At 40.0% G+C, this 59,668-nt stretch overlaps 2 protein-coding genes across 6 annotated transcripts in view; one reads left to right on the top strand and one right to left on the bottom strand.

The window, feature by feature from the left end:
• LOC101473718 (frizzled-7-A) overlaps window positions 1-2,668 on the bottom strand; it is a 4,483-nt gene extending 1,815 nt beyond the window's left edge. Inside the window, exon 1 of the mRNA XM_004555603.3 lies at window positions 1-2,668. This exon is cut by the window's left edge and continues 1,815 nt beyond it. Coding sequence (XP_004555660.1) covers window positions 479-2,188 — 1,710 coding nt within the window. The 5' untranslated portion in view covers window positions 2,189-2,668 and the 3' untranslated portion in view covers window positions 1-478.
• Window positions 2,669-22,059: 19,391 nt separating this feature from the next.
• LOC101473430 (alsin) lies at window positions 22,060-55,498 on the top strand. 5 transcript variants are annotated; one of them, XR_002721167.3, is made up of 42 exons: window positions 22,060-22,251; window positions 24,086-24,262; window positions 26,487-26,647; window positions 26,731-26,955; window positions 27,407-27,597; window positions 27,909-27,941; window positions 28,026-28,226; window positions 29,342-29,442; window positions 29,534-29,727; window positions 29,899-29,986; window positions 30,127-30,308; window positions 33,296-33,464; window positions 33,708-33,804; window positions 34,178-34,255; window positions 34,423-34,644; window positions 34,821-34,992; window positions 35,083-35,278; window positions 35,930-35,995; window positions 36,181-36,340; window positions 36,566-36,697; window positions 37,446-37,574; window positions 37,841-37,864; window positions 40,663-40,733; window positions 41,403-41,469; window positions 41,596-41,765; window positions 42,820-42,885; window positions 43,095-43,193; window positions 43,478-43,642; window positions 43,865-43,976; window positions 45,791-45,868; window positions 46,028-46,164; window positions 46,326-46,481; window positions 47,215-47,329; window positions 48,339-48,496; window positions 49,121-49,219; window positions 49,344-49,526; window positions 49,632-49,677; window positions 49,797-49,858; window positions 50,744-50,893; window positions 51,542-51,638; window positions 51,969-52,124; window positions 54,110-55,498. XR_002721167.3 is itself a non-coding variant. In XM_012920307.5 (41 exons), exons 2-41 carry the CDS (start codon window positions 24,243-24,245, stop codon window positions 52,005-52,007), a joined length of 4,908 nt encoding a protein of 1,635 aa, XP_012775761.3. In that variant the 5' UTR covers window positions 22,060-22,251; window positions 24,086-24,242; the 3' UTR covers window positions 52,008-55,498. The 5 variants fall into 5 exon arrangements, 4 of the variants coding, with proteins under 4 accessions (XP_012775761.3, XP_023008402.3, XP_076731293.1 ...); XM_012920307.5 differs by having other exon boundaries at window positions 46,329-46,481; window positions 51,969-55,498; XM_023152634.3 differs by having other exon boundaries at window positions 51,969-55,498.
• The last annotated feature ends 4,170 nt before the right edge of the window (window positions 55,499-59,668 follow it).

The following is a 59,668-nucleotide window of genomic DNA, read 5'->3' as shown; positions in this document are numbered from 1 at the left end:
GCTAAAAGCAGAGTAACTTACAACGCCCCAAGTATTGAATTCACAGTCAGAGGGGGTGTGGCTGTTGGAGGGATCTGAACTTTGACCTTTTCTTGCAGTTTGCAGTCTTTTTGTGACAAATTCTTAAAAGAGCTGAGAGGAAGTACATTCAAATAGTAATACAAGGATATAATGGATAATATGTGGGAAGTTTCATAACAAGTCTGGCATTACAGTCCAGTAATCATTATGATCATTTAGGCTAAAATCCAACTTTTTTAAAAATGCAAAAGCAAAGATTGTGGGCAGAAAAAAGAGAGAAGTATAATGAAATTTAAGCCAGCTTTTGTGGCACTTGTTAAAAGTTTTGGTTGTGTTCAAAGGCCTGTATTTGCGCCACAACCTTGTAACAGAAAAAAACTGATCAAAAAATACATCCATAAGTGTGGTAAAATGAAAGCTATTCGACCTCATTCTCAGGTAACGGGAGCTCCAAACTTCACACCGTCGTCTCTCCGTGGCTGCCGTTACTGAGCCGCTTGTAGAACCGCCGCCACGACTGAAGCGTTTTCCCGGACCAGACCCAGAAACCGGAGGTGATCCCGACTATCATGGTCATCAGGTATTTGATCATGAACACGGTGAAGTCCGGGGTCATGGGGGCGAAGTTGTGCACCGGGCACGGCACGGCGAAGCGCTTGCAGGTCTGCATGTGCCAGGTGCGCTCCCAGTGCTCCCTGAAGGCTTGCTCATAGAAGTAACAGGCGATCACGATGGTGGCCGGTACCGTGTAGAGGACGCTGAAGACGCCAATCCGCACCATCAGCTTCTCCAACTTCTCTGTCTTGGTGCCGTCGTGCTTCATGATGGTGCGGATCCGGAATAGAGATACGAAGCCGGCCAGGAGGAAGGACGTGCCGATGAACAGGTAGACGAAAAGGGGGGCCAGGACAAAACCGCGGAGGGCGTCCACGTTGAAGATCCCCACGAAACACACCCCCGTAAGGACGTCCCCGTCCACCTGGCCCATGGCGAGGATAGTGATGGTTTTGATGGCCGGGACAGCCCACGCGGCTAGGTGGAAGTACTGGGAGTTGGCTTCAATCGCTTCGTGGCCCCATTTCATCCCGGCAGAAAGGAACCAAGTCAGAGACAAAATCACCCACCAGATGGAGCTGGCCATGCCGAAAAAGTATAACACCATGAAAAGGATTGTGCAGCCCTCCTTTTTGGTCCCCTGAGCCACTGTCCTGTAGCCGTCCGGCTTGAATTTATCCACGCAGACTACTTGGTCTTCTAGGAAAAACCCGGCAGCATAGGCTACCGCCACCATAAAATAACAGCCAGACAGAAAGATGATGGGCCGCTCGGGGTATCGGAACCGTCTCATGTCCACTAGATAGGTGAGCACCGTGAACAAGGTACTCACACAGCATAGGATGGACCAGATCCCGACCCAAAGCCGGCCGAACTTTGCCTCATCCTCTCGGAAGTACATGATCCCGGTTGGTTTGGTAGGTTCGCAGGGGGCTCCGCAGTCTTTGACCCCCATGAATCTGTAGCCCAGGTAGGAGGGCACTTCCAGCTGCAGCGGGCAGGAGAACTGGTGGTACTGGTTTGGTTGTGAAGGGTGCTGGTTCGGTCTTGCCATTTTGGGAGGGGGAGTAATTGGGTCCGGTGCAAAGGGAGAAGAAGAGGAGGGCGGGGTGCCCGGTTCCGACGTATTCTGGCCGACGCAGATCTCCCCGGCTCCGTGGACGGGGAAAGCCTCGCAGCGCAGCCGTTCTGGCCACTGGAAGCCGAATTTATTCATCAGGGCTTCACATCCCTGCCGTGCCCGCTCACACAGGGACCGACACGGGGGGATGGCCTGCTCCAGCACGGTGCACACGGGAGCATACATTGAGCAGAGGAAAAACTTCAGATCCGCAGAGCATTGGACCTTAACGAGTGGGTAGAACTGGTGCACCTCAAGTCCGGCGTCCTCCTGGTTCGTGTGGCCCAGGAGGTTCGGCATGATGGTCTGGTTGTAGGCGATGTCGGTGCACAGCGGGATGGAGATGGGCTGACAGAAGCCGTGTTCCGGGATGGATATTCCACTCTCACTGTTGTAATGCTGGGCAGAAGCGGGTGAGAAAAAGGAGAGCCCGCACAGCAGCCACATGATCCGCAGAAACACGGAGCCAGTGGTGAACCTGGCCGCCGCCATAGTTGAGGAGGAGGGGGGAGGGAAGGAAAAACTTTGATCCAAGTAGTGCGACTCAAAAATGGTGGAAAATGGAAAGAATTTTTCAATAAATGTCCCAATACTTAACTAGAAGTCCAAGTAATTTCAGTTAAAATGATTGTAATCGACTTTTCTCCCGTGTGTAATGAAGATAAATCCAAGAGAAACACTCGTCATGTCATGACTTCTTAATGGTCTTTGTAAGTGACTCCAAGCAGTCCACTCTGACTCCCGGTCCGTTTAAAAGTCCCGTTTTCTCCAAACAATGCAATTTCACCTTAGTCCAGCTTACTGAACTTTTACAACTACTTACTTTAGCGCTAAACAATGTAGGATAAAGGCGTAAATGCCTAGTATTTCCACTGTTTGTCGACTTTAGTTCGCGCAGCGAGTCGCTTCACATGCTGGGCGGTTGGAAGTCCGGAGGCTCGCGCTCCTCACTCTGTGCAGATTCCACCGGTTTCCAGGCGCCCATTCCATTCACTGGACCCCCTCCCCTCCGGCCGAGCGCGAGGCGCCTTGAAACCGCCGCAGTGTCTCGGCCAATCACCGTGTTTGTTTTCCTACAGCAATCGTTCCTGATTGGCCGTTGGACCCCCACCACAGGAAAATATGTTACAGTAATTACATTACACCAGAGATTTTAACAAATATTACCCAATTAATCATTTTTTTCTGTATCATACCATTTCGCCAATAATTGTGTGTTTGTAACACTTGGAATTAATGGTCCAAGTTTGGGTTTAGTTCTGAAAAACAAAACAAGTATGTAGGTTAATCCTAAACATAAGAAATACCTCATATTCTCTTTTTGTAGATACACACACATACGTATTGTTTCTTTACTGGGCTGTAAAGCAGAATAAGAAAAATGAGATATGCATTTTTATTTGTCCCAAAAAAGTTGTAAAATTACTTTGTTTCAGCAGCCATAACTTTAAGCACATCAATAAAAAAGGTTAAAGAATTTAGATCAGCACAGTAAAATAAATGCATTAGCTCAATGCCGTAAAAAGGCAGGAGCACAAAAGTGAAGCAAAATACAAATGATTTGTATTAATAAAAATCTAGATATAATACAATAAGCAAAAATCTAAACAAAATAAACAGAAATGAAGTCCAGTTGCCCACTTTTGTGTATGACAACTCTTCAGCTCTAATTGTGTACTAAAGGACTTGATTTTTCTTTTTCATGTTTTATCAAACACACCTTTTAATGCAGTTTTCTCTGTTCAGTGTGCAGCTTTAAAACTGAGTTCTCCCCATCGCCCCACACAGTCGCTACACACAGCCACTCAATGTGTGCAGGACATGTAAACACTCTGCAGCACAGTGAGCAAACCATGAAAAAAAGAGAAAAAATTCACGAAAAAAACTAGTCTTAACCACTCAACCACAGAAAGTACCTGTTGCTGTTTAAGGGTTTTATGGCAAGCACTCAGATGCAGCTCTTGAGCTGATATTCAGTATTGTATGGAGGAACAACAGCCAAAGGAAGAGTAATTTGGACTGGCAGCATGATCGATCTGCTCAAAGGCAGTGTGGGAGGTGCAGGCGGTTCCTGGGGGCCTTGCTGCATTTGGTGTCTTTCTACCCTGAGTGGGATAAAAGAGGGTGGGGGTAGGCTTGCAGTGGGGGAAGGGACAGGAAGAAGAGAGAAGGTCGAAGAGGGCAGGGGGAGAAGGAAAAGGAGACAGAGAAGGAAGAGAAGCTGAACCAAAAGGAAAAGGTTTAGAGCTCTGTGCTGTAATCTGCAAAGAAAACTCAGTATAGATTTCTGACTGACCACACAGAGATTCAGCACCAAGTTCTCAAGCGTGCTTGTGCTTCATGTGATACAGTTGACCATAATACTACAAAAAAGACTGAAAAAGTGTTTTAGTCCTCAAGGGAAGGAGATACTTTTTCACATTTACCAACCAAGTTCTTTCCCAAAGGCTCAGCTCATTGCTTGCTAGACAGTTGTAATCTCCCCAAACAGTCATCCTCAGTTCGTCCAGAGCGCTACAGCTATTGTCATAACAAAGACGAAGAAAAATGAACCAGGTGGATGAGACCAGGTTCAGTCTTATGTGTTTTTGTTTTTAGTTTGTGCTGAATTCTCAGTTTTATCTACTTCTTTAAAGTTCTTTTATAACCCTTTCTATTTTTCACATGTTGTGCATTTTCAGTTGCCTTCTGTGCATGCATGTGCTGCAACCGTTACTCTGCATTTAACAATCAAAGCTGCCCACTGGCATGCCAAGGCAAGTTTATTTTTGCCTGAATCGTTATCTGTCTACCTAAAAGGCCCGTGATCAGGGTGTAGCCCACCTCTCTGGGACAGAATATATTTGGCTGGATTACACATTCCTTACAACGGGAAGTGAGAAAATGATTTACTCTTGAGTGTCCATATTTTTATTTTCACCACTGTCTACAGATTAAATCTGGCTGGTGATACGTCCCCACATGTCACCACCTTATGTTTCTGCATGTCGTTCCCATTTGCGTATTTGATTAAGTTACAAATAAAGGACAGCTCAAACAAAAACAACAAAAAAGCAATAAAATTCAGCAGCAGAACCTATTCAATCCTTCCCCAAAGTGGATTCAGTAACATCTTTTAAAAAAGTTGTAAAAGGCAGAGGAATGTTATGGTTTTGTTGATAAAAATCAGTTTAAAACCTTGTTGATAATGTGCTGCCTTTGTTTCTGATCTAATCAATACACACTGACCCTAATGTTATCTTACCAGGCAATACACTGATTACTGAAAAAGCAGGTTTTATTGATGGTACAAGAGGAAGAGGGGGAAAAACTAAACTGCAAAATTTACCAGGATACTCAAAAAAAGACATTAATATGATTTGGCAAGGGTCACTCATTGTTTGCATAATGTTAGAAATAAGCAATTAGATTAAAGTGTGAGATATTTAGGCTAATAGGGTTATTAAAGGACAGCCCAATCAGTGTTTCCAGCAGGAAAGCTAGTTTCACTAATGCAGAGGTGTAATAATCAAAAACTCCAGCTATTAAAGCTATTGATTTTGAAAGTAAACTTTGATTTCTCAGGAGTGTAGTTTGTCAGACAGCATCTGATTAGTGTTACAGACACGGTGATGTTATACACTAGAGTGAATGAATAAATGGACTGAAGCAATAAATCAATCCATCACGATCACACAATGGTCATCGGGGCATCTGGACTCTAATGAAATATAACAAAAACCATTTAACTACCGGTAGTTTAATCTGGCATATGTATATAATTCAAATTAAAACACACGTGAAAAAGTAACATAAAAGGCTTTTCCATTGCAAAAATTGTAATTTCAAATTCAATTACAATTATGAAAGAAAAAAGATCATGGAGATAAAACAATTAATTTGCTGCATTCCTTTTCGCTGCGGTGCTCTTGTTTTGTCTTTCCTTTACATCAGTGCACTTTCACCTCTCTCTGAAACTCCAACCTCACTCCCTGACATGTGAGAGGTTTAGTCCAGCTTGAGGCAAAATGATAGAAAGACAGACTTTAGTCAACAAAAACAGCAAAACCAATTCAGCTGAATCACTTTGGTTCCAAAGAGTCAAATGGGAAACACCAGTTAAAAAGATAATTGATAAACAAAGACACATTAAACAATGACCTTTTTTGACAAAGAAAGTCGAGTTCTTACATTAAATAACGGTGACTAAATTTGACATTGATGGGCAGCAGCATCTTAAAATGCAATTTATTTATGAAAGTGTCTCTTTCACATTTTTCCTTTGCATTTGAGTAAAGTAAACAAACGTAACTGGAACACCCCCACATAAAAATCCCTGACAACAGTATCTTCCTCCCAGCTGGCAATGTGCCACACCACAAAAACTATCCAGGTGTACTCAAGGAAAACAAAAAAATACAAGGTTTTGACCCAGGCTCTAAACTGATCCCACTCTGATCTAGGCCTTGTGGGATCCATCAGTAGACACTTAATCCATGTAGGCCCTCCTACACAGCAAACCATAGGACACAAAGCATCTTCTCCCAATGTCCAAGTGCTAGACTCTACAGGATGCTCCCAGAGTTGCACATATGCGATATTAGTGGAAAAAAACAAAAAAACAGAAAACAAAATGTTATTAGTGGCAGGTCTGTGAGTATTAATGTCAGTGTGGTACTCCAAGAACATTACCTAACGCCAACATTGCAATTGGTCATAATTTTTACAAAGTTGTACCATGAACATCAACCATCAACTCTGTGGTCAAAAAAAATTAAAATAAAATTTATAGAACTACATGATAAATAAATAAGTCAAACCACCGAAGGCCATCATATTCATCATATTCACTGGAAAAAACAAAAAAGATAATGTTGACCATTTCCATAACCATGCTTTTAAACTGATTTATATTTGTACATTTTTTACAAATCCCCATCCATAATATTTTGCAGATTCACTCCACATACTAATATGTACATTCTCCTCATTCTTCTCATTATTTTATTTATTTATTTATTTATTTATTTATTTATTTATTTATTTATTTATTTATTTATTTAGTTATTTTGATTTAGCTCAAAATTTATTTTTTGTAATGTAGCTATGGTGTTGCATTCTTATCAAATGTATCAACATTTTTATAGTTTAAATGTAATAATTACAATGTTGTTTTGTAATGTTGCTGGTCTTTACATTTATTTATACTACCAAGTATTGCATAAGGGAATAATATAGGATATTACTACACTGCCCTATCCAAGCTCTTTTTTTAAACACAAGGGGAGAAAAATCAAAAGGATAGCTGACTTTATTCAGGAATCTGATCATTTTGATTGACTTAAGACAGGCTTAAAGGACACAGATAACTTGCTTTAATTTAATGATAACAGCTCTTAGACTATACAGGCCATAGAACGTCTAAAATGCCATTCAAGTCTGCAGACAGATATAAACATGTAAAAACATAAGCTTTATATAAATTTGTACCCAGTAAGATGATAGTTGTATTTTAAATGAGTTCTTCCTGCCCCTCCCTCACACAGTGGCTCTGTCTGAGGTGTAAAACACAGCAGTTAGTAGCCACACCACACACTTCATCATGTCTAACTGTAGCTGTTTGTGTGTGCGCGTATGTTTGTGGATAGTGTCTGCAGTGGTCAAACAGATGTGGGCAGTCCAGCGGGTTTCCAGACAGCCAGTCACTGTTTAGACAGCGGTCTGCTGCAGCTGGACATTTCCTGGAGAAGAAAAAAAGAAGAAGAAAAAGAGAGAAGGGAGAAAAGCAAAACAGTGGTAGAAAAGTGGGCTAGACAAACAAAAAGTACATTTACAGTAGAGTAAGGTGAGAGTTAATGATCCAAAAATGATTTGGATGGTGTTTGTTCCGTTCTAGTGGCTGTAATGCAAAGTATTTGTGCCACCACGTGAAACCCAACACTGAGCTACTATTTAGATGTTCAGCTGAGGTGCACAAACACAGTTAGGTTTGGTTTGAGGAGGTTTTCTAATCTGAGGACAACTTAAATGAAATGTTGGCTGACCAAATTGGTCTAACCAGCATGTTAAGTGTTTCTGAGGAGTCCATATATTAGACCATGGGCAATTACCGTGTGAGTCATTGTGAAATAGTTGTAAAAGTTGTATATTTAAGTGTTTTTTAAATTGTAGGTACACTCATTATAGTTGCCAAAAATCTTGAAATTATTCATTCCCATTCATGTTTTCTTTCAAACATTTACTGAAAGAATAAAAGAGGTCACACGTGGATGAACACGGTCAAAAAGTTTGATTTGCTCAGTTTTATTTCTATGTTTTCGTATGCAGTAACATATACAGAGAGAGAGAACAGAAAAGTTTTTGTTTGCTGATCCTACCATGTTTATGTCACCATGAAACTGCTAAGACTTAGCCTGCTTACTTTGACCGTTTTTCTTAACCTCTTGATAATGTGATTAAAATTAAAGTAATTATCATTAAAACTGCAATTAAAATTTAATTATAAGTGATTGCAACTACTTTTATGTGAAACGTGTTGCTCGCAATTATAAATGGAAAATTCTCATCTGACGGCAATTCAGCTTTTGCTTCTTGTTTTAATTTCACCAGTTTAACTTCATCTTTTTGATTCACGTTGTCTTTACTTGTAGTAGTTAGCTCTATTCGGTGAAACCCATGCGCTGAACAACAGTCGGTCAAAGTTCAGAGTATCCAGCTTGTGAACATAGTGAAGCATTTAGCAACCACAACCCAATACTTCCCTTAGGAATTAGTAGAGAGCAAGACAGAGCTAACAGGACAGCGTATGTTGGATTCACAGTCATCTGGTGGACAGAAACACAACTCCAAATGAATAATGACACTACTACATGACTGCTGGATGTGTAAATAGGCATCCATCTGTTGACAAATTTTCCCTCTTAACTTAAAGGGTGATAATGTATTAATGTGTTTACAGCTCTTGCAGTTTCCACAACACTAAAGAGGGGAAAAAAATCTGTTAGTGAGGTTTTAACCTCAAAATAAACACACACACACAACCCCCAAGTAGAGTCTATACCAATGTTAACAACAACAGAGCAAAGCAGAATTAAACCAAACAAGTGAAGGCAAGTTTCTAAAGACATAGTGGAAAAAGATCTGATTGGCTGAGAAGGTGGAGCTATTGTACTTCAAACTCGAGAGATGAGGACGAGTTTAGAAAGCAGCTCTTAAGGTGTAAAAAGGAACAAATTATGTTCTGCTCTAGACGATTTATTTTACTTTTATCGTCCGAGGTGTCTCTTGCCTCGTTTCTATGTTATGGCTGAGTATATATAGCATGACAGAAGTATGTGTGGAGACTCATCTGAGCGGGGGGAGGGGAGATCAACCATAAGAAGTCAGCAGAGAGAGAGAGAGCGAGGGTGGGGGGCAGAGAGGAATGCGGGCAGCTGGTTTGTGTCTGTCAATGCAACACAGAGGGCCTACAGTACTGGACTACACACACGCACATACACACACATACACACACACTGTGATGAAAGAACGATTTATTTGGACCAACAGAGTGTGTGCTCGGACCGTGGTAGGCAGCAGGAAGCTCACTGGCTGACATCTCAACTACTACTCGGACAAAAACTACAGATTATGTGGCCATAAAAATCGGAGCCATTCACATGTATAGAAATAAGAGTGAAATTCGGTCAAATGAAATACAGTCAGTGCGAGAATGGTTCGGTGTAAAAATGTACTATAAGTTATAAACCCTGGGCAGGTCTTGTTTATATAGCGTCACTCTTGCCATTACTCTAAACGGCTGGGAACACAAACATACTGTACAGCGCAGTTAAAAAGCATTAAGACAGTGACAGCTTTCTTCTTCAGTGTTTGGGTTTGGAAATCTGAACTCTGATTTGAATGAAAACAATGGGGTTCGGCTTCAAATGTTTATTGTTCAGCTTTAAACCATTATTAGTCACCTTTTTTTGTCCTATAAATCACAATGACACTCTCATTTACCAACTTGTAAATATGTGTCTTTATTTAAATATGCTGGGGACATCATTGGTTTTGTAGGTATTTGGTGATACATTTAAATACTGGACAAACTACAGGGCGGGGTCACCAAAGTTATTCTTATTCGTGTTGCAGGGGCTTAAATGTGTGTACAAAAATTCACGGTAATCCATCCAACAGTTGTTGAGACTTGGCTCTTAAAGCCACAAATGTCAGCTTCATGATGGTGCCAGAGGAAAATGTGGAGCTCCCCACAGTCAGCAGGATTCTTCATCTGTCAGTTAAGACTGTTTGTAAAATATTCACTCGTAATCCTTCTACTGCATGTTGGGATATTTTAGACTGGACCATAGTAATGGACCACCACACTAAACACATGTTGAAAACAAATCTGATGATTAAACATATAAGAGCACATTTAATCATCAATATTATGAATGATTTGGCTGATGAAGTCACAGGGGCACTTCAGTAATCAATGCCAGATGAGTCTAAGTGACCCAGTGCAGGTCTTCATGGAGCCTGGAGATAGGAAAATGTCACTGAGCCTGCAGGTTTGAGATATGACACTGACACCATCTGCCAGATGGCAGAGGGGTAAACAGTTTGTTCATTGGGTGGCATAGATCATCATATGGGCCTTCCACTCTGACAACGAATGTGGTGTCAAAAATGACAGGGTGCTCTCTGCCAGTGGTTTGCTCTACTGTTCTGGAGAGTCTTGTGGTTGTGAGCACAGTGTTGCCAAATCAGGAGTTAAAAGATTTTGGAGCATAGCTGGGTACATGCAACACTTTGTCTTTAAAAGAAGCATTTTAACCATGTCTGCGTGAACAGTCCCGTCAGGACACCAAAGATAGTCAGACTTCTAACCCTCCCAGCAGGGATGTGGTGTCTCCTGCAGCTTCCTGTAGTCCACTATCATCTCTTTGGTCTTGTTGATGTTGAGTTGGGGGTTTTTGTTGTCATTACACCTACTCACTGGCCCTTGGAAAACAGTCTTAAGTCCACATCACTCACTGTCAGTGGTGAGGAGGTGGGGTTGGGTTTTTTTCTCAGCACTCAAGCCCTTTTTCCTTCAGGAAGTCAAAGATCCAGGTGCACGGCGAGGTGCAAAGCCCGAAGCCTGTGACTTCAGAGCTGTTTTCACAAATGCACTAATGCCCTGAGCTTCCAATACAAAGACATGCATGTTAGGTTAACTGGTGATTTTAAGCTGGATGTAGGTGTGGACAGACAGATAAAGAGCTTAAAATGAATACAATAAAGTACTGTATGAATGTCTGTGAGGAAAAGCAAAACAAAAATAGACTCCTTACTTCATTGTTCAGTTTCAGTTTAGTTAGGTTTCGTTAACAAAGCTATGTGATTAGAAAGACCCACCGTTTAGCTTATAAAAGAAAGTCAAAATAGTTAACAGTGTAAAGGGTCGCGTTTAAACCCAAAGTCATATATTTTTCCTGAAGACAACAAAATAATTTTAATGATTAAACCTGGCAAGATGGTGACAGAAGAATAAATTAAAAATATATATATAATTTGCAAATCTTCACCCCATATTTTATTAACGGCAAAAATATATCAAATGTTTAAACTAAGAGATTTTACCAAAAACATTTAAACTAGCTTATTTTGAATTTGATGACACAGAGACAACAAAAGCCTGGAAAAGAAAGTAGTACTAAAGAAAAACAGCTGGAGGAACATTTTGCAACTAATTAGATTAACTGGCTGCTTGTCAGTAACATGACTGACCAGCGAAAAAAGACCATCCTAGAGACACAGATTTCCTGAGAAGTAAAAATGGGGAGAGGTTCACCAGTCTGCAAAATACAAATTTTGAAACTATTTCAGAATAATGTTCCTCAACATTAAATTGTGAAGATTTTAAATATCTCGTCATCTGCAGTACAAAAGCAGCGAGAATCCTCTATCAGACAAGAATGGGACAACATTCCTCTGCCAAAAGTCCAGCAGCTGATCTCATCAGCTCACAGACATTTATGGAGCGTTGTTAAAAGAAGGGACGCTACACAGGTGTTTTTTTTCTTAAATTGGTGCATTTTCTCATTTTAACCAGATGTTAAGTTTTTGAATGTTGTAATCATTAAAATATGGATTTATGAGATTTGCAAATCATTGCATTCTGTTTGTATTTAGATTGTTGTTGGTGTTGAACATCCACCTACCAAAATAAGCATTCAGCTAGCCAACCTTACAGCTAAGCTGAGAGAGTATGCCATTAAGTTTTAAAACCTGTCACGCTGTCACTAAAATAATCCTCTCACCAGCGGTCATCATTTTTGGAAAGGATAATTCTGCAGAGTATTTCAAATGTACCACTCAAAACCACTACATTTGGGGTGAGCTTCCTCTTCCCCTGCTGTCTCTTTACAACGTCTGTGTGATGTCACATTGCACTCCTGCAGATAGGAGCATGTGCGATGAATTCACCCTGAGCCAGAATGCGTGCAGTGTGAGGCCTCCCGCTTACTCCGCTTAGACAGCACTCGTGTCTAAATCAAATATAGTATTTTCAGTGGTGTCTGAAGTGGGCTATTTCCTACTGTGTGCTAGATGTGAGAAAGAGCAGCTGTGGAAAATTATCCTTACTTTACTATCCTCACATTGTCTAGGGATCAGATGTGAACACAGCCCAAAACTGCATAAATCAGTTCATTGCAGTTAGCTGGGGATTCTACCCTAGAATAGAATCACTTTTACATTTTGCCATCACAAGATCTGACAAATCTGTCAATCTGTATGTCAAAACAGTGGCATCTGATAGTATGATCACTCCACCGACAGACATTTGAACTGGTTTAACTAGTTTGTGTCTCCATTTTTGCAGTTCAATCAGCCCTTCAAAAGGCACAGTGGGAGAAACTTGCATAGCAGTGGTCCAGTGTGTGTTCACCTTGAATAGGTATGTTAAATACTGGCCCCGTTGAATTTGAAAGCTGCCTCAGCATGTGCATTCCCAAAGCACTGATACCATCACAGTCCATTATGTTAGCTCTTTCTGCTCGTGGTTGAATGTAAACTACAACAGAGCTGCACTTTAAGCAAGTGAAGTAAAGTAAAGCCTTGAGAACTTAGGATAAGAACCACGTCATGAGTTAAGCATGTAGCAGAGTTCTGTCGAAGCAGTCTAGGTGCAAAAACACCAGTTGAGCAAATCCAGGTTATGCAATGCTGCACTCACTTTTTCTAACTTGTTGTCAGTGCACTTAATACTGATCGCATTGTCGACAAAATACCACAAAGGTCAATAAATCCACACAAAAGCCATGCAACAACACTGAGAAAATATACCCAGACTACAGACAGCTTTAAGTGAAGCATACATGGAAACAGACAGCAACATTAAATTAAGCGTCACAGCAACAGTACATGTCTCCCTGACAGCTGTTGTTATACTGGGTTGAGATTAAATTAAGTAGCCTGTTAGATCTCTGTTATTTAAGTGAGTATACACAATTGTCCTGGCTCTTTACTTACCCTCCCCCACAGAACACACACACACGCGCACACACACGCGCACACAAAAGTCTTGGAGGTGACGTGCTAATTGATGCAAAGTAATGGAGGAGGTGAATCACAATGGTTGCCCCACTAAGCTTCACACAGAGCTCTTTTCCAGCTTGTGTGGCTTGTATTACTGAAGTTCTCTGCTCTAAAAGTGTGTTTTTGGCTGATGAAGAGAAATAAACCAAAATGAGAGGAAAAGGGGGAAATTATAGGAGCTGAAAGAGGGAGACGGGTACTTGGTAGAGTAACAGGATTAAGACGGGGGAGGCCTCCTGTGGGTTTGAGGTCCTGACACCCAGCTGTGTTCATCACCTTGCTCTGCGAGGAACACACACACACATGCACACACTGCTGCGGTCATCACTCAGTGGGAGTTTGACCTGAGCCAGATGGTCACCGCTCTCTCTTTTTATTGCTCTCTTTTTCTGTCATGTCCACACTAAACCAACGTTTTTCACACCAAAAAAAATGGGAGTGTTGTCAATACACGTTCCAGAGTGGAGGCTTTTTATACCACTAGTCTTGCATTATAGTGTGAAACAATTAAACAAGGCCAAATTAAGGATCTATAAATAACATGCTCATTGTGAAACCTAGGGATTTAACAGCCAGAGAATACAAACTCTAACTGCAAGTAACAATATTATGTCTGGGTTCTGAAACAAAGTAAAATATTTTATTTTAGCATTTTGCTCAAAATTTCATAATTATACCATTTAATTTAATTATAATTATAAGTAATTGTATCGCAGTTTGGGGGCTTTTTTCACTCATGCACTCAAATATTTTCCACCATTGTGCTGCCAGTTGGAGCCAGTTTGGTGTCTTTTGAGAAGCAGCAGGTTTGAGAACTGATACTACGTAATGTTACGAGCAAAACTTCTTCTTCTATAGAAAGAAAAGTTATCTGCCAGGTGTCTATGACTTTCATGCATTAACCCTTTGGCAATTTTAACGTGACATGCTGATGACAGGTTTTTGGCCTTGGCATCAGTTTTTGTTTGGCTGGGCTCACACTGTGTCGGTCCATGCAGATGTATCCAGCGGCGAAAGAGTGCATGACAGATTAAAGGCATTCAAATTAATTCATATTATTATTTTTGTTGGCAACAAACACACTGAGGGATAATTAAATCTATTTACTTAAATTTGCTCAGCTTTAAAATTACATAATATATTTTTTACTGTGAAACTTTAAAAACTGATTCTTCAAATGCTTTTTCAAAACATTCTTTGTATAAAGCCTGTGATCACTGCAGTGGTTCATTTACTTTATTTTATGTTGTTTCTAAAAATGATTGTGTAAAATTTTAGCTCATGAGCTCTGATTATCACTTAATCTGACATCTCTTCAGGGTGAGATTGTATAGATCTGTATGGTGTTTGACGCTGTCTCCCTCTGCTGTCTCCTCGTTCCTCCCACTGACCTTACAGCTCTGGCTGCAAGAAAAAATGTTTCCATTCATATTTTCAAATCAAGTCAAACAATCATCATTTTGCATTTTTTATAAATAATTTTGTGTCCTTTATCCAAGGATTTTCAGTCAGACAGTAGGCAAAATGCATATTAATGGTGGATGCATAGGCTCCAGACTATTTTGGACAATTGCTTTACATTTTTAAGTCTAAGAGACTGCATAATCAACTCTCAATTGTAATGGAAATTGTAAAATCTGACATTTCGGCAGTTTCCTTCAATTAAATTTACAGTTTTATTTATCCAGCATCAAATCACAACAACAGTCAACTCAAGGTGCTTTATATTGTAAGGTAGACCCTATAATAATCCATACAGACAAAAAACCCAACAATCATATGACCTCCTATGAGCAAGCATTGTGGCAAAAGCGGGAAGGAAAAATTCCCTTTTAACAGGAAGTTCTAAAATCACATGCTAAGCCATCTGACAGATAAAGCTTGGTCATGCAACAGAACAATGATTCAAAAGCAGTATATCTACAACACGTGGCTGAAAAAGAAAGGAATCAAAGTGCTGACCCACTCAAAGTTCAGATCAACCACACTGCAATGGTGTGACCCTAAGAGAGCTGTATGTATAAGAAGATCTGCAAACTCAATGAACCTAAATGACACTGCAAAGAAGAGTGGGCCAAAATTCTTCCACAATGATGTAAGAGACTTTTAAAGTCGTAGAGAAAATGATTACTCCAAGTTAATGCTGATAGAGGCGGCTCTATGAGCTACAGCTACTGAATCATGGTGTGTGCTTAGTTTTTCAAAGGACATTCACAAGGTGTAGCATTCAGATTACTCTAGGAATCAACTGATATTGATCTAAGGTAAACAAAGTACTCATCAAAACAGTTAATGTTACTATATTCTCACATTTTGATGCTTTTAGTACTCCAAATTAAGACAGAGAGGGAAACGGCTATATTATCTTCTTTTTAGATGTGTGAAGGTCTTTGTTTAGTTTTTATTTTCTTAATCATAAAGTTCACCAGGTTCCCACAGTTACAGTTAATATGAAGTCACAGTAACAGGTCTGTATTTTTCTATATGAGAACATGTTTAAATTGATCTAGTGCATGTTATACTGAAGATCTTCACAGCGTATCTGATGAAGATATTTTATATGTTATTTTTCATGAGGTCAAACTTCTTCCATCCAAGCCAGCCCGTCGGTAAACTTGTATGTGTGTGTGTGTGTGTGTGTGTGTGTGTGTGTGTGTGTGTGTGTGTGTGTGTGTGTGTGTGTGTGTGTGCGTGTGCACAGATCATGCCAAATTACCCACTGCCTAAAATATTCTTTATCAAGCTCCAGACATGTGTTTTCAATGTTCTTTAAATATACTGCCTACAAACACACACACGCACAGCACTTCCAGTGCCAGATAGTTAAAACGAAACCCCTCCCATGTTGTCTCTGAAACAAAGTTCAATTTATCCTTGAAAAACACATTTACACAACTTAACTTTAGGAGATTCACCTGTTGAGGAAACACCAGAGCAGCAGTCAAATCATTTCAACCTAAAATCTGCATTTTAATACTAGATGTCAACTAGATTTACATTTTACTTTCTGAAAAAGATCCTCTAAAAAACAAACTACAGTGTTAAGATCATTTCAACCCGGGAGTTCCAAATGAAAAAATATTAGAAGAGCTATTTGATAATGATATTAATTTATCAAAGTATCAAAGAGAGAATAAACAGAGAATAAATGTGAAAGAACGCTTTTTATAATATGTTTAAAATTTACATTAAACATGACCGGTGTTACCTGATTTTCCCTAAGACTGCTGTGTGTGTGTGTGTGTGTGTGTGTGTGTGTGTGTGTGTGTGTGTGTGTGTGTGTGTGTGTATGTTACTTACTCCTCACGACATTGCGGTCAGTAAAACTCGCCTTTCTTGCTGTGTTTCTGTGGCCTGGCTGCAACCCTGCATGGTTCTACCCACATACACACACACACGTGCACAAACACATACAAACACACACACATACAGCTTCTGCAGTCTTGTAAACCCAGGTTGTGTTGTTTCCAGCAGCAGTAATATTTTATGAGGGTTTGGTGAGGGAATTACAGGCTGCTCGGGTCACGAAATCAGGTTACCGACTGTTTGTCAGTGATGTGAACAGATTTTGTGTTTGAAATTACAGGTTACATAGATTTACATGAACTACAACCAGACATTTTATTAGGTACACCTTGCTAGGATGTGGGTGTAACCACTCTTCCCTTCACAACTGCCTTTATTCTTGATGGCACAGGTTCAAAAAGGTGCTGGAACCATTCCTCACAGATTTTGATCCATATTGACATGGCAGCATAAATAAGTTGTTAAGGTGGTTGTGTGCAAAGAAACCAGTGATACAAGCCAGGATGAATCCACGCTTTCATGTTTTTTACAACAAATTTTGAACCTACCATCTGAATGTTGTAGCAGAAGTTGAGGCTCATCAGATCAAGTAACATTTTCACAAACTTTTGCCCAATTCTGGTGAGCCTGTGCAAATTGAAGCCACAGTTTCCTGTTCTTAGCTGACAGGAGTGGCACCCAGTGTGGTCTTCTGCTGCTGTAGCCCATTAGCTTCAAGGTTCAGCATATTATGTGGTTTCTCTCAGGGAACTGCCGCTCAGTGGATACTTTCTCTTTTTCAGACCATTCTATGGAAACCCTAGAGATGGTTGTGTGGGTGAAACCCAGCAGATCAGCAGTTTCTGTAATAATAAGATCCAGCCTGCCTGGCATCAACGACCATGCCACATTCAAAGTGACTTAAATCTTCATTCTTACCAATTCGTCACCATGTCTGTGTTCCTAAATCTACTAAGCTGCTACCATTTGGTTGGCTGATTGCATATTTATGTCTGGTGACTGTACTTGCAAGCACCTTTGCCGTCCTCAGTATTTTCTTGTGTGATAAGTGCAGCCTCCATTTATACTAAAAGTACTGCATCCTTGCTTTCACGAGTTAGCTTGCCACGTTTCCCTTTTCTTCTGATCAACCAGAGATTCTTCTACTTTGTTCAGAGTTTGAGAATTACAACAATGTAAATTTGTTCAGGAAAAGATTGCAGTAATTTTGTCACACCGTTTTAGATTAACATTGGAAAAGACATTGATTTTAAAAGTTTGATGTCATGAAAAACAGCGATTTCCAAACAGAAGCCATTTTAATTTAACAAGATTCAAGATTTACCTTAATGGTAAGAGGCTCATTCATTAACTTTAAAGATGAATGTTAGCAAATTGTGTCCTTAAAGCACTTTTTTGCCATTTATTAAGCACTTAGCTTAGCTATGTGAAATCCAGACTTTTAAAAAATTATTTTTAGGCAAATATTGATGAGAAAAAGAGCTATACTATTATTCGGCTACGCATGAACTTGAAGTAATCCGGTCCCATGGTGATGACTTGACGAGCATATGAAATCATGAGAACAGCAGCGACTTGAGCAATGTGTCTCCTTAGATGAGCTAGATTTCACAGCAGTGAGACGTTTGTGTGATGGAAACTGAAAATTAGACTGCCAACAAAAAGCGCACATCAGAAGCTACTGCCAGCAGCTGTGATCCTTTAATGTCTCATGTTCAGCTCCAAGAAGGCAAAATATTAGATTTTCTCCCTCTGAATTCACTGCCCTTTCTTCCTTTCTTCCCCCTGTTTTATGAGAGGCTGTAAAAGTCTGAGCCAAAACCTGCTGGATGCTTTTATATAGAAAACACTAAAAAGGCAAACGAGAGCTGATCACGAACATGGCTGAAAGGAAAGGAAAGGAAGGAAGGAAAGGAAAGGGTGTTATGCTACTTAAATTGTTTATAAAAAAAAAGTGTCTACAGCTAAAAATGATTGAGCACTGTTTTGAGTATTCGTAACAGACTTCTTATGACTCATCATGCTAGGATTTTAAAAAAAAACGTAGCTGTGAAGATCCCCGTGGAAAGGAAAGGAAAGGAAAGCAAAGGAAATGAAAGGAAGGAAAGGGAAGGGAAAAGCCACAATTAAGCGATTAGGTCACTCGTATGCGTCACAGTGTTTTAAAGTAACACGCTGGCAACACTGTTGCCTGTGAGTGTAAGTGAGAAAGGGAGGCATGCTGTTACATAGCCTACAAGTTGAAAGTTTTAAAATACAAACACAAAACACCACAGTTAAGTTAAGGATTTGTTACAGAATGACTCGTGAGGAACCACAGTTGTGAAGCAACATATTTGTCATAAATACTGTATGAGGGGTTTTAAATGAACTGAAGGAAAGGCTCAAAAAAGCCTCCTCTGGAGGGCACTGCATCAAACAGGATTGAGGTACAATACAAACAGATACTGTGTAACAAATGACCACTTACCAAAACAAATGTGTAATTTTAATTTAGCTAAAGCATGGGGTTATTCCAGGTGATTGTAAATATGCAGCTTGCAGTAAAGTTGTACCTCCAGTTGAGAGGTTGATGTATTTGCAGCTCAAAGACCTCTGTTTTTTGAAAGCCCACATGAGGAGCAACACAGAGCATTGAGGCCTGCACTTACATCCATATGCATTAGTCTTGCTATTTAATTATATTAAATTCACCCGAGGAACAACTTATAGTTATCTTTTTTGATCAGTTTTTGGAATCGCGTCATCAGACCTGAACATTAATTGTTTTCCAACAGCCTCTTCATGCAGTTAGATGGCTAAAACTTATTCTGTTGTATGTTTAGGTGATGTGTCGCACCTAAATGTGCCTGATTTGTTTTATAATCAAATGTTGTATTTTTCTTTGATAAATATGCCACTTTAATCTAGACATCCTGTGTTTGCATTCTTTCAATAGTACCGCTTCCCCTTGCAAAACTGCTTTCATGGTTGGTGTTCATGTTTTTAACCTATAATGGCACTAATTGCCATCATATCCGTGTTCTATATTTTCCCAGTGTTTATTCCAGGAAACTATTTAAAAGGGACAAGAGCATTTCCAGGATTATTTAATTTGGGATGGCATGGCAAAAACAAGGCAGGGGAAATCCACAGGAAACCAGAAAAATGTAACCAGACATTAAAAAGCAGAGTAGAAATACTACACAACACAAGAGTTTAAAAATTATATGGAATAGCTGTTTTACAAAGTGGTGAAAGAAATATTTACACTCTTGAGTAGCCTAATAATAGAAAAAAAAAAAACTAGCATCAAACTATTCCTAAAGTAAAATCATACGTTATCCAGAGTCATCTATATTATATATCATGAGACTATAAGTATTGATTCATTATTATGAATTATTTTGCACCTGATATGATTATAATTGTTTATACACTCCTGGTATCTATAATACATCAAATCCTTTTCTTATTCACTCACCCAGTTCAGGGTCTTAGGAAGCCTCGCACCTATCCAGTTGTTGTCTCAAGAGGAGAAGTACATCCTGGACAGATTTTCAGTCTACCAACAGGGACAACAATGAGAAACAGAGATCTATTTAACCATTTACATCTAAAGGCAATTTTGAAATCACCAACTAAGCTAACATGCATGTCTTTGGACTGTGGGCAGAGAGAACCCATGCAAACACAGGGAGACTCCACACAGACTTCCCTGTGTAACCTAGCATTATATCATATACACATAATAGAGTTAGAGGTAGATTTACTAATGCACTGCACCAGAACAAACTGGATTTTAGTGCAAAAAAAGTACTATTTTTAAAGAGAGCGAAGTGACGAGATTGCGTGTAAGATCTGATCCTGTTGCAAGTTGAGTTTCACTGTCTCAAAGTGCAAAATATAAGAAGGAAAATATTTAAATCAAGAGTACAAACTGGTTTACTAATGTCAGCAACAAGCAACTTACTGCTAATTGTCCTAATATAAATGCTGAAAAAAGCATGTCCTACCTGAACTTGATATTATACCTGCGATGTCATGGTCCTGGGCCATGTTGGCCCAGTATTCTTAGTTTTCATGTATTTTTGTATTTTGTTCCTTATTTAGGCCATGTTTCCTGAGTTGCCCTGGTGTGTTGTTCCCCAAGTGTGTTCCCTTCGTGACTCTTACCCCCTGTGTGCCCCTCTGTGTATTCATGAGCCCTCGTCTCTCTTTGTGTTTATTCTGTTTTCCCCAGCCCGTTATGTCTGTGTTTTCCCCGTGCTCTCTCTCCTCCTGTCTGAACCTCTGTACTTCCTGTTTTACTTTGCCCATCTCCCGTCAGTGTGGTGTTCACTCCTGCCGTGTCTTGTTATGATTATCAGTGTCACCTGTGTTCCCCGTGTGCTCCCACTTCCCTCGTTAACCCTCCGTGTATTTATGTCTGCGTCTCCCTCAGTTCTGTGTCGCGTTCTCCCTCATGTTGTGTGTGTTCTTCCCTGTGTTTCTTGGCGAGCTTTGTATTTAGTTTTTCCAGTTTAGTTTTGTATTTCCTACGTTCTGCCTCTCCAGCATTAAAGCTGTAATTTTTGAGTTCATCCCCGTGTCTGTGAGTTTTGCATTTTGGGTCCTCCTCCTGCCTGCCACACAGCGATCCATGACATGCGATAAGAAAATAGTACAGCTTTTTGAAACACCCGTAAAACTAACCACACCTATTGGAACTATTTGGGGATCATGCTCACATGCTATTTTATTCTGTTTAGCAACTCTGGCCCTTATTCTATTATCTTAAAGCTTTAGTTACTTAGCATGTCATTTGATTATCAATCAAGTACACAGGAAGAAAAAAAATGCTGTTTGATGGGAGCTTTTTCATTTCTATCCATCCAGCATGCAGATAACTGAAGACCTTTTTGTTAACACAAGTTATAACATAATTCTAATGTAATTACTGAATTTAGTGCATTAACGAATTACCGTCCATCCCTAGTCTGTTTGAAAATGTAAGCAGTAAAAGTAAAAGCTTGTCAGAAAAAACAAATACTCAAATAAAGTGCAAATACCTGAATATTCAATATAAATGCTTCCAGTTAAGAGAACTGGTTATACATCAGGTGGGACCAGTAGCAACCCAAGCCCAGATTCTAGACATGGCTAGGCAACTCAATAGTGGAGGGCCCAGAGTGCCAAAATGAATTAAAGAATTAAAGAATTAATTATATATTTAATAATTAATTAAATAGCTATTCATTTAATTTAAAAGATTTAATAAAATACTTGTTTACTTATTTAACATTTCAATGAATTGATGTCACGTTTAATTAATTATTTAATCTGTATTTCTATAATTCATTTTGGCACTCATGAGTCTCCACATAAAACAGATAACTGGATTTGAAAAAGATGATACGCCATTCAGACTGCATTCTGGAAACAGAGCTACAGTAGACCCTATTTTTCTTTCTGTATACTAGAGCTTCTTTCGCGTGCTGCAGCAACAGGTGAGTCGCCGCTGTAAAGTTTGTCCCTGCACGGATGCCATCGCAGAGTTTCCTCCCAACAACAACCACACCACTTCTGCTTTCACTGCGCTGCACTGATTTGAATAAATAACAATCTAAAAAGAAATGCCGTAGCTCGGTGCCCCTCCTGTGACACCTGGACACAGTTCCGGATTTATTCACAGTGACCGCAGCACAAATCTCCGCAGCCTTCCGCCGACTTCAAACGGGCGCTCGGTGAGTTTAGTTAGCTTCTTTAGCAGCTGTAGCATCGAGCTAGCCAACTTCTTTATTCGCTTTTCTCTCGTATTCTTAGATAGTGTAGGAAATTCTGTCAGGGGAATAAAAAAAAAAAATGAAGATGATCACAGTTGTTTCTGTCTTTACTCTGTGACAGAAGAAGCATGGCTGTCAGTCTGTGAAAGTAAACAGCTTCCGAGATTAGATAGCTATTAGACAGATTAGATATGGGTTTTGTTGCCGCCACTGTTTTGTAAATAGAGCTAAAAAACAAACAAACAAACAAACACGTAGTCATATTAAACTGACCTTTAATGTAAAAGCATCGATTTTAGTTAACGATGATCACATTACAACGTTGTAATGTGTTTGTATTTCGTATATAAGTGATTTAATCGCCGTGAAGAACCAAAGGTGAAATGTTTGGCAAATTTTGAGAAAGAAATTACTAAGAAGTCGAGCTAAAGTTAATGTTAAAAGCAGAGTTACTTATGTTCATAAGTCACCGTCACATTTTTTAAAATATAATATTAAGAGGCTCTCTCTTTTAATATAAAAGTGGGGGATTTCGCGCAGAATTTGGATGAAAATGTGTTTGTCCATAATAGGCATTAATAACTGTAATACCATTCACCTGATCTGGACTGTTTTAAAGAATATTATGTCCTCTGGATATCAGAAGCTGTAAATATAATATCATTGCTCTACCTGCCAAACTGTGCTTTTTACAGACCTCCACAAGTTCTGTCAGAGATCAGACATCTAACTATTTTAGGGACTCAAAGCATGGGTCATTGTATGTTAGCTTGAGCTTCACTCCCGAGAGTCCATAGTGATAGAGCCATATTACCAGATACCAGATATACCCATAAAAGTGCAAAGCAGCCAGCTCAGGTAGTTTTCTTTAGGACTTTATTATCTAGAAAATGGCAATGATGATAGAACATAATAAATAGGATGGATATAGGGCATGTTCTGTTTGCCCATCAATCTTTTTATGCTTATCCAGTTTGTGGCTGTGGGGGGGCTGGAGTCCCCATTGTCATAGGGGAACAACCTTCTCATGGCTACCACATAGACTCAGTCAGCAAATCTTGGCTGGCCTAATGAGGCCTAATGAAACAGGTGCCTTTCTCTTTACTCTGGATTCACTCAGTGGATTCAAACCAAGGACCTTCTTTCTGTGAGGCTACAATGATTAATATTTAAAAGTGAACTTTTAAAGACAAAGTGTCAAGGACAGGATACTTTAAGCATGTCAGTACTCTGAGACCACAGTAAAGGAACCTGGATAAACTGTGATTACATCAAAAACATCAAGTCTGTTAACAACCTGATCAATGGAAACTATGTTTACATCAAAGAGTATATCTCCTGTAAACCGAAGAACAGGATTTATGTGATACATGATCTATGTAAATATCGCTTCCTTCACCATGTCACTTTTCATGTAATAAAGTGATGTATTAGGGTACAGGGTGCTGCACAAGAGGCTGAAAATCAGTGTTAATGTTTTCTAATATATTTTACCCTGTTCTGTGTTACAGATTTGGTTATTGTCCCTTTATGTGCAGCCACATAAAGGGCCATAAACAAAAAAGAAATTAAAAACTTACACCTGAATAGTGGACAATTGTAAATAAATGCCTTGGAAAACAGCTCTTGACCACATTTCAGTCATATGCAAACATTGGGACAAATGTTATTGCATGTTATTACATCTGAACCAGAGAAAACCAACTGACATAATGACTTAAGTGTTTTTGGTACATGCCAGAGTTGCATCAAGTGATAAACTGAATGTGTCTTTGTGGTTGTTGTACCAAATAAGCCCCTGGAGCCTGATAAACCAACGAGGCACTGCAGCAGGACAGAGGATTCACTTTGTTCCTATCAGCTGAGTCATTCAGAGGGAAAACAAAGAAGAGCTTTGAAGAAATGAACATACAAGTGTCATAAGTGTACTGAGGAATGGGGAGCCTGAAGTGATGGAGATTCCAGAGGCAAGGTAAGCACATAGGAGCGCTTTCAGCAGACCTTGGCTTTATAATCTCTGAGAAACTTGTTTTAAGTGGAAACATGTTGAACATAAAAGCAAGATCCTTTATACCTTTAGCCTTCATTTAATCTTGGACAATCTCTCAAGCAGTGTGTTAAGCTTTTATTTATGTACATTAAAACACAAAGTTCATACCATTAATCTAAGAGAAACTGCTTTGCAACTTACAAGTTTTTTTTGTGTGTTTTATTAAGCTCTCATTAGCTCCATATATTCACAAATGGGCATATATCGACATTCACAAATACAGAAATATAAACAAGCATGCTCTTCTCATAGGGATATTGAAAGTCATAGAAGAGAACATAAGAAAAAAATCACTGTTGGTGGACATTTACTCAAAAACAATAACAATTAAAGTTTAATTAAACCTTACTTATTGAACCTTTTCTGTTCAGTAAATAAGTATTCCAGTAAACATTAGTTCTTCTATAATTTCATTTCCACTACAGCTCAAGCGAAACTTTTATGCTAATGGTTATAACTACAGCACTGTGCAAAAGTCTTGAGTCATTCCTCATTTCTTTATATTAATTAAATAAAATTTTATTGAGTGACTGTGTCTTCTTTTGAACTGAGAGAATTGCTCTTCAATTTTCTCATCTGATTCTGATATTTCTGATAATAGAGGAAAACAAGCTCTGAACAAGGTTTTACTGATGATTACAGGCATCAACATTCATAACTGTAAGTAAATGATGGGCATCCTTGTTTTCTGATGCTGTCTATTATTACAGACTACCTAAATTAAAATGTAGAAGTGAAAAAATAAATTAACTTAACCTTGTAACTTTTTCAGAAGCTGCACACTATTGTTACAGACTAAACAATATTTTTTTACCTGGGATGTTTTTAACCAGCTCCTCAAAGCCCTGCTCTTCCACCCTGTAAACCACACCAGTAATTTCCATCCATCATTTCCTCTTCCTGTCTCATGGAGTGTAGCTAGTGATTCCTCCAATGTTTTTGTAGAGTCAAATAAAGAAACTGGAACAAATGATGTGTTTTGTGCCAGGCTGCTTGTAATAGAGTATATAAAGATAGAAATTTAAGAATTGCTTCTTTGGCAAGTTTCACTGTTATGTGTTTACCCTAACCATGGTTCATCTCTTGAGTTAGGTGCCTTTTTAATACTTTAGTGATTCATAGGGTAAGTTTAACAACCAAACCAAATAAGCATTAATCTTAAAATGGCCGGATACAGGGACTGGAATGACCAAATAAAAAGAATTCAGAGATCTCCAGAAAGCTTGAAGAACTATTGCTTAAGACTACTTTAAAAAATGTAGAAGTCTGACTTATTGAAAGCAAAATATGAAGAAATTAGGGGTTATTCAAAAGTTTCCCACAGTGGTGTGTGCATTTCATAATCACACAGAAAATACACAATACCAGAAGTACATTTTTTAATAATGTGAGAGTTTTGGTTTGGTTTTGTACTGTATAAAAAGAATAGACAGAGCTTCTAGGTCTGAAAAGTAATGCCAGTGCTGAAGTGCCTTAAAGCTGATGGTGAGCAGGGGGAGATACCTTTGTCTGTGCTCCCTTGACCGTGCCCTCAGTAAATACAATCTTGATTAATTTAGAGTTTCAGTCAGTAAATTCCACTGTTATTGAATACTACATGATGTCTATTTTGTGAATTATGTTCCCCATTAAAGTGCAGAGAAACAATAAATTCTATTGTAACATACTCAGAAATCCTGTATCTGTAACATTTTCAGCTTTGATTACATACAAACAGGAATATCAGAACCTTACTAGGTGTGCCTATACTCAGTTGTTTATTGGTACAGGAACATGTGTATATATCATAAACACGTGCCACATGCCACAAGTTCTATACCCTAAGCTAATTTTTAGTCCCAATCCTGTCATATATTTGTGTCTAGTTCAGTATGAGGGCTATGTAAGCTGCACAGACTTGTTCGTCTACTTCAAAACTAAATTGCGTGTCAGGGCCGGCAGACATTGAGCAAATAATTATTGTTTGACAGATGGATGTGATGGAATATAATCCATCTGTCACTCAAAGTTGTGTCACTAAACCACATCTAATCTCTGCAGTAGTGGTTTCCAGGTGCAGAATTTGGAGAATCTGTTCAGGTTGATCACATCTGAATGCACAGACTTATTAAGACTTGCTTATTTAATCTTTCACGCTTCATTGCAGCCTCGCAGATGAGCAGGCTCCCACATCTCCAGACCGAGGACTCCTCCATGTTTGGCATTCAGCGGGCCACAGCAGGCAGCTCTGTCCAGATAGGGTGCTGCTGTCCAGGCCCGTGCTGCAGGTCTCCCTGGGGGAACACCACGGCCTCCTGCTCGCACAGGGTAAGTTTGATTGTAGTAAAGAAGGCCCCACTTTCATTTATGCTTCATCACTGCATTTCTTCTCAGATGTTACTGTCTTTCAGGTGGTCAGGTGTATTCATTTGGAGAGCTTTTATGGAGGGATCTGAGCGTCCCCGTGTCTGCTCCGGTGCCAGAGGTCTCTCTGCTGGGAAAGACGGTGGTCCGTGTGGCTGCTGGCGGCTTCCACTGCGGTGCACTGAGCGAGCAGGGTAGCGTCTACATGTGGGGGGAGAATACTGCAGGACAGTGTGGGCAAACAGAGAAGGGTACAGTCACAAACATCACCGGTTAGTTAACACCTTTCTTCTGAATGTTCCTAACTTTTACCCTTGTGTTCAGCCTCTGCTCTCCATTGTAACTTCCCTCCTTCCTCACTACCTCCGTCAGCTTCTTTCTCGCTTATCTTTTACTTCTGTTCTTTGTCAGAGATTCAACACTTTCTTTTCTCATTACTTTTATCCATTGTTGTGAAACTTCCATTTTCTGTCAGTGCTTCCTCCCATTTTTTGCAACATGGTTTATTTTTTTATTTACGTTCTTTATAAATGCTGATATTAATTTACCAGCTACGTGTTTATGAGGCCTTAAAACTGATTTTTAAAGCACCAATGGTGATAGTAGATATGAGGTTGACAAATAAAAACTTGTTAAATTAGATGAAACAGTTAAAAAGAGGCATTTATTTACTTCTATGTCAGGCTTAATATGATTTAAATGAAACAGAAAATTACCCCACAGTTCCAGAGCCTTGTCCTGTCATCGTGGTGGACGGTGAGGTCGTTCCTCCAGTGGTGGTTCGAATTGTGGACCTTGCCTGTGGACGGGAACACAGCCTGGCTCTGTCAGCTCAGAACGAGCTGTGGGCGTGGGGTAGTGGCTGCCAACTCGGCCTGGTCACCAACACCTTCCCTGTGGGGAAACCACAGAAGGTAATACTACAACTCTTTTCCTGTTATAGATATGAATGAAGATTTAAAAAACCTTCCCTGTTAAATGTAGTTGTAAGTTGTTAATGAATTAAATGACATGAAGTACTGCTGTAGCAATAGTTAAACAAGTGTCACTACTAATTTATTTATACAGCTCATACAAATATCACAAAACAGGAAAATAGGTGCTCGAGTGTAAATGGTTAAACCGTTTTCTCAGTACATGTTAATAATATTAGACATTTTAAAGTATTAGTTAATTTATGAAATGGTTCATTTACTCTTGTGTTCTTTATCCTCTGTGTCCAAAGGTGGAACACTTGGCAGGCAGACATGTGATTCAGGTAAAATCTAATTTCATTGCCATGTTAAACCTCCAAAGCTGTGATGTTCTGTTTTAGCTTTACTGGCTGTATTTCTTCCTGCAGGTGGCCTGCGGTGCATACCACAGCCTGGCTCTTGTCCGCAGGTTACCTCCTCAGGACTATAATACCCAGCATGCCCCTAAGAAGAAGGAGCGAGGCCAGTCACCCCACTACTCGGTGACAGAAAGGGAGGAGCTCTCAGCAGTTGAGGATTCTCATTACTGCCCACTCGGAGTGGAGTTAACTGAAGTGATGAAAGGAGAGGTAAATAAAAACACAAACAGGAATAAGTAAAAGAACAATAATGAAAAGGGGACTACACAAATTGTAAAATAACTGCCAGTACTTACAACAGTAGAGCAAATTATTGTGAATACTCTAGAATAAGATGAATGCAGCTATTAATTCCATATAGGAGTTTTAAGTACAGGAGAAACGCATTTTGAAGTCTTTAAAAACAAATGTGAGCACTTTACAATTATCACAATCTCAAGCCAAAATATAATTTTTGTTCAGCTTTTTTCTATAACTGTCTTGGAGCATCAATATTAAAGGATACATCACAGTTTCTGTAGAAAAATGTAGAGAAAAAGAAACAAGCATCAGTGCCCTGTATGTTTAAATTCTGATAATACACGGGGTGAACTTTAAAGAGTCACACCATCATGTGGCATGGGTGGTCAAAACAAGTTCTAGCATATGAAAGCTCTTCTTTATAACTACATTTTAATTTGAGGCTCATCTTCTATCTGTGATTCTTTCTGTGTCCAAATCCGCTAATTTTGACCAGGTCAAGTGGGAAGCATGGAATAAAACTCTAAACAGTGAGAGTTATTCTGGCATACATTCCACAAGTATACTGATGTTCAGTTTTACTTGTGTAATGAGGCCAAAAAGGATATGGTTGTAGGTAATTTCTTGAATTTTATTTATTTATTTTTTGTAAAAAAAATGTAAAAAAATAAAAAAATAAAAATGTAGCTTTAAAAAAAAAGGTACGGCACAGCTAATCAGAGCTGCCAGTCAGGAAGTGTGAAGGAAACTGACCGGTCATAAAAAGGCCACTTCCTCCCTCCCTCCCTTGCAGCAGAGTTATTTGAATGGGTCACTACTGAATGTGTCACCACCTAACACACTGTTGGTCGCTATTGGTGACATGTAAATGACCAACAGTGTGTTAGGCGGTGCAATCATGATGTTTTATCGCATTAGTGAGTGTATATAAAGCCTCAACATCCTGTTAATCTGAATAATGTCCAGTTCCAACATTTTACAGGTGTGTAATTGTTGAAAATTGACTAAAAACAAGTAATTTACATAATCAGGAACCATAGCTTTCTCAACAATGTGTGATACCCCTTGTCATTTTGTGTTCACAGACGTCTTTCCAAGTTCGAGGACCCAGACGAAGGCTCCGGGCTGGAGCAACATCAGCAAGCAGCAGTCCTGGTTCTGATGACAGCAAATCTAACACTAAACAGTACGTTACTACATAACTCACTTAATTTTAAAAATAATTCCTAACTCTCATAGTTGTCTTTCCTTGCCTTTCCTCCACTGGAAAACTTTAGCCCAACCCTTGAATCTCAGGGTCAAACTGACAGTGTAACAGAGACTGACGGCAGCCCAAAAGTGCACTTGCTGTCAGGCTGGAGAACCAACAAGAACTTCTCTGAAGACCTGGAGTTGCAAAATCTCCTTGAGGAACTCTCTGATCAGTCATTAGATAAACAAGACACTGACTCACTGAGCAGCCACACCTCAGGTTTGTGATATTCGTCTCTTCGATGTTTTGAAATTTATCATTTAATGTAACAATTAATATAATTGACTGTTTTTCTCTTCTTGATTCATCCTTCACTCATTCCTTTGTTTTCAATTGCTGTTTTTTGCTGCTTTCTGTAATGTTTTCTCTTCTCTTATCTGTTCTATCCAGACGACAGCTGCATTTCCTCAACTCCTTCCTCTGACCTGCTGACTTCCAGTTACAAAGATGACTTAAATACAAAGAGACAAATGCACAAGTAAGACTGTGTTTCAAAACCGTGTCCCAGAACTGCAAAGCATGAATAATAATCGTCGACTAATGCAGATACACGCCCTGCCAGGATGTCTGTTATCTTCAGGGTATTAGCAGCTTAACATTTGACCTTCTGTTCCACAGTAACAGTGGACTGTCTGGGTCACACTCCTCTTCCCCAGTGTGTCTGAATGAAGTTCGACTCTGTCTGGAGAAGGAAAAGCCGTCCCTGCAGGGACTGAAGAGCTCTAGTCTCACAAACATACACCAGAAGGGGAAAACGGCAACGAGCAGGAGAAGCTCGCTTCCTGGAACACCCACCCACGGTAGGAATGATAGGGTGTGAACAGCTTAACTGTACATTTGGGAAATGAGCTTATTTACTTTACTTTCAAGAGTGAGATGAGAAGATTCCCCAAACTCAAAATATGGAGCCAGGAGACTGTTAGCATAGCTTTTCATCAAGACACTGAGAAGCTATTAACAAAAAAACAGACACACCATTTGATTCTGTGTAAAACCACAGCTGTTAGTTTTTTGCATCTGTACTTGTATTTGAAATGAACAAACAAGAGGTAATTCCTGTAGTTCTAGCTTTGGAACTACAGGAACTGCTGTTAGGATTGTGTTTGATTATGAATTTTAACTTTTTACATTAGTAATTAGTGAAATATAGCAGTATGGACTGAACACGTTTATACGCTATCTGGCACTTTTGTCGATTACCTGCAACAGAACACACAGCGCAGTTCCTGCCTGTGTTTGCATTTCACTTTGACGCATTTAAGACCAACATATCTTTTAAAACTTGAGCTTATGTGTTCAATAAACTGATAAGTCAATCAAGGTTATTCTTGCTTTCTGAATATATCTTTTTTCATTATTAAAGCATTTCTCAATCTCTATAAAAAATGACATTCAAGTAGCCTGAAAATGTCATTTGGTCTCACCAATAAGTTGAGAAATCTCTCTGTACATCTACCTGTTTTGTGCTTATCTTGACAACTGCTTGTCCAGTCCAGTCAGTGTTGGCCCTTGCATTACTGGGGACATGTGTAAGTGCTTTGCAGAGTATGAGATTATTTGGGTTATCCGTTCTCATACTTTGGGTCACTTTCATTTACAAGTGGCCCTTTGCCTGATCCACTCTGTGTACGGGGAGGAGGGGCAAAGAAAGTTTTCACAGGACTGTTTGCAGCCATCTTAAAAATTAAGGGCACTTCATGATTCAGTAGCTTGTAAAACCTCCTTTAGGAGCAATAACTTGAAGTAACTATTTTCTGTATGACTGGATCAGTCTCTCACATCATTGTGGAGGAATTTTGGACCGCTCTTCATGAACGCAATATTTTAACATGCTAACTGAGGCCTAACTTATCTGAGCATTGCATAGTCTGACCTTTGGGTGAATTCCTTGGGACGTCCACTCATGGGAAGATTGTGGGATTGTGTTAACACACAACTGAATGCTCCAGACCAGAAAATTGCCAAAACTTCTGCATTTGTAGAGGTGGTGACAGCTGCTGATGATCAGTTTATCACATACATTCGATGAGCAGCACCCACACAATTTCTAATTTTGTTTGGCTGTCTTTGTGAAGATATAATAATGCATTACTAATCATCTTACTTTTAATATTACCTTTAAGTTTAATCATCACTAGTAAGTGCCACACTCTCGCGTAACCTAATTCAACCAAGTCTTTAGCCCTCAACTCTTGAAAGAACTTTGTGAGAATTTTATTGTAATAAGTCATGAAATGTTGTAAAGCTTGCTGGACATCTAATTTTACATTTGGTGTCCTGTAATAAATTACCTCCTTTGTTTTGTTTGGATCAGAGGATCTTAGGAAAGCTGTTTTGGAATATGATAAGAATATTTTAACAGGCATTTTATCAGATTTTAATTAAAACGTTACCTTCTAGCCTCTATTAAAACAACACAATCGAGATGAATGGATTATTGTGCCACATACTTTTGCTTCTCCAATTTCACTACCTGATAGAATAAGAAGTAAACCCGCAATGGGTTTATTTCAGTTCACTTTTTCATGTTGCATTTTCAGTGGAATTAGACCTAGAGTTCTTCATTTTTTTAGGATTCAAGTTTACACAGTTTTCCCATTTTAGCAAACACCTTATACTCTCTCTATATAACTCTATCCCAATACTAGTACTGGTAATTTCTGATGACTGTGCTAATGATTTCAAATAACTTTACTTAATAAGGGTTGTATGAAATACATTGATTGTGCCATACAAGGGCCGGCAGACTCTCAGTTTCTGGTTTTCCAGGAGTTTCAGGAGCGTAAAAATGAAAGTGTCTCGTCAGCCGACGCAGAAATGAAAACCACGTTGACATTTTAGGTTTTTGCTGAAAAGCCTTGTTTAAAAAAATAATAATATATTAGATATATTGAATAGCAGAATGTTTTTATTGATGTTGTGACTTTCTGCTCTGTGCCTGCTTATCCTGGTTCAACAGCTTGACTCAGCTCCCGGTTAGTTTAAGTATTTTGTAGGTACAAGGTGGCACATGTTGATTCCAGTGAAGTAGCGAAGCTCTGTGAGTCGTTAGGGTGTGTTCATGCAAACCCTTGTGGGTGCGGTTTGTTTGCGTTTGCTCATGTAGCATGGTCAATAACACTGCACTGAACTCTGATGCAGTTTGTTTGCAGAGAAGACATAAACACTGAATTTTCTGAATTAATGACATCTCTTAAAATCTCAGAAGAGCCACGAAAGTTTGTTTTCACAAGCAATAACGATCCCCTTCCTTAGTTTATGCTCAAAATATTGGGAGATACTGGCGTCTTTATCTGTTGAGTCGCCCCTTGGCCAGTCTGAATTCATTTTCAGTGGATCATCCTGAAGCTATGTTGATTCAGCTGATTGTGGGAAACACTGCAGATTGTATTCTGTAGCAATAACATTCATATTACTCAAAGATTGCTCAAGTCCATCTAGGCTTTTTTAGGATTTCAAGATCATTCTGAAACATTGACAAAAAACATTTTGTACTAGAGTTATGTAATTTTAATGAAAAACTCAATTTACAATATAGATAAATGCTCAAATATGACAATTATGTGAGGATTCAGTTATTTGAATGTCCTCACCTAGTGTATTTTTTCTTTTATTCAGTCAATGCTTTCTTATTCTGTGATTTGCTGGTGTGGTAGTCTTAATGTAACGACAAACCATCATATTGAATCCCAAGCATCTTTTATACATGGACTACTCTCTGCAAAGCAGGTTCCCCCACAGGGACATTAAAGTTTTACTCTACTCTGCTCGTGTATTTTTCCGTTAGGGTCTCCTCGGAGGCGACACCCTTGTGCTTGCAGGCCGTCCTCAGCTGGTGGGGCTCCGGCTGGAGCACCAGAGGAGGCAGAAGATGGCCTGCCATTTCTGGAGACAGAGATTTGGAGCTGGGGCCGTGGCTCTGAGGGACAACTTGGTCATGGAGATCAGCTCGCCAGGTGGGGACCAAAAATAAAGTGTAACAGTGATATTTAAAATTAAAATGTCTATATTGTATTTACGATATGTCTATGATGATGTAATAAGCATAATTATTATTTAAAGGTGAATTGAACAGAATTACATTAAAAGACAATTAGATACAACCTTTTGGGATGAAATGCTCAATTGAATTAGTTGGAAATGTGTAAAGAAAGAAATTATAACCACAAGATTCGAGTGAACTGTGTTTGTGTGTCCAGACTCCAGCCTCTATGCATCAAGTCTTTAACAGGTGAAGAAGTGATCAAAGTTGCTGCAGGCTCGCACCATTCACTGGCTCTCACTGCTCAGTGCCAGGTAACAAAAACGGCACACACTTAGCATGATTAGACAAACAGGTGCCATTTCTAAGTACCCCCTTTGACATTAAATGCTCCCAAGCTCTGGAGACCTTACCCTACTAAATATTGCTACTTGTACTTGCATGCTGAGATGAGCTTAACATTTCTGTATGTTTTAATGAGAAGTCCAGAAAGATGAGTTATGCTTTAACAAAATGCTAATAGACATCCTAATTAAACATCAACATTTGTGACTCAATCTTAAAAATAAGATGTAATTAACTGTCTTATGATACTTTAATCATGTTATTTTTCAAGGTCTCAAGTTTCAAGCATTACTTGTATGTAAGTGCATGCTCACCCCCTATTTCATCTCTTCTGTGCTGTAGGTGTACTCATGGGGCAGCAACATGTGTGGACAACTCGGCCACGTGAACAGCCCCGTCACTGTCCCTCAGCAGGCGAAGGTACAGAAATCTCATCCCATTTTTTAAAATTTAATTCACACATTTCACACTTCTAGCCAAAGATTTAGTCATTCACATAGATTATTATTTTCGCTAATGTAGGAAAACATAGCAACACCATCCATTTCCTAATATTACTCTGTTTCGTTGTGGGTGGACCACCATAGCTGTCTGATGGGCTTCGTGTTTGGGACTTGTCAGCCGGTCAGAGCCACACCCTGCTCCTGGCTGATGGAGACTGTGTGCAGCCAGTCCTGTTGTACTGCGGCCAACAGAAGGAGCCAGTGCAAACTGAGAGGCTAAACCAGAGTGAAAGCTCAAGCAAGAGGTCACCCAACAGAGTGGAGCGTTATACAGTCATGCCCACCCTGCTGCCCTTCTGCATTGAGGTTTGTAGGTCCAAAGCGCAACTTAACACAGACAGTAAGGAAAATGATGGGTGGAGCATTTTTTCCGCTAAAGCACGAACATATTTATGAGATGGAAGTTCTTACTCACACCAGCCTAACTCTAACTGTAATTGTAACCTAAATGTTACCCTCTTGTTTTTGCTGTGTGTGTGTAGATGGGTTACGTTAGCAGTGTGTGCAGTGGAGGTCAGAGCTGTGCGGTGCTGGCAGACCACAATGTCATGGGTTTTATTTCGGCTATCCACGAGCTGGCCTCCAGAGAGAGGCACTTGTACTGTTGGTGCAGCAGCGTCAGGAAGATCCTCCTCACCCCTCTGCGTAAAAGAGGTCAGAGAGCATCTACTGCCTCGTTCTGCCTAATTAAAACATTTATTAAAATTAGTGTTTGTGTGTGTGTGTGTGTTTTCTCATCTGCAGAAAGTTTGTGTCCAGTGTTGGGTGAGCAGTGCTCTCATCTCTTCTTCTCTCTCTGTGAGAGTTTTGTTCAGCTGAGCACCCTGATTGGCCAACATGCCACAGCACTCACCTACTTCCTGCATAACGTGCAGGGCTGTGATGTCACTACCCTTCCCCTGCTGACACACACAGAGTATTTCATTGACACATACAAAAGGTGAGTTGGGTTTTTTTGTCTCACCAAACAAAAGTCCCATCATGTGATTCCCTCAAAGAAAACATGAACAGACATACTCATGTTTATGTCAGTAATCCCTGTGATGCCTTTTTATCCCCTTTTCTCCATTTTTTTTTTTCAGTTTTTACACTCACTGGTGACTGTATTAGTTACCTTACTTGTAGCAGGTTGCCTTCAGAACTGCCTTAATTATTTGCGGCATAGATTCAACAAGATGCTGGAAAAATATCTCAGAGATTTTGATCCATGTTGTCATGATCGCATCACACAGTTGTTGCTGATTTGTCAGCTGCACATTCATGATGCTTTGTTTATTCATGCATTACAAAGCAGTTATAGTGCTGTGGCTAGAATTACTTTACATACAAGCAAACCCTCCTGAAATTCGGGATCACACATACTTACGCTGTGATCAGGTTAGGTTTCATCACATCTTGTTTAAGCTTATAGATAGTTAAAAGAAACAAGCCAGGAAGACAAACATATTTCAAATGATCTTTAATAGTACAAATGCCTCTAATTTGAGATGGAGGGTTTAAGCTCTTGCAAGTTCACTTGACTTTGTAAAGGTGTATCTTGTGTGTCACTGAGGGGTAAAATCTAAGTTAAAATCACTCTGTCTGACTCTAGGTTTTTTTCTTCACTTGGTGATTTCCAAGTAATGGGCGGATTCCAACCACTTCACAAACTCTCGCTGTAAGCACTTTTATTTTTCTTAAGTGCTCACTGTAGGAGTGCAGCTCTCTTCATTTGCAAATACATGTTCTTGTATGTTTTCTTCTTTTGTGACTAAACTAAAAGCATAAAACTTATCCCAGTCACTTGACAGACGTGTTATTCTAAGAGTGTATCTGTCTCTGCCTGTCTCTGTTCCTGCCCAGTGAGAGTTTAGGCTTTCGGCAGACTTTGCTCACTCAGCTGTCCGTATCAGATCAGTCAGCCAGTGGTGATGTTGATCTGGTTTCAATGTTGTACTGGCCTCTGCAGCAGCTCCACCAGTACAGCCGAGCCCTGCTCAAACTGGCGGCCTGCTATGATGTGGTGAGAAAATCTCTCTTCTCTCTTTTTGTCTCAAGCACTTTTTTGACCTTCCCCCTTCTTTTTCTTCTCTCTTTCCCTTGCTCCGTTCCCTCACTTTCTGTTTCGTTCCCATGACTGAGCAACATTAGAACAAGTGGTTGTTAATGTCACTATATTGACTTCAAGTCTTTTATATGTTCAGGTGTACAAAATTCTCTGTCGTGCTGTCTTTCCTTTTCTCCCCAGTTAACTGTGGAGTATAAGTCCCTTGATCAGGGTCATAAAGATTGCGAGTCCCTGTCTTCATCACTGCTAAGAAGGAAGAAGGAGGCTGAAACCACCTTCCTGTTCTGGAAGACCCACTCTGGCAAAACTACTGTGAGCACAACTCTGTTTTATGTGCCTGCATCCTGTAATTTTTTTCTAGTCTATACACATTAGTCACTATGCTTTCCTTTGAGGTTTTAACCCATGACAACAAGTGTGCTTCTAAATTTTATTTCACTCCCTAGAGCCACTAGCCTTCCTGGCAGCACTCTCTAAGTGCTCCTTTTCAAACTGAGCTGATTCCCAGAGTATTAACTTGCCCTGAACAGCCCTGCCCTGCATTTCATTGGCTAAAGTAATAGGGTAGTTCTCACTGATGGGTGTAGCATGCTGTTCAAAGACAAAACAAATAGGTACAGTTTTGAATACTTTCAGTTGGATGTCAGTCTCTTTTCTGCACCTCCTTTCTTCAGTTGTTAAAGAACTATAATAGATCTGTAGAGCAACTGGTGTGTAAAAACACACACCTGAGGTGTCTGCTTGCACAGAAACCTGTTTCCAAGGGTTTCCTCTTGTAAATTCATCAAATTCCCAGACAAATATAAATCACCGTATATTTAAATTTGTTGCACTTTGATCAAGGTGTCTGCAAGAGCATCTGAACTGCACGCTGCTCTGCAAAGCAGAAACCCATCATTGTGCAGTACAGTCTGTTGAAAGTAATGGTTTTCAGAGTGCAGCCTCTTCCACATCCTGTGTGAAAACACATTAAGTTATGAGACATGTGTTGCAGCTTATGAGCTACCAGAGTACTCCGGGTTTTATAAAGGAAATTTATGTGTGTGATTTTGTTCTTCAGGAGTGCCTGCGTCTTCCTAGGCGTCGTGTGGTCTGTGAAAGCAGCAACCGATCTCTGACTCCGCAGAACGCCGGGCGGTTCTCAAATCACTGGTTCATATTGTTCAATGACGCCCTGGTGCACACACAGGTACTCAGAATAAGTCAGTATGAAATCAGATATATTAAAGTGCTTTTCTTTTTTATGTTAGTAGCATAAATTCATGTTGGGGGAAGCAGTGTATAAAGGAGCCTTTAAGTCTTTTAAAATTGTCGTTATTTCATTTTTTTGTTAACAACAACAACACTCACTGTACACCAGAGAAAACCCAAAGGATCTCTGCTGACAGTGATTTCTGGTCATCTGCATTGATTTACAGCTGAAGCTTACATATGAACATTGTGTCTTTTATTCAGGGTACAATTCCCTCTCAGAGCTTCGTGAGTATCCCTTCCACCAGTTTACCTCCAATAACAGACATAACTGTAACTGAGCTTGAGCTTGAGCTGCAGCAGCATACTGTAGGTGGGCCGGCATCTGTTCAGTGCTTCCACTCTGACAGGATCAACTAGGATTTGAATGCAGCTATATAAATGTTAATACAGGACAGGTATTACAGGTGCTTAAAGATCTGGGGCTTTATATACTTTCAGAAGCAAGTTCTTCTGTTAGTTCAAAGATCTGAGGTGATTTTTTTCCCCTGCAGAAATAGGAGCTCTGCAAATATCATATAGGCCGAATAATTAACTGGCTCACCAGTGAGTCTCTCATCCTGTGGACATGCTCCAGCTCCATCTTCTTGAGTAGCACTTGGCGACACTAGTCTATGCTCTGCTTTGCAGCCTTGTTGAGCTTGGGTTGGCAGCACACAAACCTATTCACCTCTAGTTGGAGTAGCCCTCCAGCTTGCACCAAATCTTCACAGCAGAATAAGATGGTGGAGTTGAAGTTGGTCTACCTGAGAGACAAGAGTCTCACTGGTGGGATCACATCTATGGCAACTGGTCAGTCCTTTGATAGTAAATGAAAAGACAGAACAAACTATCGACTGATCTATAACTAAACTAAGAATTCGTTGTCTGTTTGTATAATGATGAACGATGGCTTGCGTTGTTCATAAATTAATTTTTCCTTTGATGTCAGAATTGCTGGCCATTATGTTCCCTAATACTCTGTTTTTAATATTTTGTCCACTCAGTTAACATGAATGAGGCTAAAACAAACAGTGATCATTGGCCTTTGTAATATTCCAGCATTACAGATGTCCTGTGTTAACATTTATTCTGTGCATGTGGTCCTGATGGCTGATTCTGTCCAGCTGCTGCTCAGCAGGCTGCTGTGTGTGGATTCATTTGTGTTTAGAAGATTTTCCAACATTAGTTAGTGGTGAAAGTAGATGAGGTCATAGCTGCAGTAGTTCAGAGCTTGGAAGGGTGATGGTGAAAGGATGCATCTCTCACTGCTGTGGTCTAGCTTTAAACAAGGAGACTGTCACTGATTTCTTCCAGATGATGGCTTCTTTATTCTTACACTTACTGTCAGCTTGTCCTCTCTGGCTACTTTTTTTGGTTTTAGAGCAGTTTCTTCCTGAGACTCTGTTTCCTGTTTGATGTGGTGTGGTGTGTTGGGCTCATGTCACGTGTTGTGAGTTAAAACTTTGAGCAACCGTTGATGTATTAAAAGTCATTTTGTGCATCATAAATAAGTCTTATAATTGTAAAATGTGGTTGGTATGCAATGTGCACTAAGAAATGTTAATTCTTCCCATGACAATCAAAAATTAAAGCTGGTCAGTTCCCCTTCAAGGTCTTCACCTTATCCATCCATCCGTCTGTCTGTCCGTCTACCCATCCGGCCATCCACCAACTCAATTCTGCTTATCTGCCATCAGGTTATGCAGGATATTGTAGACATCTTTCTCCCCAGCATCTCTTTCCTGTTCCTCCTGAGTGATCATGAGGAATTCCCAGGCCCAATGAGATATAAAATCTCTCAGTGAGTTCTGGATCTTTCACTCTTAGATGTTAGATGTGCCCAAAAACCCTCCATTCATGAGTCATCCATGAGCAGATGCTTCACCATCTCTGCTAGCTTCTTTTTTCACACAAAGGCGCAAAGGCTTCAAATTCCTTCTGGATGTCTGAGTTTCCCTAAGAATTAGCCCAGAAGATCTTCAGGTGATTTTACTTGTTTGGTTTTTAGATCTCCTTACCATAGGTGAGAGTTGGAACTCTCGCTTTACTATCCAGTCATTCAAGAGAAAACGAATTTGTCATGACAATCCAGTCACACGCTGCACCACTCTGCTGGTCTACCTCTATCTTCTCAGTACTGGCAAAGAAGATGATGAGAGTTCTTCACTTGGGGCAGCGTCTCTTCCCAGATCCAGAGGGAGCACTCCACTGTTTTACAGCGCTCAGACTTTGAGCTGCTGATTGTCATCGCAGCCATTTCACACTTGGCTACAAAATCGAAGGTCACGCACCACTAAAGACAACAGAACTACATCTGCAAAAAGCAGAAATGCTATTCCGAGGGTCAAAAAATGGACCCCTGCTTATCCCTTAAAATCCTGTTCATGGATCAAAGACAAGGGTGAAACCCTGACAGGTCCAACACTCACTTCTGTGTGTCCACGTCCAGCATGGTTGTCATTTCTATGCTTCTGTTTTCAGCTCACATGTTCAAATGGTCAGAACAAGATTTCTACAGATAGACCTAAAAGCAGCAGAAGTCCTTAAAGGAGAAGTCATCCAAATTTAAATCAGGATTATATTGTAGGAGTCACACAACTTAATGGTTACATCTCATGTAGTTAAAAAAACAAGCTTTTATGGACCTTTAACTGTAATTGATATAAAAAGGAATTTAAAACAGTCAATTACTTTGAATATTAAAACACAAGTCATGTTGAAAACAACTGAAACATCATAAAAGGTCATAAGTTTATAGAGGAAACTGCCTTATTAATGTAGGGTATTGTAGCTGAACTCAAAAGACGTTGGACTTCCCCAATTTACCAGCACACAGTCAGGAAACCACAGACAGTTATAAAGGCATATCTTTTGGTCATCTATCCTCTTCTCTCCCTCTCTAACATACACACACACACACACACACACACACACACACAGAGTAAGATTTGATCATTTCTAAAGTTTTGTAATCTCAGACAGTGCGTTGTTACCTAATATGTGAGAATTACAGAAAAAGTGCTGCTCTCCCTCTTTGTGTGCAGTTCTCCACTCATCACGTCTACCCTCTGACCTGTTTGTGGGTGAAACCGGTCACTGAAAACGGCAGCGGACTGTGAGTTTGTTGTTGTAGAAATCAATCTACATGCTGACTAATGCGAAGTAAAGGAATGTTAGTCGCTCTGATAAAAACATTTATGCAACACTATAGCCTCAACAGCAACATGGGAGCAGTGAGATCCATGCGGGGATCTTTTTTTAATCTTTTAATTTACTTTGTATTCATTGGATAGGCAACAAGCAGCAAAACATTAAGCCATGGTTATGGTTAACTTCCCATGAAACCTACTGCTCTTTAAATCATCTACTTTTAAAAGTACTGGTACATTTGTCACCTTTGTTTGCTAGCTGAGACCCCAGAATAGCCAGTAGAGTCCCGTTCAACCCCCAGACTAATAAGATGGTAATAAGCACTTCATGTACTTATAAGGATGTCATTTATGCTTTTTATTTATGAGTCAGATTTTAAAATCTGAGCAGCTGGGATCAGTGGAGTGAGCACTGACTTATTCCAGCTTGCAGAGCATTGCATGACCTTATGAAAATCAGCAGGAGACAAGAGTGATCTAATTCTAGAAATATTTTTAAGTTGGACCTCCAGCCTACAAAGCGTTTAGGGAGTGGAAGTTGGATGTCATTTGTAATACAATATTTAAAAGATCCACCTCCTTGTTTTTTTTGTACCAATTAAGTTAATTATTGCTCTTGTGCTGCATATTTTCAGTCATGCCCTCAAAATAACATGTCCAGAGGAGAGTTTCACCCTGGTGGCCTCAACACCGCAGGAAAAGGTACATTTATGGTTTAAACCATTACTGTTGCTCAGTTTTTCAAAATCAGTTTGTAAAAAAAGTTTTTTTTGAGATCGAATTCCGTCTTAAAGCGTCACCTTCGGTTCTGTGCTTCTTTCTCTGCAGAACAAGTGGTTACGATCTCTTAACCAGACAGTGGATCAGATACTGGGCGGCGGAGGTCAGGGGTCGTCACCAGCAATGACTCGCACGGCCTCCTACACGTTCACGGCAGACGAACGGTTCAAAGATGCTCAGTACACCGGGAGCTGGTTGGCAGGACGGGTTCATGGCAGGTTAGAAAACATGTTTGTATGTTTTTGGCATTCTCTTTAAGGGCCCCTGAAGGCATCATTTAGGAGAACATTAAAAATGTTCCTCATTTAATACACCTGTAAAATCAAACAATAATAACAGGATTTAATGGAACTGTATTATTTTGTCACGCATAAATGCATAAAACAATGTGCCCAACTCAATAGGTTTCCAATACAACTTGAATACCAAAAAACAGCCAGTTAGCAATACAGTGGTCCCTCGTTTATCGCGGGAGTTATGTTCTAAAAATAACCCACGATAGGTGTAATCCGCGAAGTATCCAACTTTATTTTTTACAATTATTATAGATGTTTTAAGGCTGTAAAACCCCTTACTACTCTCTTGTTTAAACACTCTCAAAGTTAAAAACTTCAAAGAAAAAAAAAAAGTCCAGTATTATAGAATGAAACCAAAAGCACCCGCTGTTGCCTTTGACAGTGCAAAACGCCTCGTCGACGTTGTTGTGTTTGTCGGGGAGAAAACTTACAAACATACAGTACAGCACTTCAGTGTCACACTGTTAGCGATTGAAGATTTGTGTAAATTTGTCAAGCTGAACGCATTCTTTAGTGTACAGGAGACACGGCACGAGATTGATTGACAGTGGTCTACAGCCAATCAGGGTGCAGAACACAATGCGTTGTAAGATTGCAAAATTGGACATAAAAAATCAGCGAAACAGCGAGGCCGCGAACTGCGTTATAGCAAGGGACCACTGTACAAAACAAATAATCTAACTTTATGTCTTTGGAATCTCTTAGAAACAATGATTAATGTAAAATATGTTTATATATATTTAAAAAGCAGAGCCACTTCTTCAATACGCAGGTTTGAAGTCATTATGTTTTTAGGTCAAAGAGGAGCAATGTGCATGAATGAGGAATCAAATCACTAGAAACCAATAAGTGAAGTCAGCATGAATGAAGAAAAGACTGTTTCCAGCCTTCTTGTGTAAATTCCTTCTTTGTGTGGGGAGCCTAATTGATGACGCTGGCTAAATGGTTTAAGCAGAAGCTATATTTTCCTTCACAGAGGAACCATGAAGTGGCCGGATGGGCGACTGTACAAGGGGAACTTCAAGAATGGACTGGAGGATGGGTCAGTACAGTAACCTGGTCTTATACAGAGGTGGTTACTGGATATGTTGTTCATTTCCAGTAAGAAACCTCTGCTCTTCCTGCCTTTGGTCATGTGATAAAAAAGAAACAGAAATAGTGATGTAATTGCCCTACACTTCACCTCCGGCATGTTTTAAATATCCACGTCGCAGATTCTGATCTTTGCTAACTGTTACTTTTTTTTCCCAGCTATGGAGATTGTGTGATCCCTAATAAACTACTGAATAAAACCGACACCTACCAAGGACAGTGGAGAGAGGGCAAGATCCATGGTTTTGGCAAGTACAAGTCAGTACACATTTTCTACCAACTTTCTGGTGTGAGATAGCACAAATTGTACGTGTTGCCTTAGTCAGGTGTTAAGTAGCAGCGCTGGACGTCCATATACAGATATAAAAGCTTTTTAAGTTTTAAAGACATCGGCTCTTATTAACAAATGTCTTGGGTCAGCAAATGTGGAACTAAAATAAAACATCATGTCTCCACAGTGTTTTTTTTTTTTTTTTGAAGTGGCCACAGCTGTGGGCTCTGCACACTAACACAGAAGGCTGCTGTATATGTGTTATACTCAGGTATGCAAGTGGCGAGGTGTACGAGGGCTGTTTCTGCGATGGGCAGCGGCACGGTTACGGCATGCTGAGCTCTGGGAAACTGGCGAGGAATTCCTCCAGTGTTTTCATCGGGCAGTGGGTCCACGACAAGAAGACAGGATATGGCGTCTACGATGACATCACAAGGTCTGAATAACCCCAAGAAAACTGCTATTTTAGAAATATGGAAACTCAGAAGTGTTAAATGTGGAACGCATCTCCTTAGGTAGGACGGAGCAAGGTTTCGTCTAATGGTCGGTTCACAGTAGTCGATATCGGTCCTGGTTTCTAGAGATGGCCTATCATTGAATGAATTTTGTATCAAAGACATGCTCCTGTCAGCAGTCCCTGATCTCATTTTCCCCCCAGAGGTGAGAAGTACATGGGCATGTGGCTGGATGACCAGCGGCATGGTAGTGCGGTCGTCATCACGCAGCACAGTGTGTACTTTGAAGGAACTTTCAGAGAGAACAAAATGAGCGTAAGTACACCCTGAAATATGTATCTGCTTACATATGTGCTTACAAATTTGTTAGCTGATGAGTGAGTTTGAGTACATTTTAATAAGTGGTTTTTTGCTGGTTTATTTAAATACATGTGCAGAAAAAAAAAAACTAGTTTGAACATTTACAAATGCATTTTTGTCTTTATTCATCCTATGTGTTAGTTCTAAAAAAGCTTTTAGTTTATAATAAGCATATACAAACCCCTGCACCTGAAATAACAGATAAGTTGGGAGACATGCGGTGTAACAAGGCTTGAATTGTTGGTGCTGACAGGTAGTAGCTGCAGGCTTGTGGTGTGTTGATAAAATACCAAATGCATTTTACACAATGCATCCTACATGCGGCAGGTAATAATTAAATAACTTATCCTGCTTATCATCAAAAAGGATTCTCTTTGATGTCACTGAAGCACTTACCAGAAGGGGTCCTGGGATGGCGGAGAGGGGTGCAGAGCGCTCAGAGCTCATGCTTTTCCTTCTTCAAACAGCAGAATTTAAAATATGCTAACCCCACTGCTGCTCCCATTAGTAGACTCTAAACATGCCAGCAAAGGACATCAGGCTCATCTCAGCCAAACAACATATACAAACCCCAGTATTACCCAAGCATGCTTTTTTAAAATACATGGTCATTTTAATCCTTTTATGGTTATGTAGATGTAAATTCTGTCTCAGTTGTTGCGAGATGATCACACCTATCACTTCTCTGCCCTCCAGTATCAGCGTTACAGTGGTTAGCCCTGTTGCCTCACAGCAAGAGAGTCCTGGGTTTGAATCCACCAGCCAGTCAGAGGCCCTCTGTGTGCATGTTCTCCTTCTGTGGGTTTCCTCCGGGCACTCCATTCTTTCTCCACAGTCTAAAGCAGGGGTGGGCAACTCCAGGCCTCGAGGGCCGGTGTCCCTGCAGGTTTTAGATGTGTCCTTGAACCAACACAGCTGATTTAAATGGCTAAATTAGCTCCTGCAGTTCTCCAGAGGCCTGGTAACGAACTAATCATGTGATTCAGGTGTGTTGACCCAAGGTGAGATCTAAAACCTGCAGGATACAGGCCCTCGGGGCCTGGAATTGCCCACCCCTGGTCTAAAGGAGTGCATGTTGGGTTAATTGGTGATTCTAAATTTCCCGTAGGTGTGAATTTCTCTGTGTTAGCCCTGCAGTCTGCCAACCTGTTGAGGCCATGTCCTGCCTTTTGCCTTTTAAGAGAAACAGATGGATGACACAGACACCTCAGTGTGTGAATCAGTTTGATAAAATGAGTTTATCATGCTCTAGTTGATAAGATAATATTGTAAATTAATTACTAAACACAAACATCCCCTTTCCAGAGAGTACAGGAAGAGCGTCCAGCAGACTCTTGTTAATTAGGTTGGGTTTGTCAAAAAACATCAAAATGATGTTTTTCAACTGCAAAATGTTTTCTGGGATGTTCTTAGCTTGAGTCAGACATTTTAACAAAAAAAACAACAACTTTGTATTTACTTAAATTTTAACTATAGATGTCTCTTGTTTTGCAACTGTTTATATTGCACAAAGCACATAAAAGACACAAGGGTTTCACTCAGGATCGATACATTTCTAATCTTATCCATGACATGTGACTGGACTGCAGTTTGTAGTGCATGTTGTAGAACTGGTGCACCTGTGCACCTCACGCCTTTGAATTCTGAACTAGTAAAATGTCCTGCCTGCCTTTAAATCTGACCTGATGATGAAATGTAAATAAATATAATGTGGTGATGAAATCTTAATCGTATTGGTGACACATTTGATGCTGTGTGCTTTCTGACAGGGTCCGGGTTTGCTGATGTCAGACGATGACACAGTTTTTCATGGGGAGTTCACTGACGACTGGACCATCAGTGGGAAGGTAGAAGTGATTTCTGCTCTTTGTTTAGGACTTGGTGTCTGCAAAGGTCTTATTTTGATAGTCTTCAAAACTTTAATCTACCTTTTTTTCCTTTTTACCACGGTTGTTACTAATAATACTCTAAAACAAGTTTCATTCTTCACTCCTCTTCTCCTTCAGGGGATTTTAACCATGCCTAATGGTGACAGTCTGGACGGCCAGTTCAGTGGAGAGTGGAGCTCAGGGCTGAAGGTGGTTGGAACGTACACAAAGCCAGGCATTGTTGAACCTCCAAACAAGGAGAAGAACGGCCTGAGGTGAGTATTTATTGCACTTTAGTGAGCTGGTTTTATAATAATGCATGTAAATGTGCTCCTGATTTGTGCAGGCTTTTATTTGTCAACTTCTTGTCTGTTACGAGGGTATAATCGTATAATGCCGTGTCATTTAAAACTTTGAAAATGTTGCACATGTGCAGCAGACTGGGTCAGTACGCCGTGCCGGCAGATCAGAGGTGGATCTGTGTGTTTGATGAATGTTGGAGTCGGCTTGGCTGCGACGCTGCTGGGAAAGGAGAGAGGACGACGGCCTGGGAGAACATCGCTGTTACAATAACAACTGCACGACGGCAGAGGTAGACACATAAAGGACGCAACATCAAAGCCTCAGATTTAATTTGTGTTAGTTTAGACTGCAGATTTCAAATAAAAGATTGATGTAGCCAAGTTGAGGTCACACATTGGTTGATGAAATCCAGTTTTAAAGGCTCACTTTCAACATTTTAATAGTCAGTAGCCTGATTTTTTTTAAATCAGGTTTCAATAATAAACTTCTTTATTGTACATTTTACCTCAAATAGCACCATAATTACGAAAATGAATATCATATTAAGACTTAAATCTAAAACTGAGAACATAAATTCATCAGAAAGGTGTTTACTGCCATCATAAATTCTGTGAGAAGTCGGGTCATTTTCCCCTAGACTTCTATAAAACTGACAGGAAACAGCTGATGACTTAAAGCACCACATCATCCATCCAACACGGCGGTGGTTCTGTCATGCTTCGGCACGTTTGGCTGACAGTGTAACTGCCACAGTGGCATTAATAAAACACTGTATCTGTTAAAGTGAAAGCTCTGCCGCACAGTTTTTATAATGATGTAAACCTACACATTTTAAAGATGAGACATTAATGCAGTATTTATCATTTTACTTTAAACTAAATGTGCTGAAGCTCCTGCAGAAGAAATATGTAACTTTCCAAACTACTTAATGGGCCGCACAGTGTGATAATAATTCATCGTGTCTTACGTATACAGTTGTCAACTTAAATAAGTGGATGTGTCTGTGTGCTGTATGTTTGTAGCCCAGACCTCAGCAGGTCTCAGACCAAAGTCCTGGAGTGTCTGGAGTTTATTCCTCAGTATGAAGAACCTGTCACTGCAGCAAACTACGACAACATACGAAGATACCTCACCAAGGTATAGTGATCATACATTTAAATAAACAGATTTATCCTTCATTAAGGCGCAGACGCAAATGGTTTTGGAAAGACAGAGTTAATGATAGGACTGTGTGTACGGGGTGTGATCAAAAACTTGGATGTCCACCCAACTTGATCAGTGGAGATCCAGCGTGCATGGCAGAGGTAAAGGTGCAAAGTGGATGAATTAGCAGGGAGGCGGGCCTTGAGAGGAGGTTGTGTGTCTGCACACAGTTGCATGCTAGACAGATTAGCCTGTGATAGAATGGCCAACAACAGTTCAAGTCCATTTTAAAATCTCCAGTTAACCGAACAGGCATCTGTTTGGACTGTGGGGAGAAGCCAGAGTAAGTGCAGAAATCCCATAAATAAACAATAGAAAACATAAATTAAAATGTACATTTTAGGAGCTTTTCAGATTACATAGAATAAATAAATTAGAACTCACATTTTTGAAGAAGAAAAAAAGGAAAGCTACCTGAAACGCTAAAACGCAAATAATAAAAATATAGGTGGTTTCCTTATATTTTATCTGTCACGTTGGTCACACTTCGATACTTAATTGCCAAGATTACGTATCAGCTGCCTTTAAAAAGCATTGCATTTGTATTTAGTACTCATTATGAACTTCTAAATCTCACTACTGACACATATTTTAGGAATTTAAGACTAAAGCTAATAACTAAACAGAAATGTGGAAATTCACTCTTTGAACAGCTGAAACTAATCTGAATTCAAAACAAAATAAAATAAACCAAAATAGAAACTGTAATAGCTGTGGCAACTGGAGACCCAGCCCCGATCAGCCGCGATGATCCATCACGTGATGTTTGAACGCATTGGAAGCCGTCCAGGCTCAAAGAAGATCTTGAGGGGATATTACCAAGTTTAAGTTAGGTGCGGTTTGATTATCATGAGCTGTTTTCCTGCGTCAAAAAAGTCTTCTGGTTTTGGTTATTTGTAGTTTTGTTTTTGTTAATAGATGTTTGTGTATGTGTGTGCATCAGGCATGTGAGACCCCCCACCACCCTCTAGGCTGGCTGGTGGAGACGTTGGTGACAGCGTACAGAATGACGTACGTCGGTGTGGGATCAAACCGCAGGCTGCTCAGGCAGGCGGTCCAAGAGGTCCTGGCCTACCTCACGCATTTCTACGGCGTCATCAGGTAGATTCATCTGTTTGCTGGGCCCTCAGGAAAGAGTTTCTATACACGGGTCTGAGACTGGAGAAACTTCCAGGACTGTGCTCTGAAAATTAGGACATTTTGCTGTTTCCCTGTTTAAGGTCATCTTAGTGCAGCTTTCTGTGCCATTGCTACATTTCAGTCACTACCTTGAAATCCTGTTCTGACCACCTGCACTTGTGCATATGATTTCACCATGGACCTGTGCAGAGATTTTCCAGGTCAGATTTAACCGACTTTATGTCGAGGATCTGAAAATTTCATGTGGGTTTTTCGTGCACTTAAGTTGTAAGAGTTCCACAATTTTGGAAAAAAATAAGACAACCTCTCCCCTGTGACTCTGAGGGCTTTTAACTCTGAGAGTAAACATGACATGTCTTCATATTAAAGTTATTGTACCAAAAATAAATCAATCAGCTGATTGTGAGGGAGTCAGGACTGTGGTTTAAGATTTGGTTTACAGGGACTGAGCCCTTATTAGATTTAAAAACTGAAGGTGAAACCAACTTAAATAAAACTCTTGTATACAATAAATTTTACTATATATGTATATGTGGTATAATGTCTGTCACCTGACTAAATATGGGTGTAATATTCTGTCTGCAGGTTTTTATTCCCAGGATTACCGGACGATGGCAGCGTCCTCCCAGATGCCCCCACCCCTCCATCTAAGAGCAGACGCAACTCTTACACAACAGGGCATGGGTGAGTGACACACACACACACGCACACACACACACACACACACACACGTACAGGACACATGAAGTTTTCCTGACTCTTCATCTGTGTTTTTCTCCTCTTCTTCCTCCACCACGTTATTCTCCAGCTGTGTTATGGTGGTGAGCTCCTCCTCTCTCCTCCTCCCTCTGCTGCTCCCTCGACTCTATCCTCCTCTCTTTACTCTGTACTCCCTGCAGGAGGAGCAGGAGGAAACTGAGTACTGGGAGCGCATCCTCCGACTCAACAAACAGCCTGACCAATCGCTGCTCAGCTTCCTGGAAGTGCAGGAGTGAGTACAAAACACACAAAATAAGTAAAAATATAAAAGGTTTTCTTCTTTAGAAAAAAACATTTTGTTTGTTTGTTTTGTGTCATTTGAATTTTTCCACTTTAGGAAGTTCTGGCCGCTGTGGATGTCAATTCTTGGGGAGAAAAAGCAGGTGAGGCAGTTTTTTTTTTTTTTTCTTTCTGTAATTTTCAGTCTAAATGTGCAGCTTTTATTTACAGCTGCAGCTCTCGTTTCATTGTCTGTAACTGGATCTCTTTGCATGCATTACAGATTGTGTCCAGCAGCAAAGACGCCTGTTTTGTTTCTGCTGTAGAAACACTCCAGCAGATCAGGTAGCTGCCCTGTGATCACGCACAATGTCATTAGTGATGACTAGACACTAAAAATGAAAAATGGAGCTCTTATTCATGGTTTAGAGTTTTGTGTATCTATAAGAGTGATTCATTTGCAACTGAATTTACAGATGTCCTGGTTACAAACACACAAGCTTTTCAAAATGTAAATGTTTCTTCACACAAGTAAAAAAACTCCTTAGAAGCAGATTTTATTAAAGCGGGATAAAGTTCATGGTTCACCTGTCGGCCATGAAGAAGAGCGTCACTACACTGAATGATGAGCTGTGCTCAGTTCAGAGTGACGGATGATGTTGTCGATCCTGACGTCCACCTTCACATCCTGAACCTGAGCGCACAGATGTTCAGCTCTTTGGTGGGCGGAGCTTCCTGACTGCAATGGAGGGTCTCCTCGAGGGTGCTCAGTATTTTGCACTCTCCTGCTGACCTCAGAGCCGCCAGCAGCTCTCTGTGTGAACTGAGTAAGCGGTTAAAAAGAAGGATAGTCGGATGGGTGATCACTTGAATGGGATGTCGCTATTGTCTCCTTTTCCTTCATCAAGGATGCTCAGCTATATCCTCTCCTAAAGGAAGCATTAAACACCTTTCCTAAGCATTTAGAGAATTTGCCCAGTTCTTGTGAAGACTGCCACACAGATACTTTCAGGTCATTTCACTCAGTTAGCAGCTGATTATTCAAGCACACACTGGGACTCCTTCACTCAGCTGGTTTTTTAATAGATGTTGTGATGCTTGATCACAAACTATTGAGACTTTGGTAAAGGGATACACACCCACGCACTAATAAAAATGTCACAATGTCATGAGTTTATAATGTAAATTCACAAGTTGAGTATTAAAATTCAACCCTTCATATTTACACAGCACCAGATTCACTCCGTCAGACAAGCTGATGGTGATCCAGAAGTCGTTTGAGGAGCTGACCCTGGAGGTGAAACCTCTGCTGCATGGTGACTTCCTCTGGTGCATGGATGATCTGTTCCCACTCTTCCTTTATGTGGTGCTCAGAGCCAGGTATCCTATCACACATTCATGCATTTGCATGTAGTAAGAGGTGTCTGTATTGCCTTATTGGTGGTATTTGAGGTCTGTGTTGGTTACCCTAACCTTATGCTTTTATTGAAGTCTTGACAATCAGGGAACAAAAACAGTCATCAGTCTACCTGATATTTTTCAAAAATACTTAGATTTTTCCCAAAAAAGTACTTTTAGCTTGTCTCCAAATACAAAGGAGTAGGATTCAGGGTTGATGTCAGCCTAGCCGGTGAGTTAGACCTCACAGTGTTAAATTTGTGTCCCCTCTTTAGAGATTCAGGTGTAGGAACTATAGCCTCAAAGTTTTTTAAACACGTGATATTTATAATGATTAAAAAAACGGAACATTTTATAAGTGATAGCTGGCAGAATTTATATCTGTAAGAGAATGAAGGGCATTTTCCATCCTGAGCTATTTTCTTGAGTATTTTATAAAGTACTGTGTTTTGTTGGAGGTTGTCTAAGTAGCTGTACAAGAAGTGAAAACCAAACTAAGCAAGTCAAAGAGGACCAAACCAGTCCTGATGGTTTTCAAGTTCGCAGTCTTGTTATTTTTACTATCCCACCTCTTTGAAAGTAGTTTTATAAACATCCAATTAATCCATTACACATTATTCTGCTGCTCAGGATCCGAAACCTGGGAGCTGAAATCAGCCTCATAGAAGATATGATGGATCCCAACATTCAGCACGGAGAGCTGGGACTGATGTTCACAACACTAAAGGTGAGAGCAGCCGACTCCCAGACACATTTACATAAAAGGTGTAAAAGTACCTGTTTCAACATAATTTTATGGACCCTTTGTGTTTTCTTCTGGATCTGAAGCAGCGTAATTAAAAAAACCTTTTCAACAAATTCCTAGTTTTGTGTCAGTTTACAATAAGAAAGGTCTATAAGCACTTTCCTGACTCCATAGTTCCTCAAAGGAAACAAAAAATCTTTGTAAAACTTCAGGAAATCTCCAAATTGCTGTTTTTGTTTCAGCTGTGACTCCAATCACAGTTATTCTTCGTCCATCATGCGTGCAGGATTTTAAACCATGTCTCTGCCACAGGCCTGTTACATCCAGATCCAGCGGGAGACGAACACGTAGGAGACTGGAGGATGCCACGCGCTGACAGGAAGTGCCATAACCAAACCGAAGCTGCATCGAGGCTGCAGACGTGCACAGCAAAGGGAATGTGGGAGCTAAACCTCTGAGCAGGAGGAGGTCTGACCCCTCTCATTAACTCCACTTTTTTCTATCCAACAACCTCATCAGGCCTATAAACAGTGGGAGCGTAGCGCCCTCTTCTGGACAGGCTGCGACACTGCACCTTCATTTTCAAATGCACTTTGACATACGTGTCAGTTTAACTTCCATTTGAGTTTCAGAACTATTTAATGAAAATTTTATTTTACAGTGTTTCCCTGACTGCTGAATAGGGCTGCCACAAACGATTATTTTGATAGTCGACTAGTCACCGATTATTTTTGCGATTAGTCGACTAATCAGATCATCATCCATTGGACGTAAAACTACAGCTTATTGCACCAGCAGCATCTGCTCTTATATAACTATCATTAGCTTACAGCTTTAAGTGTTTAAGGTCTGTGCTAACTAAAAACAAAGACAAGATGATAGTTTATTAAATTTTAATGAAATTTGCAGATTGTTTCGGTGAAGTTTAATAAACTCCTTGCTATCTAAAATATAACAGGACACTGGAGTATATTCTGGAGCATCTCACACTTCTGATAATCAGCTGTCTGCTTGACGTTTATTCAGCTGTGTAAAAACTATAACTTTAATCTCAGACAAACTGATTTACTCAGGAACAAATAAAATACTAAAAAAAAAAGCCAAACAATAACATTTTAAGTTATCTAAGTGACTCATATATATTTAACCTGAGTAGCGAAAGATGGCGGTGGGTTTGAAAACGATTTGCGGGGAGTCCGGTGTTCTCACGGCGCTAGTGAGCCTAGCCCCCGGCTCGCTAACGAGCTAGTGGGTAACAGATGTCTCCGAAAACGTTGGAGCGCTTTTGAAAATATGTGGTGTCCTGGTAAACTGAGCAGATATTTGAGGTTTACACAGCTACATTCTCGCCTGAAAATATGTTAAACGTTTATTTTGTGACCCAGAAAGAATAATAAGAGTAACATTAAAACTAACTAGCTGCCGCCATTGTTGGAAACTGCGCTGGGCCGCGCTATGAATTCTGGGACACAGCTGCTTCTTCTTCTTCTTCTTCTTCGGGGTTTAACGGTAGCTGACATCCTTGTACATGCAATGCTGCCATCTTCTGTTTCAGTCCGTTATTACACTCTTAAATCCTGCCACTTATTCCTGCGTCTTTTGTGATCTTACAAAGCTTCAAACGACACGTCTACTATTAAATCAGTCGTCGACGATTTTGATAGTCGACGTAATCGTGACTAGTCGACAAATCGTGGCAGCCCTACTGCTGAATATACAGTGTATATTATACCGATTTCATCTGCTCTTTGCATCAACTGGATGCAAAAAGCGCTAACTACATCATAGATGATAAACATAACTGTGTTTTAAAGGGAAAAGTCGGTGCTAATAACTGCAATAACGATGTAAATATTTTTCTAAGGGTGAAAGAGTTTTCAAAAGGGATCTTTAAGGCTGTTAATGCTACGATCGTTGTTTTTATTTAGCTGAATTTGAATGCAGTGGAAAACCAGGGAGAGAGATGACGAGTGTGTTCTTGGTAGCAGATTTTGGATGAATACACTGTTGAAGGCTAATGTGGGCTACAGTGCAGGTACTTACTGAACGTGCAGCATGTGTCAGCTGCAGTTAAAGTTAAAGTGTGGCTCTAAACCAGAATTAGGTGCTGCTGCTGCTTTGTGAGGCTGAACGATTTTTCTCCGTTTTAGCTCAATTTTATTTTGAGTGTGAGTGACGCGCTCACTTTTCACTGAGCAGCCGAATGAGACAGAGCTCGATCAAACTGGGCATCCCGCCGATGCCGATGCACATTAACAAACTAAAACTGTAACTCTGACACACAAACATAACTCTGATCTCCTACAGCTCTGATATTTTTAACCAGGATAAAGTGACCAGCAGGATTACTGATTTTGGTCCTTCGCTGAACAGGATGAACAAGCTCAGCATAAAGGAAACTTTCATTCTTTTAATCTGAGTGCTTCTTCTCTTATTCTGTGTTCTTGTTTAAGAATATCATCTTCAGATCCAGGAACGCCGAGTTTTCTGGGCTTTAGTTTACTTCCACGTTCAGCCGGCGAAAGTCTGCAAAAGGAATCTGCATCTGTCATCTGTCATGTTTTTGTATCAAGCTGCATGAAAGGAACATTTCAGGGTTTTTCTTTTGTTTTTGGGTTTCTGTTTGTGTGTTTTATTTTGTTTTATGTTATTAAGAAAAGCAACTTTGCAACATTTCCAAAAAGTTTGACAGCAAAGTTCATGAACATCTCAGTTCAGAGAAAATGGTGCGCACATTCACGTCATAATTGTTACTGTGTGTGTTTTAATGCAGATCCAGATTTTTTTAAAAACACATTTGTCCAGCTAGTTAATGAAACTTTTAGGTTGTTTTGATCCCTTGAAGCTGACTCAGAATAATATTTTTTTTAATGTTGTGTCCTTGTGTGTTCAAGGAAAAAAATAAGACATGAGGGAGTTTTGTCACTTTAAAATGATTTTCTTATTTATTTATGATTGGAATACAGTTTAAATTAATGATATTGATTATAAATTATGAAGACTTACCACAAACCTGCACAGGATCCATCTAAATTTGAGTGAGCTGAGGACTGTGATGCTTTTGTATCATCGAGACTGACGACGACTTGTAATTTCAGTGTTACTGAAAGCTGCACTGTATTCACTGCCACCTCCACCATGTTTTTATTTTTGGCAGAGTCACTTAAACCTGTGTTCTGATTTAGTTTTTTAAAAATACTACAAGCAATGGAGTGAGAGTTGCTGAGAGTTCATGGTGTAAAGCCTGAGCCGTGAAATAATTGACCCTTTTTGAAACTGGTGTGTTTATTGAATCTATTGCTTTAAAAAAATTAAATAGCAGTTTATAAATGATTTGTGTGATTGTCAGTCACACTGATTATGTACAGATCTCATGTATCTCATGTATGTATCAAATATGATACAGTCTGTGTTACAGGGTTAAATCTTTGGACCTATCAGGTTCAAGGAGAGAGAGCCTCAGCCAAATATCAACACTGTCTTCAGCTCTCAGACTGACTTTTGTTGATTTGAGATAAATGAAAAGTTTCTCTGAGAATCGTAATGCACTGTACAGCAGCTCTCCGGCTTCATGCATTTCATAAAGAGAAGCCAGTGTCTGCCTAGATGGAAGAAACCATTAGAGGAAAATAAAGTAATTAAAACTGATGAGCTAACATGTAAAACATGTTTCAGACTAGGAAGCATCTTTGAGGTGATTATTTTTTTCTAACTGGGTGCATATTTTTGTAACCTTGTAGAAAGAGTTGATTTGGGGGGAAATGATTGATGAATGTCGAGTAAAGACTGATTTCAGATGTTTATTTTTAAAAAAGGCAATAAATTTATTTTAACTCTGGAAAGGTCTCCTCGTTTTGTTAAAATCACGACTGTTTGAAAAATGATCAGCACTCCTTCGAAGCACAGAGTGTTTGCAAACGGACTGATTCTTATACAGGACCTTTCTACTCTCCCAGAGCTCTTTATACCCACACTTATTCATACAAGTGCTTTCTATCTAACATTCAAACTCCATCGGAGCGCAACTTGGGGTTAGTATCTTGCCCACAGATATTTGGCATGCAACCCAGGAGCAAACCAGGTTAGTAGATGACCTGCTCTAACTTCTGAGCTACAGACACCTGGAAACAGCTCCAAATATTTGAAGGAATAGGTGTGGTCTGAGGGTTATTTAGTTCTTTTGCACATGTAGGTGAAAGATTTAGACTCTGGATTTTGAGGTTTGTGAGGCTGACATAAGGGGGAAGCGATGTGTAGAGCTGAGCAGGATGATGGAGGGTTTTTCGGAGAGTTTGTTTATAAGTACCAGTCTCTGATGGAAGTGAGAAGACTTCATACGCACGCGCACACACACACACACACACACACACATTGAAGACAATAAAAGGCGTTTAAAATTAATATACACCACGAGTTTAGTCTATAATTCAGCAGGCTCCAAGGGAGGAACTCACACATTACAGTCATTTGATTTATTGATAATATGAGAAATATTGACTAGTAAAGTGTTTTATGAGTCATGAAATACAAAATATCTGTTAGTTTTAACACACATGAAGAAACTACAGAGATGCGAAGCAGTCCTTTTTTTCCTGGGTCGACTGAGAGGCCAGCAGGCATTTTAACAATTATAAGGAATATATGAAGAATATCTGAGTGAAGTCCGTAACCTCTCACACTTTTCTTAACATAGGAGCAGACTGAGAGAATAGCCCTGTAAAAAGGTTTACCAGTGGTACAGAGCAGAAAGCTGACCAGGACTATTCAGGATTGTAATACATCTAAGGGCCCCATTATAAACAGTATATCCAGTACATGTAAGCACTGGAAAAAGACAGATTTCAGGACAAGCGTAGCTCATATTTCGTTTTTTCCTTTCTTTTTTTAGCCTAGTTGTAGTTCAATTCTGGGGACAAACATTTATAAAATGTTGTGAGAGTGAAGTCTACACTGATTATAACTGTTTTACACATGCAGAGATATAAGAGGAAACCATACAAAGCAGGTATTTGCATTTAAAAAAAAACCCAATAGGAAACAGTGATGTGGTTTCCACAACCAGTAAAAAAAAAAACACAATAGATTCATTCAGCCTCTTTAGGATCATAAAGAGCAGATCAACATAATCCACTAAATGTAAAGGATCCAGAACTATAAACGGTATAAAAGATGGTCTTTTTAATGGCCACCAGGGGGCACCCTTGTTGTTAGAAAGTGAGTTCTGGTCAAATAGGAGTCAATGGGAAAAGCTCTTTTCAGCTCTTTTTCTCATGGACCTCAGCAAACACTTTCCTGTTGAATTTATTGTCTCAAGCACTATTTTACAGGAGAATAAAGGAGGTTTTCCCAGTTTGACAAGTCCGCTCTTCACTCTCCACAAATAATTGCAATCACAAAATTAATAAACTTGAGGTTTTCACTTACCAGTAGGTCACATCACATTGGCAGTGTCCATCTTTTAGGCCGCCTGTGGCGTGTACACAAGCTTTAACCATGCCTAAACACTAACACGTTGTGACCATTTCATATTCAGGCCCAGGAGCGGCCGTGAGGGATCAGATGTTGACTCTCTGACATTCGATTCAACCTGATGTCGCAGCTACCTGTGGAGTGTGATCTTAGGTTAACACCTGTGTGTTGGAGCAGGCTCAGGTGTCCGTTTCATTAATGATGGATGATTGTTTCTTCCTGACATCACCTGGATTTCTAACAAAAAAAGAAAGTATTTGTGCCTCATTCTCGTCTGCTCTGCTGAAGGTAATCCAGTCAGTGGCTTCAAGTTTTACATCAGGAGTTTGTCATTAGTTTGGTTTCTTTAAAAAGAAACAAAAAACATTTTTTTAAAAAGGAAACACAGAGTTAGACACCAACTCTGTAAAATCCTCATTGTTGTCTGAAAAGAAAAACTAATTATACCAGCTAGAACATTTTATTCAGGCAGCTGACTGTGAGTCACCCTGGGCTGCTCTCTCTTGTAAAGTACGTGCTCATGATTAAAAACATGTGATTTTATCTTCATGCAGCCAGTTGTCTTATTAAACTGTCAGCCAGCCTCCTTTAACTGTTTAGTTTTGACTGTTTTTAATGTTTGATCGTCCAGCTGAAACGTGCTGGCTGGTCCATTGATGAAACTTCACTGCATTACTTTTCAGTAAAGCGGTCGGATAACAGCTGATGAACAGCGACATAAAAAATATTCCTTCCTCCCAGCCTCGCTGACCTGTAACCAGGGGTCAGAAAAACAGGAACCGCAGAGTGTTTTAAAAATATCGGACACTGCTGGCTTTTGTTTTGGAAAGAGCTAAATGGACCTTGAAAAGAAGCTCTTAAAGGTCAGGTATATAAAGGTATATACCTGACCTTTAAGAGCTGTTCTGCAGATCTCTCACACACACACGTACATATATGTACACAAGATGCCTGGATGTTTAGAGGTTTCATCTGCATAAGCCAAGAGGATGCATACATGTCTTTAAAGTCAAGATTACAGGAATTGTAATTCCTACCATCCATCCATATTCATCCATTAACCCTTAGCAAACAATTTTATTTCCTAAAATAAAATAATTTCCAGTGTTAAATATAGAACTTCAATTATTTTATTTTAAAATAAAATGTAACTATATTGAGTTGCAAATACTTACAGGTAGGTAGACTAAGAATAGAATAAATGAGTAATAATCGGGTTTTCGCAAGAACAAAAAATAAATACACTGTCGGGAAATTTAAATAATGTGTAAGTAACTTTAGGTAGTGCGTGAGTAATTCAAAGTATTGCATAACTTCGGGTATGTTATAGGAACGGAGACAGTCCTTTCCTGAAATTCCATTAAAGTACAAGTGAATTAACGTCTCAGATGTGGGCTGTATTATAAAGTGTTACCCAATTTTTAACCGATAGTCTGAGATTACAAATTGAATTACAGAATTACAAAACACCTGGTCATAAAAAAAAGACCTCCGAAATCTCATTGTGTGTTTAGTTAAAATGCAGAAATGATTGTGCGTATGTTTTACCGGATGCAAAATAATGTAGTGTAAGCCAGAGCCACTCTCCTTATCTTTCATCCCTGATTTCTCTGTTTTTACTGCAGCTAGTGTTCTTTTCACTGTGCTGTTGAAAGAAGGTTTGCCAATTCTCCCAGCATAGACTGTGGAGGAGATACCAGGAGATGGGTTACCGCAAAACGTGAGCAGGACAGGACCACTAGAAGGGCATCAGCCCCTGCAGCAGGACTGCTCCTTTGTGTGAGGAGCCGGAGGAGTGCGTCCAGAGCTGGATAAAGTGACCTCCAGCAGGAGAGTTTTGTGCATGTTTCTGTCCAAACTTTTAGCAGACTATTAGGGTTGCATAACGCCCTGACTTCATTTAGTGAGATCTGTGCTCACAGACCAGCATCATGCAGCGTGACTGGCATTATCCAGAGAACAAGGGAACCAGCAGATCCACCAGTGAGCTCCATTCTCTGTACGTGTGACACATGAGGAAGAGAACTTTACGCCTCCTGCAGCCTCCATCAGCACGACTGGACGGCTGACTGGCAGAACATCCGGAACGGTATACATCAGTGCATCCGATGCTGCCAAATAGCCCGACAGACCTTAAAGTCATTGATCTAGGTGTGGGAGGAGATCCATAGGACACCATCTACCGTCTCACCTAAAGCATCCCCCGTTGTCAGGAGGCATGTGGGGGCCAAAAATACGATTGATCCACATGTAACACCCGGATCAGGTTTTTTTCGAGTAGTTATTGTTTATCTTCAAAATAAATTCAAAATGTGGAGATTAAATGTTCAGTTTCAAGTCTTCCACGGCTGTTAAACTGTCTACGTTCCAATGCGATTGAAGAGACGCTGTATCTGGTCAGAAGTTAAAACCACACAAACTCATAAGAGTTGGCCAGGATGTTGATGGCTGCACCCTTGTGCAGTAAAGAGGGGATATGTTGTATTGCCAGACACAATGAGTCAGCTGGTCAAGTTATTTCACTTACCCATCTACACAAGGCA

Source organism: Maylandia zebra, linkage group LG16, assembly GCF_041146795.1.
Source record: "Maylandia zebra isolate NMK-2024a linkage group LG16, Mzebra_GT3a, whole genome shotgun sequence".
Classification (NCBI taxonomy): domain Eukaryota; kingdom Metazoa; phylum Chordata; class Actinopteri; order Cichliformes; family Cichlidae; genus Maylandia; species Maylandia zebra.
This window is presented reverse-complemented; position numbering and strand designations above follow the sequence as displayed.

Coding starts and splice junctions, on each gene's coding strand:
- LOC101473430 (XM_023152634.3), top strand. CDS start 24,243: ATGGAGATTCCAGAGGCAAG. Junction 46,482..47,214: donor ACAACTGCACGACGGCAGAG/GTAGACACATAA, acceptor GTATGTTTGTAG/CCCAGACCTCAGCAGGTCTC. Junction 49,678..49,796: donor TTCTTGGGGAGAAAAAGCAG/GTGAGGCAGTTT, acceptor CATGCATTACAG/ATTGTGTCCAGCAGCAAAGA.